Source organism: Pollachius pollachius (assembly GCF_949987615.1).
Source record: "Pollachius pollachius genome assembly, chromosome: 4".
NCBI classification, from domain to species: domain Eukaryota; kingdom Metazoa; phylum Chordata; class Actinopteri; order Gadiformes; family Gadidae; genus Pollachius; species Pollachius pollachius.
The window spans coordinates 15141365-15194343 of record NC_136937.1 but is presented as its reverse complement, the minus strand read 5'-3'; the positions used below and the strand labels follow the sequence as shown (position 1 = coordinate 15194343).

General features: G+C 44.8%; 3 protein-coding genes across 4 annotated transcripts; all 3 read right to left on the bottom strand.

Moving 5' to 3' along the window:
* Window positions 1-9898: 9898 nt before the first annotated feature.
* Window positions 9899-20483, bottom strand: crkl (v-crk avian sarcoma virus CT10 oncogene homolog-like). Its single transcript, XM_079734963.1, has 3 exons — window positions 19321-20483; window positions 17800-18268; window positions 9899-13609 (listed from the first exon to the last, which is right to left on the bottom strand). Exons 1-3 carry the CDS (start codon window positions 19629-19631, stop codon window positions 13475-13477), a joined length of 915 nt encoding a protein of 304 aa, XP_079591089.1. The 5' UTR covers window positions 19632-20483; the 3' UTR covers window positions 9899-13474.
* A 2324-nt stretch (window positions 20484-22807) lies between these two features.
* ccdc74b (coiled-coil domain containing 74B) lies at window positions 22808-26593 on the bottom strand (the record flags this gene model as incomplete). Its single annotated transcript, XM_079735706.1, has 7 exons — window positions 22808-23157; window positions 23447-23506; window positions 23607-23707; window positions 24224-24416; window positions 25175-25310; window positions 25575-25622; window positions 26212-26593. 7 exons carry the CDS (start codon window positions 26591-26593, stop codon window positions 22959-22961), a joined length of 1119 nt encoding a protein of 372 aa, XP_079591832.1. The 3' UTR covers window positions 22808-22958.
* A 399-nt stretch (window positions 26594-26992) lies between these two features.
* On the bottom strand, window positions 26993-52400 carry ulk1b (unc-51 like autophagy activating kinase 1). 2 transcript variants are annotated; one of them, XM_079734527.1, is made up of 27 exons: window positions 51816-52400; window positions 51223-51315; window positions 50536-50577; window positions 46703-46735; window positions 45833-45869; window positions 44650-44823; window positions 43842-43915; window positions 43432-43533; window positions 42363-42421; window positions 41948-42030; window positions 41513-41563; window positions 40721-40812; window positions 40034-40196; window positions 39377-39416; window positions 38935-39021; window positions 37936-38082; window positions 36153-36313; window positions 35006-35223; window positions 34654-34820; window positions 34285-34526; window positions 33781-33894; window positions 33250-33434; window positions 32899-33098; window positions 32302-32420; window positions 31726-31883; window positions 30329-30464; window positions 26993-29780 (listed from the first exon to the last, which is right to left on the bottom strand). In XM_079734527.1, exons 1-27 carry the CDS (start codon window positions 51903-51905, stop codon window positions 29725-29727), a joined length of 3123 nt encoding a protein of 1040 aa, XP_079590653.1. In that variant the 5' UTR covers window positions 51906-52400; the 3' UTR covers window positions 26993-29724. The 2 variants fall into 2 exon arrangements, with proteins under 2 accessions (XP_079590653.1, XP_079590654.1); XM_079734528.1 differs by lacking the exons at window positions 50536-50577; window positions 51223-51315; window positions 51816-52400 and adding an exon at window positions 48011-48107.
* Between the last annotated feature and the right edge of the window lie 579 nt (window positions 52401-52979).

Below are 52979 nucleotides of genomic sequence, written 5' to 3'. Positions count from 1 at the left end.
ACATACATACATACAAACATGAATATATACATACATACATACATACATACATACATACATACATACATACATACATACATACTTGCATTCCTATACATACATACATGCATATGTACATACTGGTTCATAGATATATACATTCTAATAATAACATTCAATAATACATGGATTAGTTTGGTATTGATGCAGCAGTAAGAATTGGAGACACCAAAACAGTACCTTTAAGAAAAGCCTTATTGAAAAGAAGATTGAGAAGAAGGCTATAAGCCAAAATGATATCACAAGTGCAAATTCACAGCAATCGGACATCCGGCTGCCCTATTCATTCAGGCCAGCAACCAACAGCAGCTACTCTGTCCCTCATTTTAGCTTACATGCAAAAATACAAAGCAAAAAGGACTTCCAAAGGTACTCCAAGATCTGCGGAGGGGAACGGGTGACCTGATGGTTCCCGATGAAGCCCAGCGCCCGGCCCCCTACCGAAGGGTCCTCAGCCTCGCTGACCCTCTGCCCCACATAGGAGACGTGATTAAGGCAAACATTTCATTAGGTCCCTGCAGATGTACGTTAAGTTTAAGCAGTGCCTAAGAGGATTGCGTGCATGCATGAACTGATCCGTTGATTTAATGGAGGTCAACGCACAGATTTAATGACTCGCCAATTTGCCATCTGGGCCTATAGCATTTATGTTAATTTTTTTTTTGCTGATAACGCTGACACATACACACATACACACACACCTGTTGTTGTAGGCTAACAAAGAAAGTATACACACGTGTATATGTTTATGTATACTGTATGTATATATATACATACATAAACAAATTTATTTGTTTATATATGTAATATTCAATTGGGAAGCTTGTTTAATTTAGCATACCAAACTGCATTAAACAAGCTTCCTGATGGTATGCAAATGTCCCTTTATTCACCATTTTTTTACTATACAAATCAAGTATTAAAGGAGCGCTCATTTCATGGCTCATAATTCTTTATCTGTATTCACACTTTTACAAGGTTGTCAGTGTTTACAAGTGTCTCTTTGGTGCGTCAGACAATGATGTTGCTTATCAGCTCTGGTGACCCTGGTTCAAGTCCCACCAAGGGCAGTGGCCATTGAAGATTAAAGGACCCCTATTGTATCACCAGGTGTGAGGTTGATAAGCCTTTACACAAGATAACCTCTAGGGACATCCCATGTAGGTGTGTCTACCAACAGGGCAAGATCGCCCTCCCAGTCCACTGCGTAGACTGGTAGCTTTATCTGTCAGAGACGGTAAACAACAGCCCTCTCTGCTGCACAACAGGTTTGAATACACATTACAATTCACATGACATCATTACATTTCTAAAATGATATTATGTTTCCATGGAGACCCTGGCAGAATCCATCTCCAAAAGAGATAAGCCTTATCCCTCTCCACTGCAACACCAAGACACAACCAGTGTCACCAAGACACAACCAGTGATCGGTCTGATGTTATAAATGACAAAAGTCACATTCTTCTGAATGATTACATTCTTATTACATTCGACATTGATTGCTCTTGAAAGGTTTATGCCATAACTGTTATGTATATAGGTATGTAGGTATGGTAGAGGTGTGTGTGTGTGTGTGTGTGTGTGTGTGTGTGTGTGTGTGTGTGTGTGTATGAGTGGATGTGAGTGTGTGTAGTGTGTGTGTAGCGTAGGCCTCATTGGTATTGTATTATTACCAATATATTATAATTATTGTGTGACTTTAGACACTCCAGTGGCATATGAAACGGTAACAGTCAACATTTTCTGGCTGTGTCTAGGTGTGACTTACTTCTAGATTTTAGACAGAAATTAGAAGTCAATGTAGGGAGGGACAAATTCAGATTATCGTTAGTTATGTAAGCCTACGTCTCAGACATTATTGGTTTTGTGTCTCTCTCGTGTGGGTTTAAATATGCTTTTCATGAATGTCATTATTTATGTCTTAAAGGCTATATATTGAATTTAAAGCAAGAGCAGTTGAAACTGCTCTCACCTTGAGCTACCCGATTACTTTACCCCTCGTAGGCTCCTCGACCTGCAGACAAGTCTCCAATTACTGTGGGGATCCTGAATAAAACTGAGGTTATAAATGTAATAGATAAAGCCTTATTTGTAATATCTAGAAGGTGGTCTTTAACCGCTTTAATCACTGAGACGGAAAACTTGTGTAACCTGGAGCTGTATAAAATGATATACAGCTCGCACGCCAACAGATGGGTGATTATATATATATAAATCCATGGCGATCGGGTGAGATTCAGGCTAAATAGCACCACCATGGATGTGTGAGTACAGATGCAGAATCGCTGACAGAACGGTGCAGAGGGTGCTTCAGCACCCCCTGTTGGCTGAGTTTAGAAAGTTTATAAATAATTTCTAATTTAATATATATTTCATGAAATAATTGTCTCAAGGAGCTTGTGATATAATTACTTTGTATTAAAACAATTATATATAGAATATCAAAGATATGTGCTGTACAAACCGTGGCTAGAGGGAGTGCTATAAAGAGTGCAGCACGAATCATGAGCACAGGGATTGCTGTATAGGGTGCAGTAACAACTACTGTCACTGGGAGTGCTGTATAGGTTGTATTACCAACCACGGTCACTGGGAGCGCTGTATAGGGTGCGGTAATGACTACGGTCACTGGGAGCTCTATATAGGTGCAGTACCAACCAGGTTCACTGGGAATGCTATATAGGGTGCAGTACCAACCGCGGTCACCGCGGTCGCTGGGGGCGCTGTTTATGGCGCTGTCCAACGTAAAGTAACTTTTCTGGTCAAGGGAGAAAAAAAAAATGAATTCCACCCATGATTCAGTTGATTAAGGTGAAATGTTTGAACTGGCTAACACTCCTATGTGGGCTATGTTCGTATCAGCATCTGAGATTATCATAAAGTGATATGAGCATAATGTTTATGCCCACCCATAGTGGGGGAGGAGGGTAGGGAGGAGGTGGCACCGTCACAGGGTTTAGAGGAGGGGTGCAAGGCTCCATAAGAGGGTCTGATGAGCTATTTGAAGAGCTGAATATTCCTTTAGGGTTTCCTGTCGTGTGTAAAGACTAAATAAACGTTTTGGTTTTGTGTTTAACACATATAAAGGTACAAATTAATATTACGTTCCCAATAGATGGTGCTATTGACTTGCATTCTTGACTCCGTTAATTAGAACAGAGTTGATTGTATTGAATTGCCTTTGGAGAGCATGGTAGTATACAGCACATAGTACTATAATGATACTTCTTCTTGTAAACTGTGGTACTTTTTAAAGTTTACCAGGGATAAGTTTGAAATCAGGAAATGCACGAGTTACAAGTTACAAAACAGTTCAACTCTGCCTGTAATGCATTTATATAACCCTAACAGGGTTAGGGTTATAAATAAAGCATTTCCGAAATCATTCATCGCGCGTGCGTGTGTGTGTGTGTGTGTGTGCGTGCGCGTGTAGATGCCTTTGTGTGTGTGTGTGTGTGTGTGTGTGTGTGTGTGTGTGTGTGTGTGTGTGTGTGTGTGTGTGTGTGTGTGTGTGTGCGTCACACAACAATGTTTTAGTTTGAGCTTCCAAAACTTTTCTGTGGTTTTGTCATATTACATACATACATTATCTGAATAGGTTGAAATTATAGAATAGTATATATAGCCTTATATACATAGCCTTGTACAAATATTATATCCAAAGCCTTATCTACATATTCTATACATTTTGGCCTCCATTTACATGCATTCCACTCCAGTTCAGCCCAGACTCTGAACCCAGAGCTCTCTGCCCACACATTCCAGAAGGAACAGAGGCGAGCAAATACCTTTTCTAAGATACACCGTCTCGCCTGATCAGACATGTCCCGGGGTTTCACACTTCAGGACACCGCCCTCCTGACGGTCTCTTCCTCCTCCTCCTCCTCCTTACTCCTCCTCCCCCTCCAGTGGAAAGAGGAGGAGTTGGAGGTGGAAGGGAGGCCGAACCGCAGCCCCCCACTCAGACCTATGTCCGCCGGGACTCGAACCCCCTCCGGGTAGCCACCGGATGAGGCAATCCGTCTCCTTCCTTAAAGCCCGCTCACCAGCAGCCCCCTGGCCCAGTAGGACCATGTAAGGACTTCCTCCCTCCCAGCACAGTCACAGATTGCATAAATTGCCTTATCAGTCCATCTTTAACAAACTCGTATGTCAAAATTGCACTTTTGTTGATTAATCTCTCTTTTGAATTAACAAGTCTCTCTCTAACTCTCTCGCTCCCCTTTATTTTTACGCATGTATTTTTTTGTACGCACAATTATCATGAATGTCTTTTTGAACAGGAATACATACGTATTCGGCTCATCGGCCACCAGGGATCGCTGTCGGTCATCAATTCAGCAAAGCGGCACTCACCCCTCCCGTGGTCGTTGGAGCAGCACCCCGCAGTGAACCGCACACCGACCCCCTGCTTCCCGGACAGTACCATTGATCTGTGGAGCAGAGAGTGCCAGCTTCCGTGGTACTCGCCCCACAGGTAGAGCCCTTTATTTAATACATATAAACATTGAAAAGCCTTTAATGGGACCCTTTTCTATAAACCACCATTACCCTCACATGCCAGGCCCAGAGACTCGGCTACCGGCTCTTCTGACCAAGGTCGTCTCCGGGGGGAGACAAGGGGACAGATCCCAATAGACCGTTCATGGTGAACTCCTTCGCCCACTCTTCCTCCGCCGCAACTTCTCAGTCCACTGCTCAACAACACTACCCACATGGTTACCGCCGTCACCATGGCAACACGGCGGAGCGTCCTCTTCTCCTGCTCCGGCTGGGGAACTTTGACCCCGCCTCAACCTTATCGTGATGCTCGTTCTCTCGGAGAGAGGATGGACGTGCCGGGGGCACATCAAGCTGTAGATTGGGATCGTTTTGATAAAAAAAAGTTATATTTTATAACTGTTCTGAATGTATCGTTGCTGATTGGTCAGTCAATTGAAGGAAATAAAGTGAAAGAGCAGCCAATAAGAGGAAGCCAGAGGAGAGAAATAATAAGAAACTTCAATTTAAACTGTTTCAAACTGTTCACAATTGCACCACCATTGAATACTGGATGACCCAACTGAATGTTTTTAGATGCTCAACATTAAGGACACCGTTTGAATGTTGAACAAGTGTCCTTCGAAAGAACTGTTATATTTAATTAAAACCAGTTTACAGGGATATGTTGCATGTCTTTTTAGTAATCCATTTCCAAAAGCCAATTAAAGAATATTAAAATGCCACAGAATGAGTGAAAACCACCAGTCAAATTGCATAAAAAGTGCATTAGATATATATGCATTAGATATTCCATGAGTATATAGTGCACATATAAAAGTTCAGAAATACATCACTTTGTCATCAGTGTGATGTTCGTGCTTACTTTCGCTGGTACCCATATCCATCAAGGTTATGAAATTATCTTGTTGCTATGGTTTCCTCGTGCATGGGAGATATATGTCACACTTTCTGTCCTACTTTAACATGATACAAACATAATATGCTGCCCTCGAGAGGCAGAGAGACAGAAAACAATATATCAGGGCTCATCAGAGGCAGTGAGCATGTGCATTTTGGTTCCCATTGCAAAAAAAGTAATTACACAGACAATGATAGGTTCAACTGTAATCATACCTAGAGTTCAATGTGCATGCATATTCCACATGAAGATACTGGACATTTAAATGTTAAAAATAGTTGATGCCCTTAGTATTTAGAGCATGATTCGTCATATAAATACAGCCAACCATATGGGAATACATATGCTCGTTTTGGTCATGCTTACCCAAATTAAACAAAAATAAGAAAAGTACTTAAACTATCAACGTCAAATGTAATACAATATGTTTGAATACCATTTTGCCAAGGGGATGGAAAGCACAGCAGTTATTATAGTGTTTCAAGGCTGAGCGTTGAATCGTTTAGCATGAAGGATACTTTATCACATGAGTTGATTTGATTTGGTTTGGAATTATGACAATAACATGAGTTGTACTCACTTTCCTAATCACGAGACTACATTTTCAAGAGTGAGACATTAATGTTTAACACTTTAACCCAGAATATCTGAACGACATTAAGAATGGTGTGGTGCAAAACTAAATAAAAAAGAAGAGTGAGGAGAAATAAGACAGAGACAGAGACAGAGACAGAGACAGAGTCAGAGACAGAGAGAGAGAGAGAGCGAGAGAGAGAGAGAGAGAGGGAGAGAGAGAGAGAGAGAGAGAGAGAAAGACAGACAGAGACAGACAGAGACAGAGAGAGAGAGAGAGAGAAAGAGAGAGACAGACAGAGACAGAGACATAGACAGAGAGAGAGAGAGAGAGAGAGAGAGAGAGAGAGAGAGAGAGAAAGAGACACAAAGAGACAGAGAGAGAGACAGAGACAGACAGAGAGAGAGACAGACAGAGACAGAAGAAGGATTCTCAGTCAAGGACTCTCACCCAGATAAGCGACAGAGAGGCTGTTTGGCCTGGTTTCCCTAGCAGAAGGCGTGTGCACTGTAAATGTTTTAAAAGGAGGAGGACGTCTTGGATAGCAGAGGAGGTTAGGGGTGCAGTGATGGAGAGAGGAGGGGAGAGAGAGGATGGATGAATATTTGGTCCACGTTCCTCGTCACGCTTGAAACTAGTTTTGAGAAGAAAGTAGTCTGCACATCCCATCCAAATTTAATGAGGAGTGTGATTCCCTGCATAGTAGACAAACTAATCCAATACACAGTGCATGCAACGCACACATCTCTGCAACCATCACAGGCAGTAAGATAACCTACATCGATGCGATCGATGTCACACACATATTATGTGGGTCATTATGTGGATAAAATTACATCATTATTATTATCACCATGAGGGCTGAATCCATTCCCCTATTCAATATAGAATGCATTACAGGCTGTTACCCAGCATGCTTTGCTGCAGACTGAGCTAACTGGTGCACACACCACAGATGGCCGGTATTAATATGCTCCAGTTAAAATATGCAATATGATAACTGAAAACAAATGTTGACATTTGACACTTATCAATGCCGTGTTTTTTTCCATCACAAATGGCTTAGTTATAGTTAGTTGGATGGTTCATCATCATTTAAAGCACCTAGTTAAATTCCTCATATGTGCAAATGTATTCTTTATTTTGAAACATTCTTTTGGCTAAAGGATGTTTCAAACACGCTCACACTTTAAGTGTGAGTGTGCAGGTTCTATCGCTCACTCAGCCTTTTTCCATCCCGCTGTGCACAAACAGTTCCTCGTCCAAGCATGGGGTGGAAGTAAATGAGTACTTTTCCCTTAAGCACTGCCTCCGTGCAACGTGGATCCATCTCTTCTGCTGGGTGATTTTCATTTCAAGGGACGTCGTTAGCATTAATACAATAGCGTTCATTCTGTTGACATGAATGAGCCGGCCAAAAATAGGAGCCAAACAAAAATCCTAACTAGGCCGTTAACATTGGTAGCTCAGAAGGGGCCCCTGGGCAGGTGTGTTCCTCTTAGTATGGACGTCCCCGTCTGAAACGACCAGACCAACAGCAGATGGATGCTTATGACCCCTGCCGCCGTGGGCACATCAACCTAACTCACAGATGCCACCGGTTCCTCTGGTCCACAGATCAGACGGTCAGGCCTGGTAGACAGCCTGGCAGGACCGGCCAGAGGGCAGCTGGGGTGGTTATGGACAGTAAGGGTCTGCACATGCACACACTAACGCACGCACACACAAACGCACGCACGTATGCACGCGCGCACACACACACACACACACACACACACGCACACGCACACGCACACACACACACACACACACACACACACACACACACAGGTCGGATCAATTATAGCCAGTCTCTCTGAAGCCTCCTACATAGACTAGTTGTAATGAAAATTGATCCTGGCACCAAGTTCCACCGTGAGCCACTAAGCAGAGAGGGCCAAGATAGAAATGGGAATATTCTGCCCTCTACCACTGAGGAAATGGAAGAAGTAGAGAAGTATGCAAAGATATAATACAGCTTCAAAGATGTCCCCCAAAATAGAAATCTGCATTCAGTCCATTCAAATGTTATTTGCATTAACATTAATTTTTTTCTCAAACAAAACAATATAAAGCCATGACAAGAAAAGAAATACAATGCAAGGAATCATTCGATGATTGATACATAATCGAGATACATAATTCATACGTATCCAGAAATGGACCCGCCGACTTGTTTTTGCCCAACTGTGGAACTTTTCTGCAAGTCAGTCTCAAGTCCTGCAATGTTTCTCTCAAGCACTACGACAAACCAATGGCTTTCCCTCATTCGCCTGTGGCTTGGTGCTTGATTAGCAGATCCACGTGGTGGACTCAAAATACTGGGCAGGATCTTTGCTTTCTGGACTTTCCAATGTTTGATTTATCTGACATTCAAGGAGAACTATCAAATGCATACACATTCGTTTTTGTCATTAACATTTATGAAAATAGAAAATTAAACCATGAGCCCCATGTTATAATGTTAATGTGCTGACACCTAGATACTTTTCATACTGATTGTTTTTCATGCATACATTTTTTCTGAAGAGAGAATGTTATGGTAAAATATAGTAAATACCATGCCCTTCTGGGAATCATATAAAATATACAAACTTCATATAGGCATCAGCATTTTATTCATATATTTGCTATATTACGGCAGTTTTCATTTTACAGAAACACAACAATAGAAGTCATTAAATTAAGACTAAAGTGTGTTTAGTCTTATACATTGAATCAGCTGCCTTAATCTTATACACATTTGTATAATGCGTTGTGCTAAACTCCATTGGCTAGTCATAGCAGAGAGGGATGCCACGTTAAATGCCATCCCTCGTTTAATGTCACCGCTATTGGACTCAGAGATCGGCCAAACATAGATCTGGTGGCATGGTGGGACGGCCAACTGTCCATGTACTTATTACCAATGCTTGCAGCCTACTATGTAACAGATTAAAAAAAAATGTAATCATAAATGACGTCACAAAGGCGTACATGCGTAGAAATACTTCATGTAATACTGCTGCTGTTAGTTGATTAATAATGTAATTTGATTATTTAATATTTTAAGTCATGGCTGGAAGTTTTAATCCATGTTTAAAAAAAATATGAAGTAGGGAATCCAGGGCACATATTTAGTCTGCTCTTTCCTGGACAGAATCATACAACACATCTGTTGATCAATTCAAACACCATCTGCTTTTAAAACTATGACACAGTCCTCAAGCATGAAGTCTGAATAGCAGTCCCAAGATGCACCTCAACCTTGTTCTGTTCTCCCTATCGCTGCTGAATAGCTGTTTAGGTTGTTGAATAGATCATGAGTAAAACACCTTTTGACCAGATTCTCTTTCATTTGGTAAGGATCTGGGAACTGGTTAGGAGGGGATTAGTGGTTGTGCCCAAAGGCACTGCGGTAGGACAGACCCCCAAATGACCCAAACAACCGGTGTCTTTTTCCCGTTCAACCCCCTCCCTCAAGATGTTTGAATACCGTGTGATGCACATCCATGTATCCACCTCATAAACCTCTCCGTACATCACCACGGCACTGCTGTGACTTCCAAAACTCGGCCTCCTCTCAAACCCCTTGTCCTTGGGAAAAGTTTTGACAGCCTCGTTCTGTAGGTCAACGAGAAAGCAGCTCTCTTTTCTTAGCACCTCATTAACATTCATTAATTGCTTCCTCCCTCCCGGGTGTCCTCCTGAATCATAACGAGCAGCCACAAAGCCTCCGACGCAGACCGGACCCTTTCATGCTCCAGATAGTCTGGCCCCGCACAGAGATATACATCACCTAGAATAGACACGTTGTTCCCGTACACAGGGAGAGCAGGAAGAACGGGCAGTAGAGAGCCGGATAAAGAAGTACATTTTATTAACTTTTTATGTACATTAAGGGGGTTCAATATCAGCACGGCTGTTAAACCATGGCAAATATTAACACATAGAAATGGTATAATAAGAAAATAAAAAGGCACAATTGTTTTTCCAATCTTAAGTAAAAGGACAACACAAACAAAAAAGGCTTTCTTAGAACATGAGTAAACAGCAGGAGTAATACTGTGGAGGGTGAAGCGTGTTGGAGGCAGTTCCAGCCCAGGGAGGAGGGGACCAGAGGAGGGTGTATTGCTCCGTCAGAACGGGTTCATAGGGGCCGGAGAGGACCAGAACCAGTACAGGTTGGTTTCACAGACCAGGCAGCATTGAAATAGATCAAAACGTTGGTAAGAAAAACAGAAAAAGCAGCATTGGGGAGAGGGCAATGTGATGGGGAGAGAGGGGGGGGGGGGGGGGGGGGGGGCATTTCCGAGTCCAAGACATCATGCAAGCATCAGGTAACCAGCAGGCATTTCTGTCCCTCTTGAGAAAATACTAAATGAAGTCACCCAGAGGGTCAGAGGTCGTGTTTTCAGAAACCGTCGACCCATCGTTTGTACATCAAGCAACAAAAGTCATTCAATAAGTGGCAACGAAAACGACAAAAAGAAAAAGGGAATTCGAGAGGTTGCACAGCTGCGTCGCTGAATGACTCTGAGAATGGGGGTCCCCTAGGGAGAGAGGGTTAAGGGAAAAGAGAGACCAAGGCAGTTGTGGAGCATCTTTACAGCAGACATGGTCAGAGCTCCCATTGTAGGGCACAGATCATCGCCAGCTCGGGGTCACCAGGGAGAACATCATCCTCCACACCGAACGCCAACGGTCCTCCCACACTGGGATCAGTTTACACCGCCCGCGCTCCCCTCCCAGCACACCAACGTAATGCTATCACAGATGGGATCAGGGGAACAAAGTAACGCTACCTAGACGACACACAGGAGGATTGCATGTGCAGGAGAGAGACGTTGCAAAAAAAAGAAGGATAAAAGGATAAAAAGATAAAAGGCTTTCACTGCTGAGTTCTGCTCCCACCCCACCACCATTGACCTGTATCCTCACTTGCTTGGGGGTGTGGGGGGAGAGGGTGCTTACTGCATCAAAATGCCTTTGGCCCCCCTCGTTAAATGGCCACCATGTTTTTAAATAACGGTGCTTAAAGGACTGCTGTGAAGCGATGCTTGTAGCAGCGGCTGCTATCGAGCCACGCAGGGATAAATCTCTTCCCGGTACGTAAGACCGCTGCAACATCGTACGGCTGGGTGTCCCAGACAGACACCAGGCACGTGCCGAGGGCAGCTTTAGAAACACCAATGTGTCCTGCAAATCATACGGCACCAACAACACAGTGAGATGAAGTCACACTGAGGTTAATGAGGACCGCTTGGCGAACAGGGCTGAGGTTGTGGGTTTGAGTCCATGTTCTATGGTTCCACTCAGTTTCCTAAGCCATAGCACACATTATACAGCCACATATATATTATATACATCTTTTATGTATACAAGGTTCAGTCAGTCAATCTGAACCGCAGACAAGGCCTGCTGATTACATACAACAGTGATGTAATCGTTTCAAGCCGTAACATTTTAGCAGGCTGTCTAGCCCTTGAAACAAAAGGCCCAGCGTTCGTACAGTAGGGTTGAGTCCCTCTCTTGTGCACAACAATACTCACATCCAAAACAAACCAAAAAAAACATACATCTGGAAAACAGGCTTTCAGAAGAATGTCTGACGTTTTTCAACTGTAACAAATCCGTGGAAAATTGAGGACAAAATACTAAATTAAAATCGATCGATTCCATGATGATATTGATAGTTAACACCACAGTAACACATTCTGCTTAACGAAAAACACACACACACACCGATGATTCTGTAACTGTAAAGGACGCTTTAAGGCAAAACGATAACAGACACTGGTCCAGCCTAGGACCAGGATGTGGGGTGCTGGGGGATAGGTAGGGGCACTAGGAAGAGGAGGGGGCACTGGGAAAAGGTGGGGGAACTGGGAAGGGGTGGGGGCACTGGGAAGGGGAGGAGGGGGTACTTGGAAGAGGAAGGGGCCCTTTGAAGAGGAAGGGGTACTGGGAAGAGGAAGGGGTTAGGGCTGGGCGATATATTGATATTTGAAATATATCGAATTTTTTTCAAACAAGACAATATCGTCAACATCGATATAGTTTAATTTGCGTTGAAAGTACAGCATATTTTATCCATCGCGATTCAATTCTGTGCTTCAGATTGATGAGGAGGTAGAAGAACCAGAGACATCTGAGACTCCGACAGTCAGGTTCTCGGTCGGGAGATATATTAATAATATAATTATTATTAATATATAGGCTAATAAGATTCATAATATTCCGGAGGCGCATACAGCTTTTGGCCGTGATACTATATTGTAATGTTCGGCAGTGTCTAGTCCATGGTTTATGCAACCATCAAACTGTATTCAATTCCGAACGGTAGGAATAGTAACGGTAAATCCAAACGGTAGGTAGGTAGGCTATAGTAATAACGGTAGCTCCACAGTAACTCCCCCCCCCCCCCCCATCAGCAAGGCAGGTTAACGAGCACAGCGACACAGCAGGCTGGAAATGAGAGCACAGCGGCGCCACCGATGTAGAATGACGAGTTGGAGCGCGGCAACGGCAACTATGTTGTTGCATCAATAAATATCGATATTTATCTTATATCGATATTCTGCTTGAAGATATCGAGAAGTGACTGTTGGTCCATAACGCCGAGCCCTAGAAGGGGCCACTGGGAAGAGGTGGGGGCACTGGGAAAGGGAGGAGGGGGCACTGGGAAGAGGAGGAGGGGGCACTGGGAAGAGGTGGGGGCACTGGGAAGGGGAGGAGGGGGCACTGGGAAGAGGTGGAGGGGGCACTGGGAAGAGGTGGGGGCACTGGGAAGGGGAGGAGGGGCCACTGGGAAGGGGAGGAGGGGCCACTGGGAAGGGGAGGAGTGGCCACTGGGAAGGGGAGAAGGGGCCACTGGGAAGAGGTGGGGGCACTGGGAAGGGGAGGAGGGGCCACTGGGAAGGGGAGGAGGGGGTACTGGGAAGATGAGGGGGCACTGGGAAGATGAGGGGGCACTGGGAAGATGAGGGGGCACTGGGAAGATGAGGGGGCACTGGGAAGGGGAGGAGGGGGCACTGGGAAGGGGAGGAGGGGGTACTGGGAAGATGAGGGGGCACTGGGAAGGGGAGGAGGGGCCACTGGGAAGATGAGGGGGCACTGGGAAGATGAGGGGGCACTGGGAAGATGAGGGGGCACTGGGAAGGGGAGGAGGGGGGACTGGGAAGAAGAAGGGGGACTGGGAAGAAGAAGGGGCACTGGGAACAGGTGGGCGCACTGGGAAGGGGAGGGGGGGATCCAGATAGTAGTCCAGAGCTGTAAACAGTCAGAAGCCTCGCAGGTTGCACAGGCGTGACAATAGAGGGGGTGCTCTCAGTGTGTAGCCCTAAGCAGGCAAGCGCGTAGTCGTAGGGACACTGTGGGGCGGGGCGGGGGTAGACAGCCAGCTAGATTGGCGGTGTTTCACACGCGGTGCTGTTGGCTCAGTCACTCTCGTCTGGATTCTGGGGGTCCATTATTTTGACATGGGTGAAGGGAAACAAGCCTCGCCTCCCATTCACCTCACCCTCCCATTGGCCGCTGATGTTCATCCGCATCACCTTGACGATGTCCCCCACCTGTGGAGAAACACAAAAAGCACACATTCAGGAACTAACCAACAACAATGAAAAAAAATAAAACAGTAAAAGAAAGGCACACCAAAACCCAAGCTCAGGGCTATTCCTAGGAAAGAGAAGGGTTATCAAGGGACATACTCTCCTTCGAGACCAAGGAGGTGGATAGCCCTAATTCAGCCTCCTGGAAGAGATTCCTGATTTACAAATTGGAAAGTTACGACAACCGTGGTATCTCGAAACAAGGACAGAATGTTAAAACGAGATAACCGAAAGTGTATTCATGCAAAGGCAGCATCTAGTCGTTAAAACAAACACCATATTATTCATAACACCTCGAACTGCTGGAGGTTTGTATAAAAATATCTAGATATGTGCCTCCGAGTCGAACAACCACGGCTCTACAGATGTTCAGCAAGGGGCCGAACGGCTTTACGACTTCGCTTAAAAGGTCCCATGACATGCCACCAGGTGTGGGCTGATTAGCCGTTACAAGCCGTTTTGGAAATCTGTCCCTTATGACATCACAGGTGGGGGTGTCCACCTAGATGTGTGCTAGATAGAACAGTCTACCAGGCTACCCAGTGGACTGTAGCAAACGTTGCTCATCTATCCGTCACACATCTAGGTGGACACGCCCACCTGTGATGTCAGAAGGGACAGCTTTCCAAAACGGCTTGTAACGGCTAATCAGCCCACACCTGGTGGCATGTCATGGGACCTTTAATAACATTGAACATTCAGAACCATACGCTCTCAATCCGGGTACAAAAAAAGAACAGTGAAATGTCATCATCAAGATAGTCAACAAGACTCCAAAATTAAAGCGTGGAAAGCCCCGTTTGAAAGTCACCGTTATCTATGATTAGTTATCCTTGGGCTCATGGATGGATTTGCATCGCAATCAACTTATCTAGAGTAGCCAGAGAAGCTGAAGGCGGTGATAAGCAACTACGTACTTCATCTGGTCACACATGGGACTACACTGATTTACAATTCGAAAGAAACCAAGACTCAAAACACAATGAAAAACAATGCATACGCGTTAAGAAGCTGCAAATCACAGCGCATTATAAGAACCATGTTGTTCAGGAGTACAGATCTAGTATCCCTACATGTATACTTCGGAGACCGTGGGTCAAACCAAGAACTTCTGGTGACTAGGGTGCGTTAACTTCCTCCAGCATCTTCTTTCTGGTCCCCCAAAAGACCGGCGAAAAACCTCATGCCGAGACCCTGCATAGCGGGTGTGAGCTCCAGGCTGGGCCCTGCTCACACCAAGAGGATTGGGACCAAGAGATGCTGGTGTCCCTGCCTGCCGTGAGAACATGTCAGAAACCGTATGCGTTGTAAGTGAGTAATTTCCAGCGTTTGGCCATCGAGGCCAAAGTTGGTATTTGTGTGGTAATCGATGGGAAATTCCATACTTGTGTGTGTGCGTCCATAATTAACAGTTTGACATCGCCTATCCTAAATGAGTACACATTAAGTTATTGCAGTCCTTTTATCTAATAAAATGAAGCAAAAAAGCTAGTGGCTACCAACTATCCTTAATAAAAGTGTGCTAAATGACAAAGATAAATAGATTACACTTTTGACACTTGGTAGTACACTTCTACACTCTGTACTGTCCCTCACAACCATAAAACCTCTAAGGTCATCTAAGCTGCACACTGTGGAGGATCCGGTCTGGGTTACCGCCTGCATGCATCTTGACAGGAAACCCACTACGGATGTTTCTAGTATCTACACATCACGTCTCAACAGTATCCACAAACCTAGTCACCTGGGACTCTTCGAGTTACCCAACACCAAGAACCAGTGAAATCCCCATCCAAAGCATTTTTCGCCAATCGACGGTGCACCTGCAGCATTCATCTGTCTATCCACCACCAGTTCACCCTTGAGTCAGCACAGGGCCATAATCCCAGGTCGTAAGCCAGACCTGCTGCCTGAATGAGTTCACACCAAACAACCATTTAGACTCAACACGTACAAACGACATGAGCTAATGCTGAACCATTTCGTTTACCGAATGAACGCTTCTGATCTTAAAAGAGCATTGCGCGATAAAAATGAATAGCAGACTACTTTAAGACTTGGTGGTTTTGCAAAAATTATATCCAATTGTATATCTTCTTTGTTTTTCCAAATTTATGCAATTAATTGATGAGGCTTATATTGGTTTTAAATAGCTTGACATCTCCAATTACCTCCATGTACTGGAACTGCAAAAAAGTGAAAAATGTTTGCTTCTATATATACTTGAAGGATCAGGTTCCATTTTTAACTAATCTTATGACGGACTTATTGAAAGAGCTGCACAATGTAGTTTCTCTTTACGGCTCGTAATAGATTCAAACTGAGAGGAAGTGAAAGCAAACTTGCAAAAGTCATGGCTACTGAAAAACCACGGCAATGCCAAATGCGTTATGCCAGGTACAGATATGAACATGACATGTTGGTTTATTGTGCAGCTTTGTGGAGTTCCTGGCATGCTTAGGACATTCCTGGAATCTTCCTGGAAGATTTTCACCAATGAGACTCGAGGCCAACCCAATTGAGTCTCAAAAGTCACATGACCGGAATCACTTGAGAGGACCGGTTTCAACCCAGTCTGATTCAAATCAAATTTGTTGAGTGTCGCAGGCAGTTGTGGTCACACACATTCACAGACACACACACACACACACACACACACACAACACTGGATATGGATGAAGCCCACTGACCAAAGGTTTGTTTAATCGCATGTCTCTTCTTTACTTCCTCTTTGTCAGTGTTTCAAAGCTGTTTTATAGAAAGGACGATAGCCGAATAATAAAATACCAGGATGGCCTCAGTTCTAAACAGATCTTTGAACCATGGAAGAATACCTCAAGCATGGAAGAATATTTCAAAGTTTTTAATCGGTCCAGTTCTGGCGGACTTGCTTCCGCTGGCTGCTGCAATATAATATGTTGTTGTAATGTATAGCAGCCAGGGTAAAGAATATGGGAGTGAAGATATGAAAAGTCTGTAGACCAAGACAAATGAAGAAGAAGAAGAAATGCAAGGCAAGCTGAAATAAACAAGTATGGATTTCTTGACTGGGAATCGACATAAAATCGGTAGCAATAGATGGGCAGGGATTATACTAAACTTAACAGCTTACTAGCCCTGATGGCTAAATCAATTTGTCAAATGAAAATTGTAATTGATATGATTTTCATACCATTGTCAATAATAACGGCATAACAGTTCCAGAGTATTTTGTTATTGTTTTGCATGTTATCCATAATAGTTAACTACCAAGACTCCCACAGAATAAATTCTGAGATCTGCCTCCCGATGGGCTTTTATACCAATGAACCAACACATTGATTAGGCATTATCCCAGTCCCACCACGAGGCTGCCACTGTCCTTTATTGGTAATCTATGGATGAGTTCACCAAACAGTACACTGCCAAGTCACCAGGCCAAACATTACTCAGCATTTCTTCACTCAGAAATAGCTGACTGCATTTTCCCTTTAGAGAGTCAACACAGGGTGATTAATAGACCCTGGATTCCATTCAAAACGGTAGCAGAGCACCACATCGCTGAGGAAAAGGGCAGCTTTGGAGGGAATGTTAATGTTATGGATAGGAGAGTTGTTTTGAAAGTGGGTTGCACGTAATAGTACATTATGCTAAGCCATAGCATAACATACCATATTACAATCTCATGTGGCTCCAACATAGTTCATCCAATATGGATGATTGGCTTGCAAGTCAAATTCAAATGCAACTTCCCCATTGTGATTGAAGAACACTTGCATTGATAATATCGGTCACATGAGTCACTTATAAAGCCCAACATGTGGCCATGCCTGTTAAACCTTATAGATCATATCTGAAAAGCTGTCTCAACAAACAGCAGAGCTGTACCTATAACTAAACCTCCAGCCCCTCTGTGAACCCACTCCATCTCTTCAGGTGTTGACATTGCATTCTCAGATTATTTAGAAAGCTTTACCTTAAATGTTTCCTAATATAATGTATCGTAATTTTCTTTACGTTATTCTAATTTTCATACTGTGGACAAGCCCTTAGGACTACAGATGCTAACTACCCTCTTGGCTAACTGACACATTTACAAAGAAGTGTGAACTAGTGTAAGTGTAGCCTGATGTGTACCGCCCCGTGGACCATAAACAACAAAGTGTGCGTACCTCTAGAGCCAGGGCCGTCTTGTCATAGGCACAGGGGACTCTCCTCTGGATGGCCTTGGCCATGACGGGCCCGTTGGCCAGGGACGGCCCCGGGGAGATCAGGGCGGCCGGGGCCCCTGGGGGCAGCGGGGTCGGGGTCTGGGGCTGGGCGTAGGCGTGGGCGTGCGAGGGCTCGGGGATGCCGTAGCTGTTGGAGTTGCGGGAGCCGTGCGGCGGCTGGCCTGGGTGCGGGGCCTGGCGGGCGAACTTCTCCACGTAGGGCACGGGGATCATGCCCACGCGGCCCTCCTTGCTCTTGGCGCTCCACCACTGCTCCTCCGGCTTCTCCAGGATGATCAGCAGCTCGCCCTTCTTGAAGGGCAGGTCCTCGGCGTCATGACCCAGGAAGTCGTACAGCGCCCGCACGTACTCCAGGTTGTCGTCCGGGGGGCCCATGGGCTGCACCGGGCCGGAGACGGGGCTGGCGTACCTGCAGCAGGGCCATCGTTACAGGGAGGAACAGGGGAAGACATGAGGAACAACACTAGCAACGATAGAATAAAGAGAGGGTCGCTCTTTAAAGCTTTTACTACCACCACTTCTAACAGTATTTTAATCAGACGGAAAATACCCTCCTAGTGTCAATGGTTGATTTCTTTACTCCTCCAGGATAAGGCTGAACGCCACTATGGGTTGTGCCATTAAGTATGGGTTATTCTTCTTGAATGCATTGCTGCTTCAGCATCATAATCCCTGGGCTCAGGGACAACCAAGTATCCTTAGGTGGCTCAGATTGTATGTCAAATTGCCAATCATGCAAGAGTCAGATTAGGTTAAGTTTTTGAACTATCAAGGGAAGCACCTCTGACTACAGTCACCACCTCCCCGTAACCTGATCTAGTAAAGCCTAGTGTGTATTCTCTACATGCGTGTGTATTAGTATGTATTCTCCAAATAAGCAATTCTAGGTCATAGTATTCCAAAGGAATCCTTTGGTTTGAATTTACAAACACACAGAAACGTCACATTTGTGTCAACTTGGAAGGAACTCTGACATTCAAATAAATAACAGTGAACCAAAATTATTTGCAACATGCAAACATTGTGTCTGTGGTGTGAACTGTTGTCCACGACTCCATGGTCTTGTTGTAAACAGAAAGACAAGATAAACAGATATTATTTCCATTACATATGTATTCGGGAGCACATGAACTCGCTCACTTGTCATATTACAAATCAGTTAGCTTTCATTACCACACCACACCTCCCTACAGACCGCCCAGAGCAGTGAGATATGTGGGAGGTGTTGGAGCGTGTTCCAGCCCCGGCATGCCAGCTACAATCGAACAATGCCGTTTGATTAAAGGCTTAATCAGAGCATAATTGCGGGAACTGTGGTAATATTAAATACGTAGCAATCCGGTTGATGATCATCCGGATGATCCTCATAGAGTAACTCACTGGGTCGTCATAATAAGATATGTAAGGTACAGGCAAGAGATTGAAGACATTAGCCAACACCTGAATGGAGCAGCCACTCACCTCGATGCTGGCTCTATCAACGTGGTGGTGTCCAGGTAGTGGATCTTATAGAACTCCAGAAGGGCGGCGAGGTGCTCGAACTCCTGGTCCCCTATCTTAAACCTCTTGCTCGACAAAGAGTTTATAATATAGTGGGACACTTTTGAATTCTCAGATACTGACAGCACGTAGTCACCCGGGCAGGTCGACGAATCCCTCACCAGGAACATACCATGTCTCTGTCCCTGTAATCTGTTCTGAGCCTCTTGTCGAGACACCGGTCCGAAATACCAGGCGGACCGATCGGACGAATCGAACCGTGCCGCGGACATGATTCTCTCTACTCGAAAATAATAAATAAACAAACTACAATAGAAATGACAAGTAGACTAACAGCTACACAATAAATTAAAAGCCTCGTGAATCCGCCGGGCTGGAGGAACAGAGCGATCTACCGGATCTTGAGATCCAGGGCAGGGCGGTCGGCGCTGACGTTCTCGAAAGGGTTTCTACCAAGAAGGTGCAGGATCCGGAGACCTCCACCGGACCAGGACCCGACGTTCAGGGTCAAGCTGCGACTAGCTGGCTCCAACTCTGGGACATAATGTGTCTCCCTTGTCTTGAGGCAATGGCGACGGGCGGTGCGAGTGGCCGACACTTGGACGAAAGACGCACATCCAGTGCGGTTCAGAGCAGCAAAGGATTCAAAACGACGGTTCCCCTTTTCGTTCCTTCTTCCGACAAAGTGAGCAGTTGTTAAAACTACTCCTCTGCCGCCCCGGTCACGTCTGAGAACGGAAAAGGTGAACCTACAGTGGCATCAAACCGGTTCCTCATAACGGCGCCATAATGCGGACGGCCACAGGTCGGACACACAGTTACAGTCGCTGGTCGATCCGAGTGTAAAACACGAGTCACGGAAGCGTCTCAGAGGTCCCCGTCTTGAGTCGGAGCAGACTTTTGGAAGCGGTAGCAGTAAAAAATGGCGGCCTGGAACACGTCTTCACATCAAATGCGTTAATAACAGTGACCCGCCGGCACATGCGTGCGACCTGGGAGGGTTACAAAACGAGCGCAGGGTTCGCGCGCACTCCGGTCACCGCTTTGTATGTATTTCCAGTTCGCGCAGGGCTGTGTTTTATACTTTCCCCGGTTCTCTGCGCAGCAGCCCCCCTCTCGCAAGCCGCTCGAGTGAGACTATGCGAGAGCGAAAAATGGCGACGGGAGGGCAGGTCTGCGCGCTCCCACTCACTAGCCGCACGTCACGGACTGCTCGAGGAGGCTGGCTCGAGCTCCCCGCCAGCCAGGTGACGAGTGTGGACGGAGAGAGGTCGACGGCGAGTCCCTCGTGGTCGTAACGGGGTTCATCGATACGACTCCAAATCCACATTTAAAGGTTTATAAATAATTTCAAACCTAGGTAACCTGATACAACCATATCGTCGGTGATACTTTATAAAAACATCCAGTCATTAGTAATTTATAAGCTTTTAGTTCATTAGAAAGCATTAATATACTAGATGATTCAATTGCTTTAATGTTATAATAATGCTTTGTTCATAATAAACTAAAGGCTTTAAATTACTGAAGTTATTGTATGGCGTTAACATATCTTCCATTTCCGTCGTATAGTTCCTGGAATCATATCGTCATGAAACGCAGTTTACGGCTCACAGTTCAGACGACTTATGATGATATGATTCTACTCTCCCGTTTTAGTCCAGGAGCTCTCGTCAATGAGTCTTGGGGTCTTTTATTGGAGACAAGGTGGGAGAAAGACAATAAATCCCTTTCTAATGACATATTCTTAACACAATCCCCCTGAATTAATATTGTGCTGAGATGTAAACAGCATATACAAACAAGGCTGTATTCAAAACAAGCAAGTCATAAAACATACTATTGTAGTGTATAGTCTATATTTCTTAGCAAACAATCAGAAAATCTTAATTCATCAGATCTGAGAGATCCCTGCCCCTTTTTTCGATTCACGCAATATTTCACACAACATGAACACTAGCACAAACAGGAGTCAGGGAGGGGCCTGGGTGGTGTGTTTACTTCTGCTTATGGCATAAAGAGGTAGTTCTCTCGGTCTACCAAACCAGTCACTGAGGCTCCAGTTCAGCCCCAGTAGACTGCAGCTGGCTGGCAGGACGCTGCCCGTTCCAGCAACACTCGCTGAATGCTAATAGACACTGAGCCACTGGTTGGAACTGGCTATAGTGCCGGCCAGTTCCCACATCGCCCTACAAAGGCTCTGTGATGCAACAAAGTGGCACGGCCAATGCTGGTGAATTATTCGTCCTAGGCCCTGACCACTGACAATGGACGCCGGGCGGCCTTATTGTGTGTGGATCTGCAGAGCTACTCTTCCCCCCATACAATGTAGCCGTGTAAGGCACGTTAAGCGGGAACACCAGGGCCATGATGGTTTTGTCTTATAGTATCTATTAAATGGCATTTGAGATGTTTCTTCTTCATGTTGTATATCTATGGTTTATTTAGAAACAATTATATGCCACGCAAGAGGAACATGTGAGGTCGTCCCGAATATGTGCAAAATAGAGTGAGTAACAAGGAAGCTTAAGCATAGAAGACTTGGCTGTACTCTTTCGTTAATAACAAAGTGGTGTATTTCTATTAACCACAGAAAATGCCACACAACAGTCTGCAGGCATGCCTCTTCATTGTGAAAGCAACTTCCTTCATAGGAACAGCCCCTGGTGGAGAAGGGCAGCATTTGCATAAAGTAGTCATCGTTGAGTGAGTCAAACTTGCATATATTCAAACAATGGGCCCTCTTCAATTACTTTCAAGTAGATCACTGACCTAGAGTTGAATAAAGTTTCTGTTGTCGTTTTAAGTGCTTTTTATGATCTTCATATATTTTCACAAGTTTTACATAGGTATGGCAATGTCATTGCCAATGTCATTAAAAATCCACAGTGAATGTGTATTAAATATAAAGCCTAAATGTAGCCAGACTTATGGATTTGTAGACTGGGTAGCCCCGCCCATTCTGCCTGCGATTTGAGTTCGCCCTGCACAAGGGTCTGGAGAAAAGCAATACATTTCTTTCTGCTTCCGATACGTTTTTGTGGGAGCTAATCACCAAGCTGGCTTTTCCCCTAGGCGCGCAATTGGCTGGTTTAACACAATGACGTCAGAGAAGCGACGGCAAGTAGCCAATCGCGTAGAGGGGCCTAGTTGAACTAGGCCCGTTGATCACGCCTCTTGTGCTGAAGAAAATGACGGCAGCTTCCCCAGACCAACTTGCAAGCTACGATTGAGCTTGGTCTGGCATTAGACAGAATAATGGAATTGGTCGGTTTGGGGACAGTGCTGTACATGAAGTTAGTTCTTCCACCACTAGAGGGCGCTGTGTGTTTGCATACTTTGCTAATATAATGAAAGCACATGCACGTATAAGAATCAAAGTCATGTTAAAGTTTATTCTACCGAGTGGATGTTTCAAACCATGGAGCCGCATACATGAGGACGCATTTGGGAGCTTTAGTCTGACCTCAGCTTCATGCCATAGTTCATTGTGAGTTCCTTGTTTGATGTTTGTACTTCGTCTGGTGGGATGGCCCTGAAGGGGCCCTGAGGGGGCCCTATGGGAGTTGTGAACACATCTTGAGACACCTGGAGCTGGCTCACTGCATGGTCCGTTTCAAGCGGCTCCTCTGCACCGCCTGGGCCCTCCTCTGTCTCTCTAGGATGGTGGAGCTCAGACTCTGATGCTTCAGCGCCGGGAGGATCACTGCGTCCGCCTCCCTGGGCTGAGTGGGCCTGGGGCTGGGGAGAGGGAGGACACAGGACGTGTGGAAGACCCAATAGTAGCTCCAACCACAGGGGATTAGAATGAGAGTAATTCACATGCCTTTCGATCGGTCACCCTATGAAAGCTTTACTACACGTGACCACGTGTCTGATTTGACATGCATAGAACACTAATGCGGAACATGAGCTAGGTTTAGACAGTCGTGACACAGGTTAGTTTTACCTTCCAGGTTGTACAGGTTGTAATTTAATTTAAAAAACGAGACCTTCCCAAACAAAGATTGATGATTGAAAGATTGCTTGCTTAGATTAGTGTAAAATAGAACTAATACTAAATCAAATGTAAAGTTTGTCCACCTACGTTTTTTTTGGGAGCTGTTTATGTGCGAGCGGTGGAAACCTCTCTGTCGCCGAAGTCTTGCTGTAAAGTACAAAAAAAGAAGGATAATAATACTGGACTACTACTGCTAATGCATGCCTCTGCCATGTTAACCATATGATAGGGTTCTGTGTCGTCCTACCGGGGCCCGTCTCCAAGGAAAGCCTTGGTCAGAATGTAGTTCTCTGGGCTGATCTTCTTGTTGAACACAATGTCTCTCAGAACGGCTTTAATGCGTATAATCTAGAAAAACACCAACTATTATTAAATTACATCATCAAATCTCTAAAGCTTGATTAGAATTGAACAATGTTTTTGTTTCTGGCAAAGGTTTCAACACAGATACAAAATCTTTGCACACCAACAAGCTCTAGTGATCGCGTCTAAATAGTATTAGGTGAACGCTCTACCAGTGGGATTCAATCCCACAACCCTGGTAGTGTACGCGCCACGCTCTACTAGAAGGAATCGCACCCCTTACCCTTGTAGTGTACGTGCCAAGCTCTACTAGTGGGATTCAAACCCCTGACCCTGGTCTTGTCCCAGCCACATTCTCCCAGTGGGATTCAAACCCCTGACCCTGGTCTTGTCCCAGCCACATTCTCCCAGTGGGATTCAAACCCCTGACCCTGGTCTTGTCCCAGCCACATTCTCCCAGTGGGATTCAAACCCCTGACCCTGGTCTTGTCCCAGCCACATTCTCCCAGTGGGATTCAAACCCCTGACCCTGGCAGTGTTCATGCCGGCCTGGTCCCTTACCTCTTGAGACTGCAGACTGTTGGTGTTGTAGAGCTGTCTGATGATGACCTCACACTCCGGCAGGGTGGGGGCCCTGGGGTGGTGCACCGGGCTGCTATGGATACGCAGCGGCTGGAGGGAGGTGATGAGCCCCCCGAGCAACCCCGGGCCACGCTCCTGGGGCCCCGCTGCTCGGGCTTCAGGGCCGGCGGCGCTGCTGGGTTCAGCGGACGGGGAGGGAGTCACAGACTGGGTTAATGTGGGAGCCGGGACACGGCTTACCTTTCAAACCGTTTTCATTTAATTCAATGTAATGATTGGTACGTCCAAGTATGATGATAGGTAGTGATACATCAAGGCTCCAAATGTTAAATGGTTCCCTGGTCTCAACCATTCTAATATAAAAAGTTCTGTTCATTTTACCTCTCAGGCTATAACTTTACCAATATTGTTGTTACCAATAAATGACTATTTTGCTATATATATATATATATATATAAAATATTGCCATTAACCGAAATTATATATATATTTGTACATGCTATTATGTATATAACATCAGTATATAACCCCTGATTTATACAATTTTGTGCTCATCATACAAATTCATACCTCGCCAACCAGCCATCAGTGTGACCAGATTACATTTAGATGTTTGTATGTTAATGTGTACGTTACACATTCAATGTTTTGTTTGTTTAAATTTGATTCTCAAATTAGTATAAACGGTTACTGTTCTCAAAAGGTGGCGCACATCCAAAATGTTCCACCTACGCAAATGCAGATGGGTGGATAGATAGTGGCTCCCCTTAAGTCTTTTGAGTGGTTTGGTTACCTTTCACCTTAAAATTCCGCATCAGCTCATTTCCGTGCGGGTAGTGTAACTTTAACGGACTGCATGTTGGCAATTGAAGTTACACTGGAGAACAACAGTATGGGAGCAGATGGGTGGGCTGGAGACCCGTACCATACCTGGCTGTGTGCTGGGGGTCCTGGTAGGGGCAGTGGGCCGCCTGCAGGGGCCGCTCCAGGTAGAGCCCTCTGTTGGCATCACCTCCCTGGGTAGGGGGCCGGACCCCCCGCTGACTTGGATGTGTCGAGGCTGCACCTACAGGAGACAAGATAGGATACATGCTGGCTGTGGTCAGTATGGTATTATTAGCGTGTGATGGCTGCATATGGTCCAGCGAATGGAACTACTGCGGAGACAACTTGTCAAAGAATCAATTGCTCAGGAATGGATTCATTGACACAATAATTAATCTCACACTTTACAAGTACAATGTGTGTGTGTGTGTGTGTGTGTGTGTGTGTGTGTGTGTGTGTGTGTGAGTGAGTGAGTGAGTGAGTGAGTGGAAGGATTGCAACTTACTTTTTCGGCTTAATTTTGGAGGATCCATTATCAGTTTATACTGCAAATCTGAAAACCAAAAGAAAATCCGGAGGAGTACAAAATGTCGGTCCTGTCCTCTTCCCAGTTATTAGCAAAATAACCATTGAACCACACTGTCAGCCGGCTGCTGAGATGACGTCAGCAAGAGACACGTTACGGGATTCCTTTTCAACTTGTGTGAGACAACTCTTGGTGGGGGGTCCATTGGGGAGACATGAACATGGTGGCACTGCTCGGTAAAGCGACACTGGAGCAGCGCCGATTACCCCCTACAGAGAGGCATCATTCACCATCCGCTTTCCTCCCCCCTTCACAACCTTGGCGTTGCCATGCAACCACGAGATGTAACAACCGCGTCTCAGTTTTCAGCGGCTCATCCTCGGGAGTCAATCGGGTCATTGGGACAGGACCACATACTATTAGAACTGTTGTTTGAATTAATATCATTGAATTAGTCAAATGAAATGTCACTCTAGTCTTCCAAATCTGCGCTCTCCTTAAATTATAACATGTGCACGAATACCTTATTTATCCAAAAAAAGAATAAGAAAAGAAAAGTTTAAAATCTTGATATTAAACACATTATTATACATTACAACACCCACACACCCCTCACCTTTATTCTCTCGCTTGAGGTCGTCTATCTCAGCATGCAGCTTGTTTAGCGTATCCCCGTGTTGCTGCTGCAGGAACGTGATGTTCCTCTGGAGCGACGCTACGCGGGTGTTCGCCACCATGTCCCCAGGGGAGCGGCCCCTGTCCCCGGGGGTGCGGCCCCTCTCTCCGCCTCCCCCGGCCGCCCGCACCGCCACCATGACCCCGGGGGAGCGGCCCCTCTCTCCGCCTCCCCCGGCCGCCCGCACCGCCTCGGGGTCTGCTCGGATCAGGGGCTGCAGGGGTTTCGGTGGTCGTGAATTTGAAACGCCAGATTTGTCCAGAAAGCCGACTCGCGTCCAGTGCGGCAGGTTCCTGACCGGCGGGAGGTGGCGGCTCGACATCCGCTGTGCTGAGCGGACAGCGAACTATTTTAGACTGGAGCTTATCGATGCTAACGTTAGCCTCGCACCTCCCGGTCAGCCTCACACATCAGCTCATATTTGGCCTTACGGCGACTTGACGAAACAAAGTTACACAACTCATTATTATAGTAACATTCGTCGGGATGTCGGTGAGGTCTCTCACCGTTACTATTTTTGCGCAATTAAAAGCAAAGTAAACCAGAGGTTTGTCACAATTTAAACCTGTTAGCTTCAGAAGCTGGAGCGTTTAACCTTCAACAGACATGCGCGTTGATCACTGACAACGTTGCCCATGGCAACGGATTTTAAAGGCGATTAGACCAAATGTCAAAATTCATCTAAATTGTTTGAAGGAAAACAAATAAAATCATCAAGAAGTCCAGTTGCTTAACAATTTATTAATGTTGGACATTTCAAACAGTAATGGTACATCAGAGCCATTAAGATAGTGTCTTCATTTAAATGCCCTGCAGGCGTGGACCGTATGGGGTATTTGCTCAAGGCCAATGCTTCTTTGGAAGTTTTATGGTAATATTAACTCCATGCTTCCCGTGTCATATTTACAATAAGAACAATAACTTAATATACAATATTTACACATGGTACCGAAAAAGTAAGATGTGTTATGATCTTGACCAAAGAAACACAAAATAATCGAAATTAAAGGAGATAGATATATATATATATATATATATATCCAGAGTATAAGCCTCTTCCTATCACTATTAAATGAGAGTATGACTTCACAGAGACAGTAGGAACATAAGACCGTAGAAATAAGACATAGTCACGAGTCGGGGACATTATAACATCTTAACCTCTGGTCCCAAAAAGTATAATCTCCAACTTCTGCCTATCCTGTCAATCTGTGTTAATAGGATTGATGAACATTGAATTCCTACACAATATAAGAACGACCACAACAATATGATAACTATCATGATTGAGACATGACAGTGGTGATTGTAAGTAATCCTGGAAACAAAGTGTCACATGCTTCAGCTTAAAAAGGTCGGAGGTCATTTACAACCTGCTACGTACCCACAATGCACTTCAACGAGATGTGGGTCAATTCAGAAGGAATGTTTGTATTTTAAAAAAAGAAAACGTAATATATAAACACACTACAACTTGAATAAATTGTATACGCAGGCGAAATTTGCGTTTAGTCTTAATAAAAGAAAAAGCAAGTACACATGCATAAATAACACACCAACCGACACATTCTCTTTACATCCACATTGCTGGCCTTATCTCACACACACACACACACACACACACACACACACACACACACACACACACACACACACACACACACGAGTACAAACTGGTTTAATGTTTTATGTTGGTTATACTTGGAGAAAAATAGACTATGTGAGGCTATGACACTGGGATAGGGTTAGTCCTATCCCCCCCCCCGATGTATAAAATAAAAGTGCCCCTTACGCAAACAGAAGCATCAAAATTGGACTAATGTGTATATAGCACTTCTTTAGTAGTGTACACCACACTATCCATCAACACCTCCCACAACAATGGCATCATGCATACCGCTCATGTCAAGTCTCTCTGAAAGAAACCAGGAATTGACCCATACCGCTGGTCCCACATTCATAACAACACTTGGGATGTTGGAGAACATCGTTGGTCAAATTCTACATAAAACACACAAGGTGTTTTCACACGTTTCACACTTAAAATCCAATGCAGACCGTCTTTGGGCTACCCAATAAAAAACACCTTTTTCAAAATCTTTCAGTGTTCAACCTGTTTGCTTTTCAAATTGTATTCATCATCTTCTAAAACCACTTTCAAAAGGTTGAAAAGCTTAACACAAACACACACACACACCACCCTTAACCAGGGGCTCTACCTACAAACGCTATTATTGTGAAGCAACAAATGAAAGTCCACAAAATGCAGCCCATACAGATAGCGATCTACAAAACAAGCTAAAACTGTTCAGCAAATACCACCAAACCTCTGTCCACACACTGCTTCAGTACAGTTCAACACTGCAGCTCACTCAGGCCCTCAGGCCTTTACCATAAACTCCTTTTGGTTGTAGTCTTTGAACAAACCTTGACATTCAATAACTGATTATACTCGCTAACCCCCCCCCCCCCAATAAAAAACAGATCACAACAGGCAAGAGAAATGCAATTCAACTCAACTCATCCAAAATCAACCCAAGGTACCAGAGACGTTGCACATGCTGCAACACGTCCAAAGTCACGGTGACTGCCTACATGACCAACACAGTTCAGTGTGTTCCTGCACAGTGATCCATTCCTTGAACCAGGTTCTGTCAGTTGCAGGCAGCGTATCCAGCCTTCAGCTATAGAGAGAGCCTGTACAACGGCTTTTCAATGATATACTATTGAGTCCAATCCTCGGAAGAAAGTTTAACGTAGTCTTTGATATGGCAAACATAGCGAGCCATAAATACAGTGATCGATAATTACAGCGATCCATAAAGTGACAAAAGGACAGGAATAGTTCCTGGAATGTGAAAACTCACAAAACTCCTGGTACATAACTTAAATCTTAAATAAAACACACACTAAAGCTCAGAGTTACATTGCCACTATTCTCGACAAGGGACTTTTAAATACAGCATTTTCTGCATGTAGTGAAAGTGAGTCCTTAGTACATCTATTTTTGCCGGATAAGCATATGGCCCTACTTGGCTAGGTGTGATTAGCTGTGGCTATATGAACCCACGTGGTCGTTAGGCCGGCTCTATAAGGAATAACTGAGCTCGGGGCGAGATAAGGCTAAACTCCTCCACACCGGGGTCTGCTCCGTCCTCCATCCAGACATCGGACGCTCCTCCTTCACAACAACACCGACACTTAATAAGTCCAAGCGCTGTGTAGTGATGTCCGGGGATGAGACCCATCAGCATCTTGACACATGTGGGGGCGTTGCGAAGCCTCAGCGGGTGGACGAGCTCCAAACAGCATGTCACTTGGTGGGAGCTATTTGTGGACCGGGATGTCAATCAGCAGGGTTGAAAGGGCGTGGGGGGCGGGGCTAAGGGCAAGGTGATTGACATCCTAACGATGCAGTATATCCAGGCTCTCGCGGGGGTGTCCCGCTCTATTTCAAGCACAGACCCCCGACTGCAGAGCTGTGAGGCGCCTCTCGATGCACTCTTTACCTGTTGGGGGGGACATAGGGATAGAGATAGAGATAGATAGAGTTAGTGGGATAATTAAATGAATACAAATATTAAATATCTCTTTCAATATCAGAAGAATCAGAAGCAGAAAAATCCATTTTATTCAAGTTATGCAGATGCTGCAGATTTGATTATGTACCGAAGCAAGAGATGTGCACTTTAGTCCGTTGAGGTTTATATATGTTTAGATCTAACATAAAAGTCTTGTGGGTCCAAAAGTGCATTTAACTGCACCGCTGTACATCTATTAAAAAGGTCCCATATTATTCCACCAGGCGTGGGTGTGATTCCCGAACATGATCTGGATTATTTTCTGTGTGTGCATGTTTTTCTGGGTTGGTGTAAAGTAAACATCTGACGTTTGGTGCAGACATCTGCTGCTTGCCCATGCATAGAAATGGTCAAAAACCCGGGATACCGTATTGGCCTGTAAACAGGATCTAACACTCTAATGCACGTCGCAGGTGTGAACGAGCATCCTCAGGCTTCCCTATGCATGTAAACCACAGATTGCTTGAGCAGCCTACATTTGCTAACACTGAGGATGTCGTCCTGTTCAGTGAGCAGCAGCGTCAGGCCCTCCATCAGCAGCAGGGCCTTGTGGTAGCGCATGGCCGAAGACGCCCCCTGCTGGAACATCTCGTCGAGTGCAGCCGCCTTCACCTACGGAAGGGAAGGACAGGATATTATCAGGGGGTTTCACACCGCATTCAAAGCATGGACCTATTAAAGAAAGGTAAAAAAAAAATGGCGCCCATTCATTCCTATGAAAACTGCTCAATGGCACAGGGCAACATCAAGGAGAGATTTGCTTCCGCATCAAGGGAGCCAGCCACGCCCTAGTGCATGACGTGCCAGATGCAGAAATATTCTCGTTGTCTCGCATTGTTAGCATTGTAGCATCATAAGCGAGAGGTCTGTCTGCACATCCCTCAGCGACTTTAAGTGATAAAAAGTCAACACAGTGCCTAAAAACCATCAACGTCCTTCATGTTAAGTAGAAGGAAAAACCTCGGACACGAGAAGTTAACTGAGCTCTCTCGGATGCCGGGCTGAAACAACATTTGTTTCACTTTGACTCCTTTCAGCTGCCCACCTCTCCTTCTCCTTCAAAAAATAAATAAATAAAACGGCTAATAAAACGCTTGAGGTGGCGCTTTAAAAAGAGAAAACTTACATCTTGATAATACATGGTATAAAGATAATTATGAGCCTTTGATTGATATCCAGACATTTTTTGCGGAGACACATTCCTGTTCCCCACAAAGTATTGGAGTGAACGGAGATATCTACTTCTGGGCCCATTGAATCGAGGGACCCATCCACAGCCCGCTTAAACAGCCTCAATACCAGGCTTGGCCGCTGAGCACTGGTGGATTGCGGAAGTATGCACTGCTCCTGGGGGCCTGATTCAAAGTGATTCAAAGGTCAGGGTTGATCCAGTTGGTACTAAAGACACAGCTGTGATCGCTGCCAAGAAACATCTGAGACGCATGTCATCGTTTGGCGTCACTACATAAATAACACGTTGAGAGGTGGTCCGTGATGAATGAGAAGACATTGTAGGTGTGCTCTGAATGCATATCTGTCTCTGAGGACATTTCGAGTGGACGGAAAACTCGCACATGACAAACTACGTTCATTACGCAATTTATTTTAATACAGGCAAGCATGCTGCAAACTACAGATGTTCTGTATAAAAAAAAAATGCAAAAAACATGCACCTGCACAAACACACATGGTTATTCCAAAGGATGTGGTTATTCTACATCCTTCAACACTATAAGCCTACTAGCCACACCTACAGGCCAGAGCTGCATTTTTTAAAAAAAACAACTAATTTCCATCTGCTGCGTTTGACGGTGGCTGACTGTGCCTGGGGGTGGCTGACTGTGCCTGGGGGTGGCTTGCGGTGGGTACCCACCATGTGCACCGTGTGGCTGAACAGCAGCCTCTCGGCCCGGATGCAGGAGACGTGGTCCATGAGGAGGTGCTTCCTGGAGAAGAAGTGCTCCAGGCGGCCGCTCAGCCCGCGGCACGACCCCACGCTGCTCTTGTAGAGCTCGTTCAGATGCCGCACCACTTTACACACACACACACACACACACACACACACACAATATCATCAAATGACAATAAAACCACAATAATACTTTTTTTCGTTTCAATCAAGCCATAAGGTTCTGGGTTCGAACCCCAATGTGTGAACCTAACCCCTGGGTTCTTGGTTTAAACCCCTAACCAAATCAATAGTAGTAAATGGTAACATATGACGAACAACAGAACCATTACTCACACTAAGAACACAGCAATAACAAACATCACATATAAGAACTTCATTCCTCCATAAAGACAAACGCTGTATTGCAAGTGACCAAAGAGTGGAGTGGAGAGTAGTGACCCTGAAACAACTCAATGACTAGACCCCTCATAGCGGTGTCTTACAGGGACCATGAGGAGTCCCCGGTGAGGGACGGGGGGGCCAGCTGCAGGATCCTACCTTGCTTGACGGTGGTGGAGGGGTACAGCTTGCCCTGCTTCACCTGCTCCATGGCCATGTGCAGGGCGCTGGACAGGAGCTCTGCAGCCTTCAGGTACAGGACAAGCTGCTCTGCATAACTAGAGACAGACACACACACACAATAAAAAATGATAGAAAGACCAATATAAAAAAAAAATGTTGTTGTTGACATGGGGACCAGATTAGAGATTTTCCTACATCCTCCCTTGTCTGGGACTCCTGGCTGCCTGCCCACGCACTAGCCATCACCACATACAGCCCTTTGGAGGGCTTAGGGTTAGAGCAGTGTCTTGAAATGCAGGCCTGCGAAGGCTTTTGACACTGTAGCTGTAACCAATATATCAATATATTGCTACGTTTATTCCCTTCTTTCTCTGCAATAGTGACCCTAGTGTCTCTGTGGGTTGAACAATACTTTATTTATCAAAGAAAAATGTCTAAGTTCTGCTGAAGTTAATTAAACAAGACGGTACTTTTCTCTGTCCCAGACTGGCCGTTTGGGGCTTAACGTAGGGCCAGTCGGCTACAACTGGGAAGATCGTTACACGCGGCGCTGAACCACCACGGAGGACTTACCTCCACTCTCTGCTGAAGGAGCTGATCTGATCGGCCACCAGGCTCTGCTGTTGGAGGATGGAGTCGCCCCGGTCCAGGGCCCCTCCGGACCCCCGGTCCCCATCAGCCTCACTGGACCCCCGGGTCCCTGCCACCTCCATCAGACAGCGGCAGAAGTCCAGCGTGAAGCGCAGGCTCTGCAGGGTGTCAGTGTGCTCCTGCTGCACTCAGAGAGAGAGAGAGAGAGAGGGGGGGGGGGGGGGGAGGGGGGGGGAGCGAGAATATGTGTAAGTCTGTTCCAATGCTTAACAACCAGATTCCATAGAGTCCAAAGAGACTGGAATACTTCATAAAACACCTAGGACCCCTCACCTCCATCAGGGTCTCCTCCGGGAGCTCAGGGGCCTCGAAGGACACGGGTCCGCCCATATTGGCGGCGATGGGGTCGGCCGGGCCGTAGCGTGGGCAGGAGGACCCCTGGAGGCCGTCCACGCAGGTGCCGGCGTGGGCGTAGAGGCGAGAGAAGGAGCCAACCGGACTGACGGAGCTGGGGGAGCCTGCGGCACAATGAGACCCAGGAATGTTTATTAACTTTATACCTATTTATATTGAATATCTCTGAACATCTCATAACAATATCCCTTCTTTTCCCAGAGTGAAAAACTCTGGCTACCTGTGTTTACAGCAGCTCCTGTTCACTCTGTAATGTTCATTTATCTTCTCTTGTGTGTATTGATGTAGTTATTCAGTATTAAGTGAAGACAGAACAGGAACTACACACTCACCTGGACTCTGGCGTTTATTTGGCGAAAACCTTTCATGCTATTAGGATGAACCCTGGCTTCAGGGTATCACACTCATCTACACACAAGGAGACACACACACACAAGCACACACACACACCTGAGTACTTCCTGTGTCTGAGGGTCTGTGGTGGGGTGCTGCTGCTGGGCGGGGAGCCCACAGTGAAGACCACCTGAGCTGGGCCTCCGGGGGCCCCTGCACAACCAGGAGGTGCTGCAGGAAGATGAGGAGGAAAGAAAACCAGAAGATAAGATCAGATAAAGACATGTTTACAGCAACAAAAAGACTGGCGAAAATAGAGTAAAGTTGAAAAAACGCAATTCAATAAAACACAAAAATATAACACAATAGACATTAACTGGAATAAAACAATTATAATAATGAACTAACAAATGTGCATGAATAACGCACAGAATGTGCATTATTTCAAGTGTATGCGCCTTGGTATTTAAAGTGTCCATGGGATAAGTGATCTGTCTTTCTGATCAACCCTTTAGTTTATTGACTCAGTTACATCTGACTTTGGTGACCATCCCTGTCCATAATGATACCAACATGAATAATAGTCCATATGTCATGTCTTAGGGAGAATGATGAGCAGACCTTTTATGTCTATTGCTCTGGCCGAGGTCACGGGCTCTGAGTTTCCTGGTTCGCCAGTGGCCAAGCCTCCTCCTCCTCCTCCTCCTGCTCCTGCTCCTCCTGCTCCTCCTCCTCCTCCTGCTCCTGCTCCTGCTCCTCCTGCTCCTCCTCCTCCTGCTCCTCCTCCTCCTCCTCCTCCCCCACCTCCTCCTCCAAACGCAGCCATCAGCAGCATTTCAGTCAGACGGCTAGCACTGCTGGACCTGAGGACCAGAAGGAACACAGCCAGGAGTTCAGGTGCGAAGCGTCAACACACACACACACACACGCACGTAAGGCTACCCCGAGGACCCAGCTACCTCTCCTCCCCGGCTCCGCATGGCGCCTTACCGTCCGAAGCCTCGGGGGTCCTGGTCTGGGGGCCGGGGGGCCGTGCGGTGGGCCGTTGCCAGGGGCTCCGGCGGGGCGGGGCCCAGAACCAGGCCCTGCTGGGTGAGGAAGGCCACCAGGTTGGGGGAGCTGGAGGGGGAGTTCAGGAACTCAAAGGGGGGGATGGTCTGGGGAAGGAGAATTGAAAGATTAGATGGATACTTTAAGTACATTTAAGAGGTAGTTCTTCTTTACTTGCACTGAAGTACAAATGTCAATGAGGTACTGGCACGCAAACACAAAACACACACACGCACGCGCACACGCACACGCACACACACACAGACTCACACTCACACACAACCTGACTGACCCTGGAAGGGGAGCCGAGGATGGTGGGAAGGGGGCTGATCCTTGGGGAGGGGTGCAGGGGTCGGGGGGTCATCACGGGGTCAGAGTGCTGCTTCCTGACCTTCTGCCTAACGCCGCCACCGCCAGCACACTCCAGCAGACAGGGGGCGCTGTGGAGCCGCGTGCCCAGCCCAGACTCCTGCTGTTGGGGCGCTGGCTTTGGCTCAGTGGACTGGAAGGCTGAGGAGAGAGGAGATAGATGGCGAGAAGAATGAAGTGTGAATATCAAAGCTAACTTTAAAGTATATTCTTTAATGCTTTTATTTTGGAAAATGCACTTTTGGTTTGAAAAACCCAAAAGATTGAAATTAAAAAAAGAGTATATAGATTGACCACGCAGTCATACTCTATAACTACCAATGGAAATGTAAGTATTAAGTCAACAGATATGTCGAAAGTCCAACAAGCAATCAGAAACATCAGAGGCCGTAGAACACATGCATGCTATATTTTGGCATATCTTTAAAGCCGATACCAATCACGCAATCTAAGAATATATCCATCAATCACACAGTAAAAGCCAGCTCTTTCTGTCTCTCAACTGCCACATAAAAACACTGGTATCGTGAATGTTTTGCTCACAGCAGATGTTACCAGTTATCTGGTGGTTGAGAGCTTGGAGGAAGTGGGAACATCACTGCCTGTTGTTGTCGCTCGCACTGTGACTACAACACTTTCACATCAGCTCGTTGGTCGGCTGCACAAGAGGCACTGGGCCAGTCTTGAAGAGTGTTAGCAATATGCAAAACTACTGACATGCCTTCTGTCAATGGAGGCGTTGCATCAGTGGTGATGAATAGCCTGAAGCACTCTAGCAGGACTCTCCGCTCTCTTCTGAGTAAAATAAACGACCGCTTGCAATGCACGCGGACAGTTTTAAGCATACAGCTTAACTGACGCACTCCATTGACTCTTTCCCAAGTCGTAACACAACTAAGGCCTCAGCAATACAGGGAGGTTTATAAAAAGTGCTGACGAGACCAAATTTAAACACTGTGAATAACTGATATCGGGAAATTCCAAATACATTTTTACAATCAACACAGTAAGACTCGGGGGAGCCTATAGCTGCCAGAGCGTGTCTTTGCAAAGCGAACGCGTCTGTTTACCGTGAGGGACGAGCGGGAGAGTCTTGGCCCCGCCGACGGACTGCCTACGGGGCGTGCTGCTGTTGGGGGGATGGGGTCCATGGCTGGACGGAGACGGGGGTCCCATCCTGAAGAAGCCAAGCGACCCTCCACTGCTGCAGCGATGGACCGGGCTGGACAAGCTGGGGGGGGGGGGGGGGAATCATGGACACACATGAGCGCCCGCAGCACCCCTACTGCTCCCTGCACTCCTTTTCAAGGTTTCTGCCTTGATAATGAAGTGAGGTTCTCCACGCTCTTCTGAGGGCTATGGTTTGTGGGGGTGAGTGGGGGGGGGGGGCGACGATAAAATTGGAAGCAAATGAAATGCTAATTAATTGCTCTAAATCAGGGGTCGGCAAACTATGGCCCATGTGCCATAGGCATGCGAGGCCATTTACACTAGCACGCGGAGCAATTTCTAAACATCTAAATATTTTTGGAGTAATTGAGTAACAATAAACTGAAATAATGTCATTTAAATACTGAAAATTGAAGACTTTTGGAGATGAGGTGGATAGAACTGAATACTCAAGAAGGCAGTGGCCCAGTACGAGAAGCAAAGCAGTGGGTTTACAATCCTATGTACCGTCAAAAATCAAGCTACAGAAGGCAGCTATGAAGCCGTGCAGTGCATTGCTAAACACAGGAAGCAACTCTCGGATGGGGAATATATAAAGGGAGGCTCTGCTCAGCAGTTCAGAGGTTATATTTGATGGATCAAAGAGACGATCATCTCCAGGATTAAAGAAATGTACGCGAGAACTCTAGAAAGGGCGCATTACTGATATACCTGAAAAGCACCAGCAATCTCTTGCATTGAAAGGTGCTTCGGTGTTTAAATGACGGTCCACATCTAGTGGTGGTTGCCAGATACTGCGAGAATGCATCGATACGTGAGAAATGTTGTTGTTTAAAGCCAACCACTAAAGGGGAGGATGCGGCAAAAATGATTTACTGATAATTTTGAGATTAGAGGGTTTCAAATCAACAAGATATGTATACAACATATGTATCCTGTTACGACGGCCGGAGCCGATCAGAAGATATTTTGGCATTGGCCCTGCAGACGGGGGGACGGGCAGCAGCCTTTATGTAATAAATTAATAAATGCCTATTATCCAAATCATAACTTGCACAGGGTCTGTGTTAAGTGTCACGTGACATCCAGAAGGTGACCGACCCTGCTCTAAAGGGTTCACTCTCAACCTGCGTTATAGAACTCATACTGCCATCCATTTTCGTACGACAATATTTGAAATGATAAATAATAATATTCACCAAATAATATAAATAGCTCTCTTTAACCCCAACACGACCCCATGTTTCTTCACAGAGCTAATCGTCAAGAATAAACATCTCTGGGTCCCTTGGGTGGATGAGGTTTTATGCTTTAGGAAATAATTAATTTGAAAATAAAAAAAATGTCTGCAATTCATAAGTTATGCATTTTTCTTTGACAAAAGTGAAGGCTTCAAGCAAAGAGTTAAGAGTATGCGCCTGTTTGCGCGTGTGTGCGTGCACGTGTGGATGTGGGTGCATGTGTGTGGGTATGCATGCTTGGTGTGTGTGTGTGTGTGTGTGTGTGTGTGTGTGTGTGTGTGTGTGTGTGTGTGTGTGTGTGTGTGTGTGTGTGTGTGTGTGTGTGTGTGTGTGTGTGTGTGTGTGTGGGTGTGTGGGTGCGTGTGTGCGTGTGTGCGTGTGTGCGTGTGGGTGCGTGTGTGGGTGCGTGTGTGGGTGCGTGCGTGGGTGCGTGCGTACAGACCGTGGAGAGATGTCCGTCCTGGGTGAACTGAGGTTCTCCTCCATACGCTGGTAGTTGTGGACCTGAGTGGGAACGGGGATAGGCACTGACTGGCCGCGGTTTCCATGGTGACCAACGTAGTTACTCGGTGAGCACTCAATGGGCTTGCTAAAAAGAGGTAGATGAACAGAGAGGGTTTTTAGAAGAAAGAAAACAGTGTGTGTGTTTGTAGCATTTTGTCCGTGGTTTGGGGGAAAAACACATCTTGGTCAGGTTAAGATATGTTGCGTTGATTACATTAAGCCACTTTATGCGTAAAATACTAATGCATATAGTGCAAACGGCAGTTACAATCAAAAAAGGGCAATTATCAGGGGTGCACATAACTTTTCTATATATATTATATATTATTATATATATATATTTTATATATAACTAAGTTACTCAGGTGAGTACCAAGAGATGGTGGTTGGTACACACCCCACACATAGCCCCACACGTAACATCTGAACTTATGAAACATACCCAGTTTCACAAAGGAGATTGTTTTTTGCTCGACTTTACTTTTATGAAACTGCAGCAGCTTGACCACGGAGCGTTTCAATATCTCACTAAAGGAACGTTGCGATCAGCTGATTTTGGGCAGTTCTCCAGTGAGTGCGCAGTGCACGGCGCACACAGAGCACATAAGCGCACATTTCAGGGTGCGTATCATACGTTTCGAGCCACGACACATCTTGGCGCCACTTTTCGAAAACAATTTTCTTCTGCTCCGTCTCCGTTTGCCTTTTCTTTGCAGGTGGTGAACGCCAAAGTAGCTGCTCAATGTATTTTGTTTTGTATTTTGTTAGCTACGCAAAAGTGTTGTAGTGACACACACAAGTGACGTTACGCATCCGTGATTATCGGTGCGCATGCGTACCAGTTATGTGCACCCCTGGCAATGATACACATTTCCAACTTGTAATGGAGATTTGTGCGCGTGTGTGCGTGTGTGTGTGTGTGTGTGTTTATGCCTACCTGACTGGGTTGGGGGATGTGCTGTAGGAGGGAGAGTGGGGGGGGGTCCTGGCCTGGACACACAGTCCAGCAGAGGCCAGCATAGAGCTGACAGAGGGGAGAGGAGTAGAGTAAATAGATGAAGGCTTTACAAAATCCTTTAGTTTTTAAAAACTCAATCTTGACCTTTTTCTTTTTATCAGGATGTATATTAAGGAAGCGGGAGTGGGGATATCAAGTAAAGTAAGCAAGTGCCCCCTGACAAGCTCAACTGGCAGAGGAGCAGAACATTTACACTGCCAGGGTTTGGGGATTAATTCCCAGAGCACAAAGCATCCATACTAAGATGCATATGTAAGCAAGCAATTGACATCAACCATTAACGCAATGACATTTACTTTATGAACCCTTTGCGGCGGTAATAAAAGTGAAGAGAACCATCAGAATAACGGACGCTGCTTACCCACTGTTCATCAAGCTGTCCTGGAACGCTGCGGCTTCGCCTGGGGAGAAACAACGTCCGCAATAAACACAGTGGCCTGGAAGTATCTGGAGGTCATTATCGTCATTGACTCTGCAGATTCTATTACCCCCAGTATCTACCTCAGCAAAAGCCTCTCTCTGGGCATGCTCCTTTAAAGGAGAAACATTGAAAGAGGCCGGCTAGAGTTTGTTTTGCAGTTTAGAATAGAACTCATAAAAATAATAGAAAAGTGTTGGGCTCTATAAATAGCTCAGACACTCTGCTTCTTAAGTGTAGGAATGCCAGATAAGCACTGGTATTTATGGGATACAGAGGCACTTGTCAACAGGTTCACGTACACTTCTAACTATATTTCCCCAGATCCAGTCACAAAAACAGCGCTACCTTAAGAGATCTGCCTGATTCACCTGCATCAACTATTGGTCGACAATGTCACATGATAGACCAAAGCCTTACTGGTTCATCAGCTCCCCCAACTGCTGTGGATCACCCTTAACCAAAAGGTAAGGATCTACAATGTGCTCAGACCTCTTTTCAGCAAGCACAGACAGGTTGACTGTTAATGGGAGGGAGGTCCTGATGCCAATGTTCGCAGGTAACTGTTTATGGGACGGATGTTCCCAGTAAGGGTCTTACTGGGACACTGGGCCGGAACCATCACAAAGTCGTCCGTGTCGCACGAGGATGAGTTCTTGCTGCTGCCGGCGCCCCCGGAGGAGTCCTTGAGGAACCCTGCTGCATCCTGGGTAGGAGAGGCCAGAGTCTTGGGCCGCAGTTGCTGACCTTCAGCCAGTGACAGCTGAGGAGACGCCGTACAACACATCACGCAGATACCAGCACCGAATGGAAGAAAGACAATACGAGGCAAAGAAATCAATGGACTGGAACTATAGGGTTACAAAATAGAAGCCTGTAGAGTGGCTAAGGAATTATGGCCAACAGCTAGATTTCCCTTTAATGACTTTGCACAATAAACTGCGGTGTATGCGCCGAATCCTGCACTACGCGGGTTTCCCGATTAGCAGACGATAGTGGCTTGAGTAGTGGAGCTACAGCTATAGCTATGTTATTAAAAGACAGGCTACGGTCAGAATTGGATTAGATTACAACAATATACAGAGAAAGATTCCCAGCATGGATTGAGCTGTGTTGGGGAGTGTGTTCTTGAGGAACCTTCTAGTTCAGGAATGTTTTAATGGAGTAAACGGCTGCAGTGGTAAAGCGACATAGTTCAGGTTTAATGGCTGTCATGGCGGTGTAGTTCAGGCTCAATGGTTCTCCATCACAAACCAAAACACCACCCGAGCGAACACAGGACCCTACCGGGGGAGAGGCTAGGTGGGAGGTGGAGGAGCTGCTGCAGGAGCTGGCCGATGCAGAACTGGAAAAACACGTCATGGTGACGGCTGGAGTCGCTGCAATAAAGAACAGCCAGGACACGCTTAAACACGCACACACCGGTGCCTGCTGCCACCTCTCACAGACACAGTCTGTTCAACTACCTTCCCCTTTAAAGAGGAGATTGAGCTGACGAATCAAGGAGATCTTTTAGTATTGGAACACACTTCTACCTTCCCCTTTAATGAGGAGTGTGAGCTGACGAATCAAGGAGATCTTTCAGTATTGGAACACACTTCTACCTTCCCCTTTAATGAGGAGTGTGAGCTGACGAATCAAGAGGATCTTTCAGTATCAATGGAACATTTTTTTAGAGGAAATTCCTGGAACGTTTCCCGGTTAGCAACCTCTAGTAGATTTGTAGTTGGAGATACAGCTATTGCTATGTCATTGTCATATGACAATTACTGCTGTCAAAATAAAATGATTTGAAGTGAAAAATTCTCTGAATGGATAGCTGCAATAGAGAAATTACATAGTGCATGATTAAGTAGTGGGGCACAATTCTCATTTAGTCAGTGTGCAGTGCCTTCTGGCCTTCAGTGTGTATGTCTTTATGCTATCTATATACACCATCATGATGTTGTGAACTCTTGAAATAGAAAGTACTGTACAATAGTAAAATTAATGTGACACATTTATTCCAGGTTTACCGAAATACAGTGTGTTAATATGGAAAAGACCAGAGACAAAGGGTAAGAGTAAAGAAATACTCACTCTTTTTGGTAGAGGAGCTGCTCTCGAGGAACGGATGAGTAAAGAACTCATCTATATAGGGTTATGGGGACATAAGGAGAGGAATTCAAAGTCAACAGTGGTTCTGAGCCCAATCCTACACAGTCACACTTACAAAGCAGACATGGAATTTATAACAGAAATGCATCGTTACACAATGATTACAGTAGACCAATAATTAATTAAAAGGAGCCATCGTGAGAGATTTTTAGTGGGAGGTGAGACTCAGTTCACACACACACACACACACACACATACACACACACACACACACACACACACACACACACACGCACACACATCAAAAAAGATGCATTAGCCATGAGGGCCAGTTTGATCAAGAGTTAACCGGTGTTGAATGTCATGTTCCCTGCAGGTTGCTAAGCGATAGGCGTGTAGATGTAACTGTGAGCGTACCGAAGTCCAGGCGGTCCTTGTGGTTCCGCTGAAGCAGAGCCAGCAGCAAAACCCTCAGATGACTGGAGGTTTCTCTGGGGATGCTGGGAAAAACACACACAAAAAGAGACACAAATGTCTGTTAGCCTAGTCTGTGTTGGCAACCACACAAGACCCTTGATGTTTTTTTGCTTTGGCCATGACATTATACTACAAAATGAGGTTAATAATAATAATACAAAAATCTAACATTGTTGTTAACAAAAGCGATGGACGAAGTGAAAAAGTTAGATCGTACATTAATCTATCTCTCGGCCCCTTAACACAGGAGGTCATCGTCGATGAACGGGTAATCGTCAGAACAGCCAAATGCGATTGTTAACAATACAATACAAAGCATGGTATCTTATTTCATGTACGCAGTAAATGACCGTACCTTGGGCTGAGATTCTTATTCTTTTCATAGAAGAGGCGTAGGTCCTGAGGGCTGCTGGCCTGTTGAACAGACACAACGTGGAGAACTAAGTTCACGTATGTTCACCAGTGTACATGCTAAATAATAAAACAAAATCATAAAGCTGTGCTAAGAGCCACGTGGAGAGCAGTCCGCTGCACAAAGCTGAACATTTTAACCTGCAAATCAGACGCAGAGTTGAAAAAATTCCCCGCTCAAGAGAGGGAATACAGTCTGACCGGTTCAGATCAGACAATTCCTCGAGAGGTTTGATTAACATGCAGTAACACGACAGAAATCTGGCAGCACAATAGATAAACAGGCTTTGAAATTAAAATCAAACCCTTTGAAACCCAATCTCCAACATGAGCAGATACACTTCTGGTTAGATCCAACGTCATTGTGTTGCATTGCAGTAGCAAAGCACTTCATCCATCAATCATACGAACAGCAAAGGCTGCAATGTGAATAGACCTGGGTGGAAATCTGTCGTTTCTTCCTCCCTGCTAAGTGGAACATTGGTATTAAGAGTTCTTATCTCCATTTGATGCTATTACTGATTTAATACCACTGTGTAAGAGGATTTTCCAAGCCCTTTTAATTCTTGACAGGTTTGAGTCTGATTGGTCAATAACATTCAAAGGTTGTTTGGGACACCTCTGCAATTTAACAGTTTCCAGATCAATGTGCTACAAACCTAACATCAACGACAGTGAAATACAACTATCGACCAGATAATTCCTTGACTGTGCAAAGACTATAAGCTAAAAGCAGCTGATTAAGTTGTAAGAAGACGATTAACATTACAGATGAAAGTAACAATATAATAATAATAATAATAATAATAATAATAATAATAATAATAATAATAATATAATATATAATCACTGTTGGTAACTAGTACAAGCGAAATAAACCACATGGGGAAAACAGATTTCTTTGCGATGGTAGGCAACCTGGGATTACATGCCATACTGGGATTACATGCCATACTGGGATTACATGCCGTACAACAGACAGATTAGTGAGGTCTGATCCCCACAGTGCTTACCTGGAAGGGAGCCTTGCCAGTGAGGCACTGGAACACGATGGTGCCAATGCTCCAGAGGTCCGCTTTGGCATCGTAGTGCTGGGACATGATGACCTCAGGGGCCTGAGGTCAACACAACAGCAGGCCCAACCATTCAGTACGGCCCTCGTGTACCATGGGTTAGGTACAATGTGTGTTCAACCGACATTTGTGTTGTTGTGCAACCACCACTTTAACACATTCAACTGAAGCTCAATGTAACATTCTACCTCATGGAGTCTTGATGTTGTTTTTGTTTTAGTATTCTTGAAATAACGTTCATCATTGCGTTCTTAAGCACAGTAATTACTGGATGGTGTGTTGAGCGTGGCTGATGGTCACCCAGTTACTCGACGTAAATGCGGGCGCGGTTTGGCCAGAAGAAGGCTCACCATGTACATGGGAGATCCACAGAGGGTGGCAGCCATCATGTTGGTCTGGAGGTACCTGGCGAAGCCAAAGTCAGCTGGAACAAAACCAGGAGAGGATGGAAGGATGGAGGGGGGAAAGATGAATGCGAAAATGAAACAGCTTACCCTCACTATATTCTAAGGCCATTTGTGTTGCCTTCGCTGTTCCCATGCCAGCTGCTGGTAAGCTAGCCATACACTTTGGGTGTTTACGTTTGCATGCTAACGTTGTCTTTTGTAATTCTTCTTAAAATGAAAGACACATCCGTTCTGATTCAATTGGTCACATCGTAATGTTCAGTCTTCTGGCATTTCTTTGTATTCTTCTTTCATAACGTTTCATAAAGTAGTTTTGTAGCTCTGTACACCCGGAAACAGCCTACCAACTGGGTACTGTACGTACAGAGAAGGAAAACTGGAATATCCTTGAGAATCTTCCAGCATGAATCACAGGGTCGAATTCCATTTAAAGCGTTGTGAACACAGCCATGGAAAATAATTACAATACACAAGTATGATCCTGATCAGGTCTGTGTAAGAATGAGAGCCTCATTCTTACAACTATTATGATGGTGTACATTTGTTGGCATAGTGTGTGTGTGTGTGTGTGTGTGTGTGTGTGTGTGTGTGTGTGTGTGTGTGTGTGTGTGTGTGTGTGTGTGTGTGTGTGTCAGGCCTGTATCTGTGGATGGATATTTCAGTGTATTAACTTAAAGGTAAAAAGGTATGAAAAGAACAGTGATGATTATGAGGCTTTGCCCCTGCTCAATTGTGTCACTCCCCCCCGTACCGATCTTGATGCAGGTGTTGTTGGAGTGGGATTTGCGCCCCGGCGGGTAGGAAAGCAGGATGTTCTGGGGCTTCAGGTCCCGGTGGATGATGCCCTTGCCGTGCAGGACCTGCATGGCACCTGCGATCTGCTGCAGGAACACGCGGATGGTGTCCTCACTAAGGGTGCCTTTGGCTGCAACACCGGGAAACGTACAGGCGAGTATGTTATAGGTGCCAGAAAAAAGAGTAACATTCAGCACCACATTTTGTCTGCACTTCTCATGTATGTTTTGAATACGTAGGCAGGTAAAACAGGTGCATTTAGAAGTGTATCATTTTACAATCTAGATCTGTTTTTTTTTGTAAACGATAAAGGGATAATAGAGATATTTCCAGTCAAGTCTTGCCCTGACTAATGCCCTGCCCTTGAGAGCAAAATTCATTGTGAAAATATATCAAACGGTGTAGGCATGTGTTAGGAAAAATGGTTTGATTGAGGCCGAAACTGATTCTTGGCTCAGGGGAAACCCACTTAATCATTTTGTTGTTTCTCTCACTCCTACTAGCGCTTACAATCTAAGTCTTAGTCAAAGAGAGAATGTCGTATTGGACCCACTGTGCTCTCCATTCTAACACCAAAATAACCCACACATCTCCTTGCCTTAAGATAAGAAGCTCACTTCCTGCCGTCACAGAGTAAGTGTAAGAGTAAGTCAAAGTAAGTGACTCACATTTACGTTTTCATCTCTGATCATCATCTTTTGTTTCATTTATAAAATGTATGAATATTCACTTTCATTTTGGTGTGTGTTTCTTTATTTCTTATTCCCCCTTGGCGATGTTTGATCATTGTTTATGTGTTGAATAAGTCTCTCATAAGCCCATTGGGACGGAGCATAATTAAGGATGTAAGACACTATAATAAACGTAGGATCAAATCATGAACAAAAACACGCCACTAAACAACAACAAAATGAAAACAGTGAATGTGCAAACAACAACCTCCGGCGTTCTATCTCAAAAATATGATTTACACACAATTTAATACAAAAATTATAATGTGAGGTATATATATATATACATATATACACACACACACCTCACATTATCATTTTTGTCAAGGAAGACATGACTCATTTCATTATATTTTCCAACATGGATAGGTCTAAGTCCCTTGTCCCACAGTAAATGTTTCCACTCACAGTGTAAATAGTCTGCCAGGTCCCCGCCGTTGCAGTACTAGAAGTAGAGAGAAAGAAATAGTGAAAATACACAAACTTCACAGGAAATGAGTGATACTCAATAAATTGGTTGGGTCAGAAGAGAGAAAAACGTAACTAAAAAGTTATACTTGTGACTATGGTCAATGTTGCCCTGAAAGGTTCTGTTCACAGAGGCGTCATCCTAGGACAATCAAAGCTCTCGCTCATAACACTAATTAAGGGTCTGCTCCTTTGATGTACCAGGGCACCAGGCTAGTAGACTTATCTTCACTAGTTTAGTATACTAGCCGTGCCCTGGTACATCAAAGGAGCAGACCCATAATAAGTGTTATGTGTTTGTCCTACGACATCTGTGTTTGTCCTACGATGACCCCTCTGAGAGGGTCTATTCCCAGCCTGAATGTGTATGTGATCTAGTGAAAGGACAAAGGTGTTTTCTGACATCACAGGCTGAGGTCACACCTCTTAGTATGAAAGGGCTCTTCTTAGGGATACTAAGCCATTAGCGAAGTCCATATGTATGTATGTACTACCAGGACAGACCCTTACATGTGATTGTTTGATCATTTATCCAAATAATTGATTAATCATGAATATATGTATGAGATAGTTTGGCTTTTTATAATATATTGATTTAAAAGTTGAAGTGGAAATCGCAAAGATTTGTTTTGTTCTCTTTTGCGACACCTTTGGCGATAAGTGGTAAGTGGGCCAATAGATCGTCACCATAACCCAGTAAGCAACAACCATAATGTTGCGAGGTCTTTCATCAGTTTGTTACCATTGTGTTGCCTCATTAGGCAGTGGATAGTGACTTAACCGTGCTCAAAAAGCAATACACAAACGTACCTCCATCACCAGGTACACTGAGCTGGCCGTTTCCTGCATGGAAGGTAAGAGAGAGCAGAAGAATACGTTACTTTGTGATCTTGTTCATGTGTGCAACGTGTACGTGTGTGTCAGCTCGTTATCCTTGTGCAAAGGTTCAACTCTCACGATAGGGGAGCCAGGCTTGGCAGGATGTAAGCAGTGTTTGTTTCGAGGTTTGCCTGAGTCAACACAGGACCATTATGTATAAGCTCCACCAATCCAGATGTCATGTCAGCTGAAGGAAAGCCACCGTGAAAGGGGATTATAAGAATAGTGGCACTACTTTAGCTGACACTCTAAGGGCATTCAGGTTACACTGTGTAAACCAAACCTGTCTACTTATTCAGGACGTCAGCAACGCTGACACAAACCAAGTCATTCAGAAAATCAAATCAATGATATGACAAAAGATGACTGGAAACACATTAAGAAAAATAGACCAACGTCGCATTTTCTACTCATTCTCACTATGATCGATCTCGTCCAGTGACCATGAGACAGAGTTTGCACACATTATCAACAGCTCTCTCTCATTGCGGTCATCTTCAAACAAATTCAATTTAACCTTGGCATTCTAAACTTTTCAAAAGAATGATGTTGGTTTTAATGGAAGATGATGGAAACATAGCTTCTCCAACTAAAGCCAAAAGAGGGAACATGGATGGAATAAAAGATTGAGCATGTAGAGCTAGCTAGCAAGGCTTCCAGTCGCCCTCCATGCTGTAGTAGCATGAACAACTGACACCCTGTTCTCCTGTTTGGAGACGTCTTTCCTCTCCTCACGTTAACCCTTCAGCGTTAGTCAACACGGCGTACGCCACCCCAGAATCCCCTCTTATCACCCAGCAACAGGCCACGCTCGACTGCCCCCGTCTCCTCAGTCGGCCAATGACAGAGCTGGATTCTGTGGACATAATCCGGCTGACTCAGCACTTTCAGACTTTTTTTCAGCTTTTTTTTTTGTGGATGGGTAAAGCAAACCAACAACAAGCCAAGTTCTATCTCTGGGGAGAGTCATTAGCTTTGGATTGGCTGTGGTTTTCCGTCTGACATTAATGCAGCACCTCAGTGGGAAAAAAACAGAAGGGAGCAGAACGTTGTGAAACGGTTTCAGCTTCCTTAGGTGACCGTGGGGATGAATAAAATATCTTGGGTGAACCGTTAACCCTTTGACACTGTATTTATTAAATCCTTCCTTTAATTAAATGATGCCTGCGAGTCTTGAAGTCCTTGCTATCGACTGCCTTCAGTTCTCCTGCTACAATCTGATAAAAGTTTTCTACTCACATATTCTCGACCAGAGTGGGAACTTAACAGGAAATAGGTTCCTCTGTAGTCATCACAGCAATGCATTTTCCCTGTGTCTGATTGACGTTTGCCCCGAGTTCAAGTCATGAAGCCGTCGCTGGCTAACCGACAAACTGTCCACACAGCCGCTGTGCGATACCGTGCCTGTAATCTTAGAGCCCAGAGAGAAATTGTTTGGATGCTGAGAGAGTCTCTCCCCTACCACCGGATCCAGAAGACGAGGCTGAGAACATACAGCCAACCCTGGTTCTGCAAGGGCCAACATATCTAAGGTTCACATATACTGTAATGACAAGCAGTCTCCAGGCATGGATGGGACCGCTCCTACACTGGGGTTATACCCTACACAACCCAGTGGTTGATCTGCACTCATTTTAATTTGATGTTATAATATACTTTAATACTATCTTGGATAGACAGGTCAGTAGGTTCTACGATGCATGCTATTGAATGACATTATTAACCAGCATGCTAACAGTCAGACAGTGCAACATTGATGCCACAATCAACTACATTGTATCTGAAATGCTCAAGACTCTTGATTAGATCAGAGAGGAGGGTGCAACTTCTTTGAGGTCAACATGTTTTATGCATTTAATGGGTGTGCAAAACCGAAAGCCAGGTCAGTGCAAGCGAGAAAGTTACGTTGTGCAGCTGAAATGTAACCACCAGTAACAGCAACCAACCAGGTGGCCTCTCCAATTTCCTGAGGTGTCACGGCCCCCACCCTCCTCTCTATAGGTCACAGGCAAACAAACTACATCCTAGCAAGATATATTCAATACATACAATTAAAAAATAAATTTGGTTTTGTCAGCAGAACATATGCCACATTGTGTAGGTTCAAATGATGACCAGAGAAAAACAAAGGACAGCGGAGAGTGTATTCTTTAATGGGAATCGTTCCTATTTTAAATAGATTAGTACATAGGAACTCACTGCCTGGTATACATCTAAATACCCCCAACTCATATTAAGCAAGGAAGATAATTTATTCCCATTATGGCAATAGTTCAAAAGGAAAAGTATGTCATTTAAAGGACTCTCTCTCTCTCTCTGAAACAAGTTATTTAACTTTTATGAGCCGTTGTGAGTCATATATCCTTGTCGCTAATTTGTGCATATTCTGGCAGACTCCTATAAGTTTCCCTTCAGAGTGACTCCTTCACTTGCATTTTTTTTACTTTCATGTTCAGACGTATGTTCTGCTTTTTGGAATATTTTAAATGGCCAGACTTGCTTATAGCAGACCACATAATGCTTAACCAGGTGCTGAAATATCCGGAAGCTGGTTTATTAGTGTGACAAAGACAAAATAAACAGCCAAGTGTGTGTTTGGAGTCTGGCTTGCCTTCTGCCGCTGAAACTCTCAGGCAGGTGTGTTCACATGAACCACCTGAGGTTGCTTGGCAACGATCAGGAATATCAACTTGGACGATGCAAATTCCACTCCAACCCAATACAGCACGAGGCAGTGGGTCAGTGAGAGGTCGAGCTGGCCAGCAGCACAGTTGGTGTTAGCGAGGTGTTTTAATCCACACCCAATGCAGGCTCACACCTCTTGTGAGTTGGCCACAACAGGGCAGCAGGTAAAGAACTTCCTTATGACACAAAGCCGCTTTCTAGGGCCCTAAAACAGGAACAGAGCTTAACAGGAACCTTTCCTCCTAATAGGGAACCAATGGTGGCACAGAGTCACATCTGAATACACTTACCTAGAGAAATATACAGCAAAATCTACCAATTATAGTGAGTGTATCAGGTCCAACTAAGGTTAGGTTAGAACTTCTGGATGTGTAACATTAACAACAAATTAGCCACACACGTAAATGAAATACATTCTGAGGAACAGGCATAAATATTAAATGCTGACTACACATATGATTTACATTGCATGTGTCAAATTAAAAACACTGAATACTACAGGTTCCAATCCAATATCTAGAACACTGTTCTAGATATGTACTATTAACTATCTGTGGATGTAATAACTATTACAGCTGGAGATCAGACTGAATGTAATTAAATCAGCTGTAAATCAAAGGCCTAATTGTAGTTGTTTAAATCTAAACAATGTCCCTTTCTCTGCGAGTTCGTACTTGCAGGTGTATAATTTCAACCATTTGCATATTCTCCAGCAGTTATTTAGTTTTAATTCAGTAGTTACATACCTCCTACCTACCTAACTAGTTTACTTTGTCTGCAGGGCATGAGATATCAGATACATCCTCATAACAAGCAGACATGTGACTGGACATGAATTGTCAACAGAGGGCCATGAAGTATCCCAGCTTATTAATACACGATGCAAATGGTAGGTTTGCAGTGTGTATCAAGTGTTATTTGGATTTCCCAAAACTTGTTGAAGCAAGGATTTAATGGGTCATCTTCCATGTTATATTTTAAAGCAGTAGATATATGGTTTAAGCAGCACAACCCTTTTTAAACCATCTAATTTCCTGCTGTCTACCGTTTCCTAAAAAGATGATCATAATGTAACTTACCTGAAAGTCCAGCAAAGCAACAATGTTCTCATGTTTCAGTTCCTGTTTGGAAAAAAAAACCTAAATCATTGTTGATCCAGCACACATGCATCCAGTATCTTATATTGTAAGTGTACCAAATTAGTCTGCACAATAAACTGCTGAAAGCTCTGAGGAATATTAGAACAGAATAATATACCAATAACATAAAATACTTTGTAAGTCAACAAGTAAAACTTTCTAAACAAAGTTATTTCGATACAGGTTAACATAGCACTATTTTTGGAGGCAATGATATACAACACGTCTGGATATTTAGCTTTGCAGCTCTCTGCATTCATGAAGAGATTTTATTTCCCATTCAGACTATCCAACCTGTCTTTTGGCACAAAGAAGGCTACATCGTGTTTCCAGTCGGCATGCCTAATGCTCAAACAAGACTAGTCTGTCACTGACTGTCGCTGTTTTCATTCAAAAGCAAACATTTTTCAAGTGGTTGTAAATACCGGCATCACACAGATGTATCATTTCTATGCATAGCATTTTTCTGGACGCCCATTGAACACAGGCAAGCACACACGGACAACCTTGCACATTGTGTTACTAAATGTGTTAGGCATTTAAAATAACAGTATTATTGTTCGCTGGACAAGTTAACAATCACAACACTGTCATTGTACAGTCAGCACGAACAGGAGTTAGACTTACCTTGAGTATTTTGATCTCTTTCCCCAATAGTGTTTGTGATTTGGAGAGATTCTTCTTGTTTATGCATTTGACTGCCACCTCCCAGTCATGTTTCTATGGAAATACATTTGCCAAAATACGAATTCACGAATGCAGTGCGCATAAATGACAGATACATGAGCTGTAAGATACATTAACACGTATGTGATTGCATGTCGGCCTAAATAATGCAACATGGTACATTTAACCTTTAACAAGAGCTATGAACAAACCTACACAAGTACATATTATTAACCAACTTTGAAGGAGTAACATGCTTAACGTTATTTTATATACCTATTATAAACGACAGTGCTGTCTAGAGTCAATATTGTTGATGGGAGAAGCGTGTGGCTGTTCACGTCGGCCCCTTAAGGTCGTACCACTAAAGTACACATTTACTGGGTCTCATTACAGGATACAAATACAGAGGGAGCTCCGCACTCTCCTGTTAGATGTACCCTGATGGTTGACATGATATGTCTCCTAGTTTGGCCCCTGGGGGCTGACATGGTTATTGAGCCTTGTCCACTGTAATTAATTAACAAATCAATAACAACAAAGTAGCGACTCACCTCTCGGTGCCTGCCTTTGAACACGACTGCGAATGCGCCATGTCCGATTAGGTCCTTACGGCTGAACTCGAACTTCCCCACGGTCTCCATGACGGACACCCTGGAGGTCTACTCGGGACGGGCAGATGGCAGCGGGCCTGGTGCTCCCGTCTCCTCCTTCAAGCTGGACCAGCAGGAAAGTGGCACCCTTCCTCCGCTTGCCATGGGCAGCCGTCCAGACAACAAACCACGGTCTTCTCTCATGTTCGTGTGCAATGATACGGGCGTGACCCCACTTAACACAGTGCTACAGTGATCCCCATCGTCGATCCAATAAAACAACACGGAGCGAAAGATGGAGAGATGAAGGAAAATAATAATACGCTAGGTGGTTGGAGAGTTCAGCTGGCGTTGACGCGCCACCTTAAAACCAGCTCGTCGTTTGTTTGTATACACGGGAGTCGCTCTTCTGTCGCGATAGGCACTCGATTCTGCTGTTACATTCAGAGTTGTGCTATAGAAGCAGCAATAAATTATATTAAAAGACGCTCTGATGATAGAAATAAAACATCAGCTTGGAGGGAAGTAGGCGCACGGAGAGGTTCAACAAAGACCCTACATCAGCGCGCATGCGCAAAGCTCAGTGTATTCTGACGTAGAAAGAAAAATGCTACGCCGACACTAAACAAAACAAGGTTATTTATGCACTGTTATATTATAACATACACAGATACACCAGTAAAATGATACGGAACAGCCAGGCCCTTATCCTTCTTATTGCTAAAAATTGAATAGAATCAATGAATATTCATTGAAGAATAGTCAATTAAGAATAGTCAGAGACCAATGTGCAGTACAGCATGAAAAACATCTGCTCTTTACAGCCTAGGTTCTGAATGGAAGCTAGAGAATTACCCTGTATGATAACAAATACTTTGAGCGATCCTGACATAGTTACAATAATTCAAAATAAAATAATGCCTCTAAGAGAAACAAACGCAGGGCAATAAAAGAGAGGAATATTCTCTAATAAAATATTGATATCGTTTTTTATTGGACATGTCACGACAATAAAATAAAATATGCGGACAAACTAACTTATAAAACAAATCAAGGAAATATAATTCCCCCAAATTAGAACATGATATCAAGTTGAAAGCAGCCAGACGGAAGCAGATGATTGTA

Excerpts from the sequence above, each read along its gene's own strand:
- crkl (XM_079734963.1), bottom strand. The coding sequence starts at position 19,631 with ATGTCCGCGGCACGGTTCGATTCGTCCGATCGGTCCGCCTGGTATTTC. Across the intron at positions 18,269-19,320 it reads TTGATAGAGCCAGCATCGAG|GTACGCCAGCCCCGTCTCCG; the intron begins GTGAGTGGCTGC and ends GCCCTGCTGCAG. Across the intron at positions 13,610-17,799 it reads AGACGGCCCTGGCTCTAGAG|GTGGGGGACATCGTCAAGGT; the intron begins GTACGCACACTT and ends GTTTCTCCACAG.
- ulk1b (XM_079734527.1), bottom strand. The coding sequence starts at position 51,905 with ATGGAGACCGTGGGGAAGTTCGAGTTCAGCCGTAAGGACCTAATCGGA. Across the intron at positions 43,534-43,841 it reads GTGGATCTCCCATGTACATG|GCCCCTGAGGTCATCATGTC; the intron begins GTGAGCCTTCTT and ends TGTTGACCTCAG. Across the intron at positions 35,224-36,152 it reads TCTCCCGCTCGTCCCTCACG|CCTTCCAGTCCACTGAGCCA; the intron begins GTAAACAGACGC and ends CTCTCTCCTCAG.